This window comes from Dendronephthya gigantea, unplaced genomic scaffold (assembly GCF_004324835.1).
Source record: "Dendronephthya gigantea isolate DGI-Jeju-01 unplaced genomic scaffold, DenGig_1.0 000109F, whole genome shotgun sequence".
In the NCBI taxonomy this organism is placed as follows: domain Eukaryota; kingdom Metazoa; phylum Cnidaria; class Anthozoa; order Malacalcyonacea; family Nephtheidae; genus Dendronephthya; species Dendronephthya gigantea.
In genome coordinates, this window is record NW_021163119.1 from 612,585 (window position 1) to 684,673 (window position 72,089).

The 72,089-nt window shown below is 37.7% G+C and overlaps 6 protein-coding genes and 1 pseudogene across 6 annotated transcripts in view; 6 read left to right on the forward strand and 1 right to left on the reverse strand.

Annotated features, from left to right (window-relative positions):
- Nucleotides 1–2,113, forward strand: part of LOC114535031 — a 14,091-nt gene extending 11,978 nt beyond the window's left edge. Inside the window, exon 3 of the mRNA XM_028556407.1 lies at nucleotides 1–2,113. This exon is cut by the window's left edge and continues 1,515 nt beyond it. Coding sequence (XP_028412208.1) covers nucleotides 1–2,113 — 2,113 coding nt within the window.
- Nucleotides 2,114–7,510: 5,397 nt separating this feature from the next.
- On the forward strand, nucleotides 7,511–11,470 carry LOC114535032 (uncharacterized protein K02A2.6-like). The gene has a single exon (XM_028556408.1). The coding sequence runs from the start codon at nucleotides 7,511–7,513 to the stop codon at nucleotides 11,468–11,470; it is 3,960 nt and encodes a 1,319-aa protein (XP_028412209.1).
- Nucleotides 11,471–16,933: 5,463 nt separating this feature from the next.
- LOC114535042 lies at nucleotides 16,934–33,891 on the forward strand. Its single transcript, XM_028556416.1, has 2 exons — nucleotides 16,934–17,085; nucleotides 31,147–33,891. The coding sequence occupies exon 2, from the start codon at nucleotides 31,401–31,403 to the stop codon at nucleotides 33,483–33,485; it is 2,085 nt and encodes a 694-aa protein (XP_028412217.1). The 5' UTR covers nucleotides 16,934–17,085; nucleotides 31,147–31,400; the 3' UTR covers nucleotides 33,486–33,891.
- LOC114535034 lies at nucleotides 21,862–31,389 on the forward strand (annotated as a pseudogene).
- Nucleotides 33,892–43,542: 9,651 nt separating the features above from the next.
- Nucleotides 43,543–52,732, forward strand: LOC114535035. The gene is made up of 4 exons (XM_028556409.1): nucleotides 43,543–43,632; nucleotides 51,366–51,842; nucleotides 52,106–52,217; nucleotides 52,703–52,732. Exons 2-4 carry the CDS (start codon nucleotides 51,379–51,381, stop codon nucleotides 52,730–52,732), a joined length of 606 nt encoding a protein of 201 aa, XP_028412210.1. The 5' UTR covers nucleotides 43,543–43,632; nucleotides 51,366–51,378.
- A 6,591-nt stretch (nucleotides 52,733–59,323) lies between these two features.
- On the forward strand, nucleotides 59,324–62,996 carry LOC114535036. Its single transcript, XM_028556410.1, has 3 exons — nucleotides 59,324–62,042; nucleotides 62,709–62,837; nucleotides 62,974–62,996. The coding sequence occupies exons 1-3, from the start codon at nucleotides 59,324–59,326 to the stop codon at nucleotides 62,994–62,996; spliced, it is 2,871 nt and encodes a 956-aa protein (XP_028412211.1).
- Nucleotides 62,997–67,029: 4,033 nt separating this feature from the next.
- LOC114535037 (uncharacterized protein K02A2.6-like) lies at nucleotides 67,030–68,061 on the reverse strand. Its single transcript, XM_028556412.1, has one exon. The coding sequence runs from the start codon at nucleotides 68,059–68,061 to the stop codon at nucleotides 67,030–67,032; it is 1,032 nt and encodes a 343-aa protein (XP_028412213.1).
- Nucleotides 68,062–72,089: the final 4,028 nt, after the last annotated feature.

Below are 72,089 nucleotides of genomic sequence, written 5' to 3' on the forward strand. Positions count from 1 at the left end.
CTACGAGGATCATCCATATCTTTACCGTTTTTGGCGAAATAAAACTATTAATTTACTTTCCATTTTTGTTGCCAAATGCCAGGGCTCATTTCTCTATGCATATCACTTTCAATCTGGGCTAAGGGCTCGCTGTGATCTTGAGAAGATAACAAATAATGACGTCATGGAGTTTCTCCCAGAAGGTCTGCATTCTGTTTACGAACGATATTTTAAACGCCTTGAAGACGAGCTTAACGACATAAAACACGAAAAGTTCGATGTCTTGAATATTTTGGCAATGCTGGTTGCTTCCGAAGAAGATCTTCCCCTCGCTTTCGTCGCTCAGGCATTTGGTTTAGCTGCAGCTTGTCGCGAAACGAAAGACATCATCAACAAAATTAATGAAACCGTATCGTGCTTGTTGTACGTTTCAGATGACAGGTTAACCGTTTTTCACAAATCCTTTATTGATTGGCTTCTAGCAAAGGGCTACAAAGATCACCAGTATACTGTCAAGGTCGATGATGGACATAGATCGCTTTGGCTTTTATGCGAAAAGGTTTTTAAAGAAATTGTGGAAAATGTTCGCTCAGGAGTTGAAGTGAAGTTTAGTAATGATGTGGAATACGCTCTGAAACATGGTTTAAAACATGTAGAAAAGTGTGAAATGGAGGAAGGTGTGTTTTGGTCAGTTGATGTTATTATCGTATGTTATATGTTAAGTGTAATCGGTTCGAGTGAATTGCTGCGTTTCTGGCTCACATTGCTGCAATGTTCCTGGATTAAAAACGAAGAGTTACGCGCCCGCATTTCGTATCATGTCATTGAATTTGAGTTTTTTGAACATGCCCTGGCACGCCGGCGGGGATATTATAACGATGTAAGTGAAGTTCATTCGACAGTATATTCACAATGGTATTTACAAGCGGTTCGTACCCGTTCTCCAGAAGGTTATTTCAGCGATGATGAGAAGAAAATCGCGGAGACGCTACTATCAAACCTTTCACCTTTTGTCGAGTCGAATTCTTACGAAGTTTCGGTTTTGCCGCGAGCAGTCTGGAAACCCAGTGACTTTGATAATATAACAGCTGTTGCTTTATCTAACGATGAAAAAAGTGTGGCAGTTGGAATAGATAATTTTATCCATGTGATATCCCTACCAACTTTAGTTGAAATTATGAATTATTCAACAAAATTGAAAAGAATTCGATGCTGCACATTTTTTCCAGACGATTCGCGCATATTATTTGGTAAACTGGAAACGGCGTTTAACATTGCTGGAAGAAAGGAAGATCCATTTTTCCCTGGAAATGAAGAGACGTTCCTGTCCTGTGCATTTTCCCCTAACGGCAAAAGACTGGTTACTAGCGTTGGTTCAAACACCGTTAAAGTTTGGGACGTTGCTAAACAAACGCTGCTGTCGTCGCATTGTGCTGGATTTCGTGTTGGTTGGTGCTCTTTTAGCGTCACAGGGCTATTTATTATTGCAAATTCAGAATCTTCATCTTATCCGGGTTATTCGTTCTGTGTTTGGAACGCTATCACATTGCAAAGAAGTGATAGGCGAAAATTATCTGACGGGGGACGGGAGAAACCAGTTGTGTTAAAGAGTAGGAAATGTGAACGATGTTTTCAGCGGGGATTTGAGGAACCAAATTCTAAACACTTAGAAATAAGGAAATGTCGGAAAAACTTTAGAATGTCGTTTCCGTGGATCTGCAAAGGTGTGGAGTGTATTTTTTCTTCGGAAAAATATTGTTATTTGAGTGACACAGAAAGTATTCCTTTAACTGCGATTGTTGCTTGGAACTATCTTGTTGCCACTCCTCGAAAGGTTTTCATTGATCGATACAAAATGACTGCTTTAGAAGATAATCTGTGGCTCTATTCAGATGTTGAAAAACTAATTGTCTTTAAGACATTAGTTCCTAAACAAGAGCAATCATGTCTGTCACAGCCAACGGTCGTTTATTCCAGTTCGTTTTCTCCTGACGGCTCTCGACTTGCATCCTGCAACTCAGATGGATGTATCAACGTATGGAATGTCTATACCAGCAAGTTGAACAACGTTTCAAAAGCAGTCAATGCGGGTCAAGGTTTTTATGCTGGTGGTCGGAAGATTTCCTGTTTGTGATTAGTGAATTTATCAGGATTCCCAAATTAACGCGATATCAGGTAGATGACAATCTAAAGATCTTGTTTACTCACTGTCAGGACGTGGTGCTAGACGACTTGTCGGAATTAAGACTAAAGGGCTGGTCCGATTTCCTAGATTCAAACGTTGGTTTTTCCGAAGGCTTTGTCAGCTTGGCTCTCGGATACAATGAACTCGTGAAAGTTCTCGATGTCAGAGATGTTGATGGTCCTGTAATGATCAATTTGCCTGGAATTGAGCCTGAGATGGAAGTAGAAATCTCGCCTGGTGGTGCCTTTATCTCTGGTTGTAATAAGAATAAATGTTATATTTGGAAAAGAAATAACAAAAACCCAACTTCATATGAAGTCTTATATCGCCGTGATTGTTTAAGATTTCGCAGTGAATCAGCAGCAAGTCTCAATGATAACTCCAAAGTCGCAGTAAGTTTCAGTAATGACCCCAAAGTCGCAATAGTCATGGACTTTCCGGATTATATAAGTCAGATAATTGATCTGGACACTGGTGATTGTCAAAATATAGCGTCTAAATTCAATTCTGTTCATTCGTTTACCAGGTCATTTTTTATTCACAAGAGAGAAATTGTATTAACTTTATGTGATCAGCTGATAATATTTTTTGACATGTACTCTGGCGCGATTCTCGACCATTTCTATCAACGATACTTGAAGGCTTATAAGTCAATCCAAAGAATTAAAATTTCGCCAAAAGAGACAATGCTGGCTTTTCCTGACTACAAAGGCGATATGGTGTTCCTTCGACTGTCTATTCCAGAAAATTCCTTGTTTGACGATATTAAGCGACGGGCAGTTGCTTGTTTGGACGATATCAAACAACGAGAACTTTCTTCGTTGCACGATATTTAGCGAGATTCAGTAGTCAATCCTTTCTTTAACCCCAATAAAGTCGTCTCGCGCAAAATGTTTTTAGGAAAATTTAAACACAAGTTGTATATTTTCTTAAATTTTTGGTTCCCCCCAGGTTATTTATACCCATTAAATGAGAATGTTTTATTCTTAAAAATAACTGAAATGAACCCGTTCACACGAGGACAAAACCAATAGTAGAAGACTTAGTTGATAAAGACTTTGTTATGAACGACATATGTTTTGGAGCTGATTTTTCGGTTAGGATATTTTATAATGAATTTAATGAACAATAACATGAAAAACTATCATCAAGAACATTGTTTTGGGGAAGCGGCTAGACTTTGCTTGGAGCTGGTCTAGAATGGAGAAGTAAGACACCTCCTTCCCTCCGTTTGTCTGGGAGTTCACCTTGGGCAAGTGATAGCACTCCCTTGCCTCCCTAACTGGGGTTACAGTTTGTTAAACAAAATAAATATGATATCTTGAATACATCTGCAAGAAACAAGTCCTTAAAAACTGTGACCAATGCCAGTCGTATGATGGTGTTGTTTAAGATGTTCATTATGGTAGTTACAGTCATGTTGGTGGTGATAATTCTCATCTATGATGGTGGTGATCGTGCTGGTGTCTACGAAGGTGCTGATAGTAATTGTGCTGGTTATGAAAATAATGGTAGAAATTGTAGTAATTATATTAGCTGTATTTTATTCCTGAAGTTTGATGAAAAAGAAAGATAACATAACTCAGTGGCGTCATGCACCAGAACGATAATTAGGGGGGAGTGAATATTCATATATCCAGTTTTGCCCGACGGATTTCCTTTTTAGGTGCAATGGCTTAAAATAGTTACTTTTTTTTTTAGTTTTGAGCTGAAATACTTGACGCCAAATGTTGAGCCGTGTATGAAATTAAAGCTATTAAAAAGTTATATTTCGCGTAGAAATTTCGAAACTTTAGCTTAAAGCAAATATCTAATTTTTTAATATTTCCTTTGTAGTTGTAGTCTTGAAAATTCTACACAAATATAACTTTTCAATAGCTTTAATTTGACACACAGCCCAACGTCTGGCATCAAGTATTTCGTCTCAAAACTCAGAAAAACGATTTTGGCTTCAAGGTGAATACGCATGTTTGTCAGTAGTTATCGTTCCAGTTGTATAGAGTTCACTGGGCAGAAACACCACACAATTATCGTTCTAGTTTCGCCCCTAATGGAACTACAAGAACTATGTACATTACAGGGAATGTTCGTTTTTTAGTATGGAAGGAAGATATTTGTAGCCTGAAGCGGGAATAAATTTCCCGAGTGAAGACCGAGCTGATGTGAATATTTTCTATGAGAATGAAATATTTGTATAAGGCATACAAATGGGAGAGCTTTGTTTTGTTAAGTAATAAACGAACACACAGCTATCTTGATCTGTAAGCAAACTAATATCCAATATTAAAATAGGATATTATGACTTAGCAAGTGTCTGGTACACACAAGTGCATATCTGCTTGATATTTAATCATAGGCTATTGCCAGCATTTATTGTAGTTTCTATAGATTTGCAATCATTTGTAAACCATTACATATTTCACTAAGTTTTTGAATTTTCTAACTCTCTATATCTGTGGTTGTTAACGTTCTTCTATAACGCGCAGTCAATGAGTGTAAAAGTTGTCTGGGACCTTGGCTAAATATCACCTTGGAGGTAATTACACCAAGAATCAGGGTTGCCAGATTGACTGAAAAAATTACCTGAATCATTATTACCCTCAAGAAAACAGAGGAAACAACAGAAACCAATGAAGGGATATTAATGACCGCGAGGTCTTTCTAGGAAATTGTTAGGTGAGGTTTTGGGTGGGAGCGGAACAAAATAGTTCGAAATATAAAATTGATAATTTATAGATGCGGGAGTTGTGGGGGGTTTGGAGAACCTTCCCCTGGCCGCTGACGAAATTTGTGTAAAATAACAAAGCTCTCTATTCTCCTGCATTCACCAACAATAACCATCGACCTGGCTTATAACCCTGGCGTTCTTATTAACCACCGACAGTCGGTGATGTATTGTTGATAACCATTCACCAAGAAAATTTTTGGAAAATAACACAGAACTTTATTCTCCAATGATCTCTGACAATATGAAAACCAGGCTTCAAGCCTAGTTCACTGGTTCTCGTATGTCAGCGATAGTCCGCCATATATTATTGGTGACCATGACCATGCAGTGACTAAAGCCTCGTTTACACGACAAGCATTTTTGGCAAGGCACGCTTAATTTTTTCCACGCTGGCAGAAAATGGCACGGCACTTAAATTTTTTCCTTCAAACAGACATAATATAAGTCCACAGACTAGTAATTTTATTCGTGTCGAGACCGCTTTAAAAGATGTTCTCGACCTGTCAAAGCTTGGACATCGTGCCGAAAATATTGAGTTGCATCAGCAATTTTGAATCTGATTTGAGCGAGGGACTGCCTCGAATGTTCTTTGATTTCATCAGCAATTTTTTATTGTTGATCATGCGCAGATTAAATAATTATTGCAAAATGGCGGGAAAGAACAGCAGGAAAAGCTCTGGTTGGACACGAAAACAAATGTTTTAATAGAAGCCTAGGGTGCTGAAGTCATTCAACAAGTTATAAAATGCAAAAATACCGACACTATAACGCGGGCAAAAAGATTTGTTTTTTGTTCGAAGGATAAATTTTTAAGAAGGTCTTTATGGCATGATTACCAGATGGTCTAACAAGTTGTCTTTATTTCCTTTATTTTGTCAACTAAACCATGCATGTTCATTTGCTTCAATTGATGCATCTGTGCTTTGTTAATCTGCTGACTTATATAGCAACTGTGGTGTGCTCATGGGTGCCAAAAATATTCTATTGGGTGATTTCTAAAATTTTGTGGTATTTAGGCCTAAAAAAGTGAAATAACGCGTAAACAGGCTTAGTTACGGCGCCAATTTCTTTTAGCCTGTCTTGAAAAAAATTAAGCGTGCCGTACCAAAAATGTTTGTTCTATAAACGGGGCAAAGTAAATGGAGTTTCTCTGCATGGGTTCTTGCCTTGGTCCGCTACTGATATTCTGATGTTGATTAAAATTTACATGAAGACTTTTTTTACTAATCCTCTATTTAATTCGTAACTGCGCATTTATGTTTCTGGGACTACACAAATAGCTTTGAAACAGCACATTTTGTGTAGATCTGCACGGTAGAAAATCTCTGGTCACTTCCATACGAGGAGGATCCTAGCTTTCAATGAGGAAGATCTCACCGACACAAGACAAATTCAGTAATAAGGAATATTAACAAATTCTGCAGAGTGTTTTAGGTGAACACAATCCATGCTTGGATGTTCTGTAATTGAACTTTGTGTGGTTATTCTAATGTCAAATACGTCAAATATTCGAAGCACAATTAGTCGCACGGATATTGAAATGTTTTCTGCAATATAAACTTATGCAAATTATATTGTTTTTGACACACCCTGTATGACACCCACACAACGACAATTTCGAATGAATAACTTGAGTTCATTAAATAACCAGCAGGATACCATCAGAGTGTTTGGTGTATTCTTGTTCGCTAGGTTTGTGTACATTTCTTAGCGTCTATTTGGTTTATTTTTGACTTAAATCTCGCTGAATTATTGCCATGTAGTTGGATTATGGGTTTCAAGAATTGATAAAGGTATGTTCTTGTCTCTTTCTTGAAGATTATAAATAATTTTACTTCGTCAACAACGAGGTATGCTAGACACGACACAGCGCTCTCGCGTCATGTTAAAACGTTTAGCAAAACCTTGAATAAAATCCAAAATCTTGCTCCAAATATACTTTATTCGTCTTACTATAGCATATCATGTTGGTTGTCAATAATTAACCGATTGGCTTCAGCAAATTTGTTTTTTATAACTGTGGTAAAAGTGAATCAAAGTTAAGGCTGCGTGATTAGATCATAGCGTGACTTTTATGGTAGAAATTGACACATTTATATTGGTTTTATCTGATGAAAACTGGCATATGAAATCGAATTTCTTGTCTCAACCATCGTTTTGTTTTATAAGCCACTAATTTCAAATCTGTTTATTCCACCGTCAAATTGACTCCTTTCCTTCCTCAGAGGCTTTCAACCAAGAATTTATAGTTTGTTTATATCACAAGAACAAAGCAATCTCTATTAAAATTACCATTCATGTCATCTTATGCATTGTTGGTCTTCAAAACAATGTCATAGATTGTTAGTCAGTTACTAATTAAATTAAATCGAGATCACATAAAATTAGTTTAAGTTTTATAAAAGCGTAGGGTAACTTCACGGCGTTAATAAGGCTTGATTTCCATATGCAGAAAGGTGGTTGTTGAGACTTTGGAATAATTAGTTAGGTATAATTAGTATTCAATGACGTAATATTTATATGTGTATATAAATGATTTCTGATATGAAATATACATCTTTTTACACTGAATGTCGAGTACATAACATGGTGTCAGGTATGGGATTTTTTTGAACAAAATGGAACAATTAAAGCCTCCAGGTGAACTTTGCCTGGAAGGAAACTTAGCAGAAAATTGGCGAAAGTGGATTCAAAGCTTCGAACTTTTCCTCATTGCGAGCGAAATTGGCGAGAAAAGCGAGAAAGTCCAGTGTGCCACGTTTCTACACGTGGCCGGCGAAGAAGCTCGTGCCGTATTTAACGCCTTCGACTTTGCCAAGGAAGGTGATGAACACAAAATCGATATCTTAAAAGACAAATTCAAACAGTACTGTGAACCACGAAAGAATTTAACGTTTCTACGCCATCAATTTTTCACACGATCACAAGGACCAACTGAGACAATCGATGCTTTTGCTACCGATTTAAGAAACAAAGCTAAACATTGCGAATTTAGTACATTGACTGATAGTCTTATACGTGACAGAATAGTCGGAGGAATCAGAAGTGATCAACTACGAGCAAGATTACTTCGTGAAGCGGACCTATCCTTACAAAAAGCTATCGATATATGTCGTGCGAGTGAAGCAAGTGCAAGAGAGTTGAAAGAATTTAACGATGACAACGACAAGTCCCTTCATGCACTGCAAAGATCTAAATTTACTTACCCGAGTAAATCGCTAAATCCAAGGTTGTATTCAAAACAACATCAGTCAACCCAGCAGTCAAACTATGGCTACGTGCAACGAAAGTGTGGAAATTGCGGTGGAGAACATTCTAGTTATCAAAAGGCCTGTCCAGCTTTTGGCAAGATTTGTAATAACTGTCGAAAGGAAAACCATTTTGCTCGAGTTTGTCGATCGAGATTAGTGCCAGTGAATAAGCAAGCATTCCAAGTTGATACCCAAGATGAGATGGATGATTTTTTCATCGGAATGGTGGAAAATTCTAGCGACGACGACTGGACCGAAAATATTATAATAAACAACAAAGCTATTGAAGTTAAACTTGACACTGGCGCACAGTGCAATGTCATGTCACGCAATGTTTACAACAGCATTGTTCAAAATAACATCGCTCAAAATAACATTTTCCCGATTGTTGCATCGAATGCCAGATTGGTAAGTTACTCAGGGCACAAAATCACTCCAGTTGGAAAAACAAGATTTGAATGTCAGCGAAAGAACAAGTTCTATCAAATCACATTTCAGATAATAGATGAAGATGCTCCATCACTGCTGGGCAGGAAAACCTGTTTGGAATTGGGATTAATTGAAAGAATCATGAATTTGCATCGATCTGATGGTGACAACGAAAGTGGCGATGACATTCTCAATCATTATCCAGACTTATTTTCTGGTCTTGGTTGCATTCAGTCAGTTGGAAAACATCACATTGAAGTAGATCCTAATATAAAGCCAGTCATTCATCCACCAAGAAAAGTACCTGCTGCATTGCGCCACAGAATACTAAAGGAATTGGAACGGATGGTAGATCTCGGGGTGATTGAAAAACAGTCTGAGCCAACCAGTTGGGTAAACAGTATGGTAACTGTCGTTAAACCCAACAAGTTAAGAATATGCATTGATCCTCGTGATTTAAATCGAGCCATCCGACGTGAGCACTACCCACTGCCAACTGTTGAAGAGGTTGTATCGCGACTTCCAAAGGCCCGGGTATTTTCTACCCTTGATGCCAGTTCTGGTTTCTGGCAAATAGAGCTTGATGATAGCAGTTCCACATTGTGCACCTTCAATACTCCATTTGGAAGGTATCGCTTTAAGAGACTTCCATTTGGCATTTCGTCAGCTCCAGAGGTTTTCCAGAAAGTTATGACAACACTGCTCGAAGGACTTGATGGAGTTGAATGCATCGCAGATGACATTTTGGTATGGGGGAAGGATATCAGCCAACATAACCAACGCTTGAGGTCTGTCCTTGATCGGTGTCAAGAAAGGAACTTGAAACTGAATCGTGAGAAATGTGAGATCCAACGCACTCAGCTAACCTATGTGGGTCATTTACTTACTGCTGATGGTTTACAACCTGATCCGGAGAAGATACGTGCAATCCAACAGATGCCAGAACCAGCTGATAAGCAAGCTGTTATGAGATTCATGGGTATGGTCCAGTATTTAGCAAAGTTTTTACCAAATTTGTCAGAAATCAGTGCACCATTGCGAAGTCTTCTTGAAAGTAAGACAGAATGGCATTGGGGAGAGTCTCAGAAGAAGAGTTTCCAACAGCTGAAATCTCTAGTTGCTTCAACACCAGTGCTGAAGTACTATGATGTCAATTGTCCTGTAACATTGTCGGTCGATGCCAGTTCACATGGCCTTGGTGCAGTGATAATGCAAGATCAACAACCCATTGCCTATGCATCAAGAGCCCTTACTAGTAATCAGCAAAAATATGCTCAAATTGAAAAAGAACTGCTTGCTGTAGTCTATGGTTGCAGCAAGTTCCACCAGTACATCTACGGCCAAACGGTAAAAGTGGAAACCGATCATAAACCACTTGAAGCCATCTTTCGAAAGCCCTTGCACCAGACGCCACTTCGATTGCAGAGAATGTTGCTTCAGCTTCAACGTTACAGTCTGGAAGTAACCTACAAACCTGGCAAAGAAATGTACCTCCCTGATACATTAAGCCGAGCGCATTTAAATGAAGAGAAAGAAAGTCTTCTTGATGAAGAATTAGAAGTTTGTCTTTTGGATCTGGAACTGCCAATTTCTCCAGAGAAACTAAAAGAATTTCAAGATGCCACAGATCAAGACACAGCCTTACAGAACTTGAAGACCGTAATATTGAGCGGGTGGCCTAATACGAGAAGTCAAGTACATCCCGACATTCGAGAGTTCTGGTCGTACCAAAATGAGCTCACTTATATGCACCAGTTATTGTTCAGAAATCAGAAGTTAATTGTTCCGAAGGTCCTGAGAGGTGAAATGCTTAAAAGAATACATCAAGCTCATTTGGGAATCGTCAAATGTAAGCAGAGAGCACGTGAAATACTCTTTTGGCCCGGCATGGGAAATGAAATCGAAGAAATGGTTTCAAAGTGTCCAACTTGTAACGAAAACAGGAACAGTAACATCAAACAGCCCTTGACTCCTCATGAGATACCAGACCGGCCATGGGCAAAGATAGGAGTTGATTTATTCGAGTTCAAGAACACTAACTATCTTCTGTGTGTCGACTACTATTCTAAATTTCCAGAAGTAGCTAAGCTTCCGAGTTTAAAGAGTTCAGCAACCATCACTGCATTAAAGTCAATTTTTGCCCGTCATGGAATACCGGATGAGGTCGTCAGCGATAATGGACCACAGTTCGCAAGTGTTGAATTCAAGAACTTTTCCGAAGTTTGGGAGTTTCTTCACATCACTTCGAGCCCTGGGTATCCTCAGTCCAATGGACAGGTTGAAAGAACAGTCCAAACAGTAAAAAAATTACTAAAGAAAGCTGATGAAAGTGGCCAAGATCCCTATTTATCAATACTGGAATACCGTAATAGTCCTTTGGATAGCGTTAATAAATCGCCAGCACAACTGCTTATGAGTCGCAGATTGAAGAGTCGTCTTCCGACCATTACACCATTGTTACAGCCACAAATCCAACAAAATGTTGTGGAAAAATTGCGATCAAGTCAGCAAATCCAAAAGAAATACTATGACATTGGGTCAAGAGTTCTACCGCCCCTTCGCAAAGGAGAGGCTGCAAGAATGCAAAGGAAAGGAAAGTGGGTACAAGTGACTGTCATTGAGCAACATGATACGGCACCACAATCGTATCTGGTACAGACTCAAGATGGTCAAATATTCAGACGAAATCGACGACACCTTTTAAAGACTAATGAAAGGCAGTGTGACTCATTCAATGAGGACTCAGAAGAGGATACCCCACAGACAGAACACGTACCACTGCAGACAGAACATTTACCAGTTGAAGAAGAGAAGCACGCAAATACAGAAGGAATCCAGATCACGAGATATGGACGCAGAGTGCGTAAGCCACAGCGTTACGGAGTGAATCCAGATTGAGTATCCAGAACATATTTAGTATAACTGTGAGAAAACATTGAGAAAAAAAAAACATTTAAAACTTTATAATTTCTTCTGACATTTATTAAATCTTCTTGAATGAGGGAGATGTTGAGACTTTGGAATAATTAGTTAGGTATAATTAGTATTCAATGAACGTAAATATTATATGTGTATATAAATGATTTCTGATATGAAATATACATCTTTTTACACTGAATGTCGAGTACATAACAGTGGTTGCTTACGCTAGCGAAATATTTGCATATTTTCTTTTGAAATAAGAACAGTCAAGCTGAACTAATTTATTTATTGTGTTAAAATTGAAAAGAAAATATGTAAATACTTCGCTAGCGAACGGTTAAAAAATGACTGAAAATGTTAAAGTGCTTTGACGTGGCATTAATGTTTAACCTAAGCGTTAGTTCACAACGCAGATATTTTACAACATTGAGTTGAACAAAGAACCAGCAGGATCCCATCAGAGTGTTGTTTTATTCTTGTCTGCTGGATTTCTGAACATTTCTTAGCGTTTATTATTTTATTTGTGGCCTAATTCTGTGGAATTATGTCTACGTCGTGAATTTCATGGGTACGTTTTTGTCTCTTGAAGATTATAAATCATTTTACTTTGTCAACAGCGAAGTATTCCAGGCACGGCACAGCGCTGTGACGTCATGTTAAAACGTTTAGCGAAACCTTCAATAAAATCGTAAATTTCGTTCCTAATTTCCTTTACTCGTCTTGATACTGACAATAATATACTGATAATTGTGATAAATTAATAATATTGACATATGAGGGCGGTGGAATTACGTCATGGGGCGACTTTTCTATTAGATAAGACACATTTATCTTTCTTTTATTAATTTTGTTTCATCTGACGAAAACTCTGGCACTTTCTTTGATTGGAACTTCATGTGCTACCCGTTATCCTGTATTTTCATACTGACCAACTAGTTACCTATACAAGTCTCAGTTTAACCAACTATCAAATTGTTCCTTTCCTTCTGCAGCGGGGTTCAACCAAGAAATTATAGTCTGTTTATACCACAATAACACAAGTCTTTGAAAAGCCTAAAAAAGCTAAAAGTATATATCTGCTTTGAAATGAATAGGTTTTGCAAAGAAATCCTGCAAATTGGAAGCAATACAATGACTCGATTGACAACTATCACACGAAGTAAGCTTTAGGTCGACAAATTAATAACCACGGCACAGCGCTCTGGCGTCGTATTAAAAGCTTCAAACCGGCTTTGTTTAATATCTTAAGTTTTCTCATCTCACGCGTTGTTGGTTTCTAAAGCCACGTATTAACTTGCTGGACAATTACTAACCAGACCATCGTGTTTAACAAATAAGCTGTGGAGTAACTTTATCTTAAGTTGTGTGGAATTACATCATGATGTGGTTTCTTTTATAAATAAGAAATTTTATCATGTCAAGAAAAATAATTCAAGTTATCATCTTTAATGATCGTTTATGGTGGTTCGTTTAACGAAGTCGAAGGTAGGAAATATTAAAGACTGTTGATATTCAAAGAGATGATGTAATATGTAAGATGAAAGAATCTATACAAAGAGCACTAGACAACGCAACTCGCATCCCTCTTCCCTAGGGCTGAAATTAATAAAGCTATAAAAACATAGGCCTATACCCATGCAAGCAGCAAGCTCGATAAATAACCACCAGGATAGCATAAAGTGATTGGTGTTTTTTATCCGCAATGTTTTTGTACTATTTGTGACTAAATTATGTAGAGTATAGACGCTGCAGTTGGTTTGTTGCTTCAAGATTTAAAAAGTGCGTTTCGGTCACTTTTAAATATTATAATATGTTGTCCTGGCACAGTGCTGCATCATTCTGTTAAGGCATTTAGCATATGCAACCTTAATTAAATAATATCGCAAATTTCGTTTCTTTTATTTCTCCATTTGTCAATGAAAGATCATGTTGGCAGTTAATAAATGACGTGTTTCATCAAGCATTTGAATCGGATTTGAGTGAGAGTTGGCCTCGAATGTTCTTTGAAAATGAGGCATGTCACGTATTTCTAGTAATCGCAAAGCGATCACATACAGTGAACAATTAAGTCATTGAGTTCTTTGTTGGACCTGGTCTGGATTTATTGAATGTTTTTATTCCCAAGTATATAGGTTAGTTCAATGTAACAATATATTGTATTTATACCAGATCTGGTCGGAGACACATGGGACAGCCCCAGGATGCATTAGACTGAACTATACAACACACAACGAACAAGGGAAGAAATAATTCTTCACAAATACATAAATAGGAAAACAAATCAATTTCATTTCGCCCCATACCTTAAAAGCTATTTAATAGCAGCGTCAGGGATAAGTTACGGAAACGTGCACGATGCGTAACCTGCGCATCGTTTGGTATATTTCAAACTAAATGTTTTGTTCGTATTCTTATTAAAGTTGAATGTTCTTTTATGCAATTGTTTGTCTTCGTCTTTAAACCTGGCGCACGCTGGTGCTCTTAACGCTCACACCTAACAATTTTAACCTGCACGTATCACATTTTGCGGGGTCAAAATTGAGATATCCTGCCATTTGTGCTGTCGATTCAGTTCAAACAGACTAGGAAGGAAATTGCCGCGAGTGATAAGTGTGCATTGGTAGCTAACCATCGTGCGCCAGGCTCAATACTGCATGTCATGCTTCAATAATGATAAACCAATATCACCTTCCAGTGGATACGTTGTTTAACCTCTGTAAATATTTCAATTTGTTTATATTTTATTTCTCCATGTCAGGGAAAGCATTCTCAGCTGTTTAGTTTACCATAATGCTTCATCGTTTGTCATTGTATTGGTCGAGATATTGCCCTCATAACACATTCGGTCCACGTGGTATAACTCAAAACCATTTACACAAAATAGCATTAATTAGATATATGTAGCCATACCTGGAGTTTTTTAACGAAACCCATCTAGTATTAACTCCCATTTGTTGCAGTAAAACTTCGTGGAATGTCATGGCTTCTGTCGATGTTTTCAGAATAATTTTAATTGTATAATTACTAAAACTAACGACTGGTAGAGGATCCCAACCCATATAGCTAAATAATACAACCATTTTGTTACAGTAATTTACTCTGTCTTACGCCATGGCTTCTGACGAACCGCAAGAAAAAGCAAATTTTACAAGACTCAGTAGACTTTTGGTTGACAAAGGAACTGAGGCTTTGAGAAATACATTTGATACCATCCATCCACCTGTTAGTCTACCTGGAGTACTGGCTACAAGAAAAACATCTCTTCAAAAGTTAAAACCTCGAGTTATTAATAATTTCCAGTGGAATTTACTGTTTTCTCCGTCTGGCAACCCACCAGATTCCAAAACCTTTGATGTCACATTGCTTACAGTTCTATTCCGAAACATTTGTGGTTTTCCATCAACAGGATGGAGTGTAATGCCTCCGGATACTGATAGATCAACGCAAGCGAATATCACAAGAATCAAGTTTTACAGAAATGAAGTTATTGCACATGTAACAACAACTCGAGTCCAAAATTCAACATTTGTTCCTTTATGGAAGAAAATCTCCCAAGCGATAGTAGAATTGGGCGTTTCACAGAGTGATGTCGACGACTTAGAAAAATGTCCTCTTATGCCTTAAGGAGAAATGTATGTGCAAAAGCTTAAAGATTGGAAACTGCACGAAGATGAGTGTATTAAATTGCTTAAAGTAATTGAAGCGGATGTAAATAATATAACACAAGTCACTGAAGAGATGCGCGATGCAGTAAATGAAATGCACGATGGAGTAAATGAAACGCGCGATGCAGTAAATGAAACGCACGATGCAGTAAATGAAACGCACGATGCAGTAAATGAAACGCACGATGCAGTAAATGAAACGCAAGATGCAATAAATGAAACGCGCGATGCAGTAAGTGAAACGCACGATGCAGTAAAGGAAACGCGCGATGCAGTAAATGAAACGCACGATGCAGTAAATGAAACGCGCGATGCAGTAAATGAAACGCACGATGAAGTAAGTGAAACGCACGATGCAGTAAATGAAACGCGCGATGCAGTAAATGAAACGCGCGATGCAGTAAATGAAACGCGCGATGCGGTAAATGAAACGTGCGATGCAGTAAAGGAAACGCGCGATGCAGTAAATGAAACGCACGATGCAGTAAATGAAACGCGCGATGCAATAAATGAAACGCACGATGAAGTAAGTGAAACGCACGATGCAGTAAATGAAACGCGCGATGCAGTAAATGAAACGCGCGATGCAGTAAATGAAACGCGCGATGCAGTATATGAAATTCGCGAGTCATTGGTCAAGGGTACGCCATCAATACCCCGGGACACCAATCCTGAAAAAAAATCCCGCATGGAAAGTGACGAAGATTTATTGCGAAAACTTGCTAAGCATAATTTTAAGAATAAAATTCAAAGAAAAGTGAAACTTTTCCTACCTGGAACAAGACAGTGGTTGTTAAGGGAAGTTGACGAATGGTTTGTAACAGTGATACTGATTCACGTATAAAGTTAATAACAGCTGGACCAGGATTTGGTAAAAGCGTGTTTGCCGCTAAAATCTGTGAAGATTTTGAGAAGAATGGAAAGCTAGCTGCTTGTCACTTTTGTGATTTTAGTAATTCAAACCTAAGAGATCCTATGGCGATGTTGGAGTCTCTCGCAAGTCAGATGTGCAAGAGCGTCCCTGGTTTTAAAGAGGAGCTCCTTGATCAGTTAGGACGACGTCATCAAGTCCAAAACCTGAGAGATGCATTTCTAATATATTTGCAAAATCCCTTAGATGAACTGAAATAAAAGAGCCACGTTTAGTCGTGATCGATGGCTTGGATGAAAGTGCTGCAGATAATAAGAATGAAATTACACAATTGATTGCTGAATATTTTGTGAGCTTCCCGAGTACATAAAAATCTTGGTGACGAGCAGACCAGAGATTTCCGTTGCTGATCTAAGACTAATAGACGAGCAAAAGACAGACATTTCTAATGTTGATGACAACAATAACTCAGATTTGAACTTTTTTTGAAGAATGGTTACCAAGTTTAGTCGGCAGGGAAGTGACACAAAGTGAGATGAGCGATGAATTCTATGAGGATCGTCCATTACAGTTACTTTCCATTTTTGTTGCCAAATGCCAGGGCTCATTTCTCTATGCATATCAGTTTCAATCTGGGCTAAGAGCTCGCTATGATCTTGAGAAGATAACAAATATTGATGTCATGGAGTTTCTCCCAGAAGGACTGAATTCTGTTTACGAACGATATTTTAAACGCCTTGAAGACGAGCTTAGCGATATAAACATGAAAAGTTCAATGTGTTGAAAATTTTAGAAATACTGACTGCTTGCGAAGGATCTCTTCCCCTCACTTTCGTCGCTCAGGTTTTTAGTTTAGCTCCAGATTGTCGCGAAACGAAAGACATATCAACAAAATTAATGAAACCGTATCATGCTTGTTGTACGTTTCAGATGACATGTTAACCGTTTTTCACAAATCCTTTATTGATTGGCTTCTAGCAAAGGGCTACAAAGATCACCAGTATACTGTCAAGGTCGATGATGGACATAGATCGCTTTGGCTTTTATGCGAAAAGGTTTTTAAAGAAATTGTGGAAGGTGTTCACTCAGGACTTGAAGTGAAGCTTACTAATGACGTGGAATACGCTCTGAAACATGGTTTAAAACATCTAGAAAAGTGTGAAATGGAGGAGGTGTGTTTTGGTCTGTTGATGTTATTATAGTATTTATATGTTAACTTTGAACGATTCACGCGATTTGGTAAGTTTCTGGCTCAAATTACTGCAAAGTCCTTGGAATAAAAACGAAGGGTTTCGCGCCCGCATTTCGTACCATGTCATTGAATGTGACCATCGAGCCCTGGAACGCCTGAGTGGATATTACAAACATTCAAAACAAGTTTATTCGACCATATCTTCACAATCGTATTTACAAGCGGTTCTTACCCGTTCTCCAGAAGGTTATTTCAGCGATGATGAGAAGAAAATCGCGGAGACGCTACTATCAAACCTTTCACCTTTTTGAGTCGAAGTCTTACGAAGTTTCGGTTTTGCCGCGAGCATTCTGGAAAGACAGTTACGAGCAGAATCAATTTTATTATATTACAGCTGTTGCTTTATCTAACGATGAAAAAGGCAGCAGTTGTAATAGAGAATTTTATCCATGTTTTCCCTACCAACTTTGGTTGAAATTATGAACTATTCAACAAAATTGGAAAAAATTCAATGCGCATTTTCTCCAGACGATTCGCTCATATTATTTGGTAAACTGGAAACGGCGTTTAACATTGCTGGCAAGAAAGGAAGTTCCATTTTTCCCTGGAAATGAGGAGACGTTCCAGACCTGTGCATTTTCCCCTAACGGCAAAAGACTGGTGACTGGCGACGGTTCAAACACCATTAAACTATGGGACGTTGCTAAAAAAAGGTTGCTGTCGTCGCTTTGTGCTGAATTTCTTGTTGATTGGTGTTCTTTTAGCGTCACAGGTTTATTTATTATTGGGAATTCAGAATCTCGATCTTATCTGGGTTATTCGTTGTGTGTTTGGAACGCTATCACATTACAAAGAAGTGTGAGCGAAAATTATCTCACGGGGAAAGGGAGAAACCAGTTGTGTTAAAGAGTAGGAAATGTGAACGATGTTTTCAGCGGGGATTTGACGAACCAAATTACAAACAGTTAGAAGTAAGGTTATATGACAAATATGAAGTGAGGTTATGTGATGAAACACATGAAAGAAAATGTATAATGTCGTGTCCGTGGGTCTGCAAAGGTGTGGAGTGTATTTTTTCGATTTCTATGGAAGAATATTGTTATTCAAGTGACACAGAAAGAATTCCTTTGACTGTGATTGTTGCTTGGAACTATTTTTTGCCTATTCTTACTATGATCCCTTTCTTCGAGTCAAAATGACAGCTTTAAAGATAATCTGTGGCTCTATTCAGATAATATAAAACTAATTGTCTTTAAGACATTAGCTCCTAAACAAGATCATTCCTGTTTGTCACAGGCAACGTTCGTTTATTCGAGTTCGTTTTCTCCTGACAGTTCTCGACTTGCATCCTGCAACTCAGATGGATATATCAACGTATGGAATGTCTATACCAGCCAAGTTGAACAACGTTTCAAAAACAGTCAATGGAGGTCAATATTTTTTTGCTGGTGGTCGGAAGATTTCTTGTTTGTGATTAGTGAATTTAACAGGATTCCAAAATTAACGCGATACCAGGTAGATGACAATCGAGAGATCTTGTTTACTCACAGTCAGGACGTTTTGCTAGAGGACTTGTCTGGAGACTTGTCTGAATTCAGGCCAGAGAACTGGTCTGATTTCCTAGATTTAAAGGTTGGTTTTTCTGAAGGCTTTGTCAGCTTGGCTCTCGGAGGCTTCAAACCAGTGAAAGTTCTCGATGTGAGAGATGTTGATGGTCCTGCAATGATCAATTTGCCTGGAATTGAGCCTAAGATGGAAGTAGAAATCTCGCCTGGTGGTGCCTTTATCTCTGGTTGTAATAAGCATAAATGTTATATTTGGAAAAGAAATACCGAAAACCCAACTTTGTATGAAGTCTTTTATCACCGTGACGCTGGAAGGTCTGACAGATTGTCTTATGTCGCAATTTTCAGTAATGATTCCAAAGTCGCAATAGTCATGCACAGGAGTTCTGATAAGAGTGAGATAATTGATCTGGACACTGGTGATTTTCAATATATAACTCCTGCATTCCAGCCCATTCCTTATTTGAAGTCATTTTGTATTAACAAGAGTAGAATTGTATTAACTTTATCTGAATACCTGATAGTATTTTTTGACATGGACTCTGGCGCGATTCTCAACACTTCCTATCAACCATACTTGAAGACTTTTAGGCCAAGCCAAACAATTCAACTTTCCCCAAAAGTGCTGGCTTTTCCTGGCTACAAAGGCGATATGGTGTTTCTTCGACTGTTTATTCCACCAGATCCTTTGTTGGACGATATTAAGCGACGGGCAGTTTTGTAGGACGATATTAAGCGAGGTGCAGTAGTCAATCCTTTCTTTAACCGGAATAAAGTCGTCTTGTGGAAAAAGGTTTAGACTGCTTTTAGAAAAATCTACAAAAATTTTTACTTACATGTTGGTTTTCCCTGCAAGTTGTTTATACCAATTAAATACGAATATCTTTGTTCTTAAAAATAACTGAAGTGAACTCGTTCACACGAGGACAAAAACCAATAGGATAAGATTTAGCTGATAAAGCCTTTTTTATGAACGACAGTGTTTTGGAATTCATTTTTCAGTTACTGGATTGAGTGAGCAATAACATGAAAACTATCATCAAGAACATTGTTTTCGGGCAGCGGCTAGACTTTGCTTGGAGCTGGTCCAGAATGGAGAAGTAAGACACCTCCTTCCCTCCGTTTGTCTAGGAGTTCACCTTGGGCAAGTCATAGCACTCCCTTGCCTCCCTAACTGGGGTTACAGAGGTGATATCTTGAATACATCTGCAAGAAACAAGTCCTAGAAAACTGTGACCAATGCCAGTCGTATGATGGTGGGTTTACGATGTTTATTATGGTAGTTACAGTCATGTTGGTGGTGATAATTCTATTCTATGATGGTGGTGGTGTGCTGGTTTCTAGGATGGTGCTGATAGTAATTGTGCTGGTCATGAAATAATGGTAGAATTGTAGTAACTATATTAGCTGTATTTTGTTCCTTAAGTTTGATGCTGATGAAAAAGAAAGATAATGGAACTCAGTGACGTCATGCACGAGAACAATTTAGGGGGGGGGGGGTTGAATATTCATATATTCAGTTCTGCCCGACGGATTTCTTTTGTAAGTGTAATAGCTTGGAATAGAAATCCGTCGCGCAGAACTGAATATATGAATAAGCACCCCCTCAATTAACGTTCTAGTATCGCCCCTAATGGAACTGCAAGAACTATGTACATTACAGGGGACGTTCGTTTTTTAGCTGGGCGGGAAGGTGTTTATAGTCTGAAGCGGAGCTGGAAAATTGTAAAAATTTGACTGAAATGTGAATAATATTATGTTGAGGACATCTGATGTTCATGAAAAAAAAGGTCACGAAACAACACAACAATTAATATCTTAGGCGTGTTTCAAACGTCGTTTTTTATCTTTACTGCGTTCGTTACTGCCAGCAATATATTGTAAATTTGTACTTTGTAAAAAATTTTTTTGGCAAACTTTTTCATGCTCTCACTTTTTTGTTGAAATTTCTTATTTTGGTTTTTGCTAACATCCCCTAAGTTGTCTTTAAGATGTCTGCAACAGTGGCTCCGATATATTTGAATTTTCCTATTGTGGTAATTTCTCCCATGAAGGATTCCAGCAATGTCGAAACAATTGAAAAAATGCGGTTCGCTTCCAATCACTTTGTTATTGCCTGGCTTCTTAAGGCTGCCTTCCACTTAAGCTGCGTCACACGGTACCGGATCCACTCATCACATCTTCGTTTGCCGTTATGAAGCAACGATTATTACTAAATGCTTATTAATTTCATAGATTTGGTATATTTATTTAGGGCTCAAACATTAAATAACTACATTGTCTTTCATTATCTTCAAAACTCGACCTTCTCCGGTACCATGTCAACGGGTCTTTAAGCGTTTTTCATACGCAGGCGTAGATACGTTTCATACGTAAAAATGCTTTAACATTCTTTCAATTTATTTACTTTTTCAAAGCTAACATATATCATTGATTTAGACTTCCGTGTGTGTGTACGTGCATATGAAAAACGCATGCGTGGAAAGCAGCCTAAAGAGAATAATTAGAAAAAAAGATAAATTATCGCAAATTTGTCAGATTTGGAGAAGTTAGATCTGATTGTTTAAAGAAGTGTACTTTTGTAAATTATTCCCCAAAGCCTCGATCTTAACTGAATTTCTCACTTCTTGATGCTCTCCCCAGTGTTTTTAAAGGCGGTATTTTTTGAGCGGTCACTACCATTATGAGCAATTAAAAAAATATACAAATAATTCAATAATAGGACATTTAAAAATTTTTTGCCTCAGGCTCGTTGATTATCGGGGAATAACTGTTTTAGTATTTTTGCACAAGTGAATTGACACAAGAACTGCATTTGTTCGCTTATCTCTTGTGCCAAGTTTCATTCCGATCAAACAAGTAATGATAGAGCCTTAGGGTTTTTTTAAAGAGCGTCGCCCCCTAACAAGAAGAAGAAGAAGAAGAAGAAGAGATTAGCAGCGGCTAGGGACCAGTTCCTGGTCCAAAAATACTAAAAAAATTATTTGGAGATATCGTTTCAGTTTTCTAACTTCAGTTCGCGGCGCCATATAGCTCAGTGGCCGCACCCAAAACCTCACCCAGTTCCTGTTTCTTTTTGAGTCTTTGTATTTCTTCTAAGTCTGTGTTCGTTATTTGTCAAAATGATCGTATTATTGGACTAGAAGCTCCCAAAGTGATCCTGGATTCGTCGTGGGTGAGCAACGTATTTATTGAGAAAGTTATTTTAACAAGGTTTATCGACGCAGACAAGTACAAAAACAAAGACATACGGCTTTGGGCTAGTCGTGGTAATACAGACTAGACAAGACCAGATTGTCGAAGGTATGTGCTAGATTCCTTGCGAGATTTCTCTCATATTTTGATATACGTATGCGTCCTTGTCCATTTGCTTTAAATTACAATATTTTGACCGGCTTGTTTGGTTTATATTGTGTTTCACGTAGTATATTGCTCATTGTTGCTTATATATACTGTATATATTGCTTAGTCAACAAAAATATTCACAATCTGATTTAGCTGGGTAGGGGAGGAATTTATTTTTCAATGCTTTGTGGTTAATATCATATGCAAAATAATACAACAGTCAGCGCTATAGTTTTGTTTCATGAATTTTGCTATAAAATGGTTGTATTAAAACACATCCAATTTTCAATTTATTTACATAGTGCTCCCCAAGTTGTAATAACACAGGAAATCAATTTTATTCACTAATTTATTTAGACCATAGTCCAGAAATATCTTTCAGGGGCAATATAATCATTTCATTGATATCTTACATGTCCATTTTAAACATTATTCAACCCATTGTTAGGAAAATTGTTCGGCAACAGATTTGGTTGAAACCATCCTGGAACTGGATAATATATTCTAATATATTCTTCACACAACTTTCAATGGTATTACGTTTTATAGCTAAAACCCACCATGATCATGGTCAAACAATATATGTTATATCAATGCAAATATCACATGACTAAAAGACTGAGATATATTTTACTAAATTTATAAATCATAATTTGGGGTTTTATTAATCTTACATCCACATGCCATCACATTTTACACTATATGCATTTATTGTTATGGTTTCTTTCTCATGCATAATACCAGCTTGAATACATCTAATTTATCCTCTAACTATCATGTTAACTATGTATTTAGACTTCACCATCTGTTCCAACCAAAAGTATTTTAACAAATACGTTGGTCAGTCATTGATCAGTCCATCTAGTACAACAATATCTGTCAATCACTGAAATAAATTATCTGTCAGTTCAGCAATTACTTTAGTTGCAAATATTTTCATTCATGAGGTTGGAACTTAATCAGACCCAATGCAATCCCAGCTAATGTTTGACAGAGTTCTCTATGGCTTAGTTGAGTATTTTACATAATGACATTTCATTTAACCTTGGAAATCAATGTTTGTCACAGAAACATTATCAGACCAGAATTACAGATTGCAAGTGAAATGTTGTAAGTAAATACAGAGGTGTCATCTCTAGGGTGGTTGGGTGGTCTTCATGACAGTAATTGTATTTCTTAAAAACTTAAATTTGTTTATATTTTCATAGACTAGCCCTGCATTTATGACCATGGTCAGTTTGGTTTATTCAGTGTGATTAACCAGAGGCATTTTCTCTGTAAACCAGAAATCATTAGAACAGTCATTTACGTATTAACACAACATAAATCAGTCTTAGCCAAGTTAGATGAGCCATTGCGCGTTTATAAAGAAATTTCCAGCTTCCCTAACACTGTCATGGCTGATCCCTGCACCAGATAATATTAATAATGATGATATTAAAAATGACATTATATGTCAACAATGCGTGTGATGAAATCTCTACTGAGACTGAGTGCTTGTGAGGTTTTAAATTACAATCAGTTTGCGTCTTGGTTTTAAATACTACATCGTGAGTATCTTCTGCGAATTTTGGTACATTTGTGTGAAATTTTAGCCATGTATTGAGATAATCGCTTTCATGATTTGAAAAGGTGCGTTTATGTCAGTGTTAGTCGTGTTTTTTAAAGAGTATAAATGATTTTATGTCATCAACACAGTGAAGTCGTCACAGTCGTATAAGGTCTTTCCACAACACAGCTCTTTGTGTTTGACGCCGTGAAGTTCAGGCGTTTTAGATCTTCGTTGATTTATGATTCCACATTGCGATAAAAAGAGACATACTTTTATTTAAATGTTCGCGCATAATGTTAAATTCGTAAGCGTAGTTGGTAGTCTATCTGCATGATTGCCAAATATTGGTCTGCATAATGCCGGAAATGGTGGCGTTGTCAGTATACTCGTGTGATAGTGAGACTTAAAATACATTGCACATTTTTCGCTTCTTTAAACAAAAGGAATACAATTCCGAAATTGTTAACTCGTCGCCAGAATAATATGATGTTACCGACCCTCCTATGCCATTGGAGTCATATCCTGCAGCAACAATTTTTCAGACTACAGTTTAAGACCCTCGTGTGACTATAGAGACGCATCATCTGTCTGTTATTATAAATACTGGGTATTAACCAGAAAACAGCTCTTGTACACACGCTTTTTGCCACATAAATATTTTCCAGGATATTTTCCCATTTTCGATGCACTTAAGTAAGGCGTGATTTTGTTTATGTTCGACATATTCGTCTACATATGGTTTTGCCCATGTAGATTATCACATTCTAAATTTTGAACTAGTACGTTTGTGATTTTAAATGATTTATCAACAACACGGTAAAGTAGACATGGTTGGTTGTATGTGCATGTAGGTTCGGAACAGCGCTGTGGCGTCGTATTGAATAAACTTGCATTATTAAATGCCTGGCACTGCACAGCGCTTCGTCGCGTTGTGCAGTTGTGCATTTTTTACAATGAAATTAATTATATGAACTTTCTGCTAGTGAAAATGACCCCCTAATATACAAATTCCATAACTACATGACACTCGCACGATATTCTAAGGTGCATGGCAGTTTTAAATCAATTATGAGTTATTTATGACTTTTGGCACTTCACTCGATGCTGGTAAATTCTAGAGGTTAAAAGGGTCTTAACTTCGAGTGGTATTATACACACTTTAATTTCAAGCCAGGAACAGTTGATGGAAAAATGAGTCAACTATCGGTCCTCCGGCAGGAATCGAAATGCTCAAAAGAAACTTTAATTGGAAAATTAAACGAGACTTACCTGTAAGTTGAAGTTTGATTTGAATTATATAACGTCATCAGTCCTGAACGAAAGAGTAACATGAGAAGCACGCGCTCGCTTTCCTAACCATATTTTAAAGACAGCCAACTCGCTGATTCTCACACGGAACGAAGAAGTATCGGGAGGGACAACTCTCCGCAATGAAGGAAGGGCATGTTACTCCTTCGTTCAGGACTGATGACGTTATATAATTCAAATCAAACTTCAACTTGCAGGTTGCTAAGTCTCGTTTAATTTTCAAATTATATACGTCATCAGTCTACGTCACTACGGAGTAGCATGAGAATTGAAAGATGTGAGGGTCAGCGAGTTGCAAGATGAAAGTGAACCCCAACCATCTCAGTGTTTGATACACCGTCTTAATAGTTTATTATCAGAGCTATACAAGATATGTAAGTCATTCGCGATCATTGTTGTCCTCGCTATTAAAGTGATTTATAAGTATGCTGTTTCCAAAATTGGAGACGAATGGTTTATTATAATGTTTGGCAAATGTTTCTGCATTTGTCCAACCGCCAGCTTTGAGTACGTTCTTAAGGGACAACCCAGATAGGAATCCTTAAGACGAGGACGCCGTCCGACTAGTGTGAGCTGAGAAATTGTTTATGTCGATGCCTGAGCCTTGGAGGACACGTTTGACCCAACGACCAATTGTGGAATTTGTAACCGGTTTAAATGGTTTGACGTAACTTAGTAGCCATTTGGAATCAGCTTTCATAGGTTTAGTTTTAATAATATAGTGTTTAATATGAGCTACAGGGCAGAGGCGGATGTCCTCGGAATAGCTTTTAACCTTGATAGGCGGGAGGTGTTTTCCCGTCTTCGTGGTTTTTAGTTTCTTGCGTATTGTAAATATAATTCCATCATCAGTTTCCCGCATAAAATCGAGGTCTAAGCTAGATAAGGTTTGGCATCGTTGTGCAGTTAAAAGAGCAAATACTCTCTACATACTTGTTGGACCAGGAACTGGTCCCTAACCGCTGCTAATCTTCTTCTACTTCTTCTTCTTTTTCTTCTTCTTGTTGTTAAGGGGCGACGCTCTTTAAAAAAACCCTAAGGCTCTAGCATTACTTGTTTGATCGGAATGAAACTTGGCACAATTATTCTAAGCAATATTCCGCATTGATTGACGGAGTTCGAATTTTTACTTTTGACCTTTGAAGCAAGTTACAAGCAATTCTTGATATATTTGCAGCAAATAATATATACATATCATTGATATTCAGCCTATATATAAGTAAACGGAAACGATTAGAAATACATTGTCCTCTCCATTGTTATAAATACAATGCAGTTCAGAAATTAAACTCGGTTACGCAGTTCCTGGTCCACTATAGTACGATCGTACTTGTTTAGATGGTGACGGATGGTGCCATTTAGTAGAAATGGACTGCTTGTAACGCCAAATACCACTGTAAGAAATCTATAAATGATCGTCTGCCCTGTAACTGAATCATGCCATAAGAACCTAAGATAGTCCCGATGTTCCTCGTCTATAGCAATGTTGAGAAATGCTTGTCGTATATCTGCTAGTAGCCCTATTTTATTACATCTAAATCTTACAAGAATATCAAATATTTTTGCAATCAAATTAGGTCCAGCATGAAGACATTCGTTTAAATAGGGTCCATTTGTCTTACAAGAGGCATCAAACACGGCTCCTATTTTTGTGGTTTGTCTATCCTTGCAAATTATGGGCCTATGAGGAAGATAGTGAGTAACACCTGCTTCCTTAGCTATTTCAGAGTAACACCTGCTTCCTTAGCTATTTCAGCCTCGGGAACTTGTTCAATGATACCATTCTGCTCATATTCCCTGAAAATCAAGTCGTATTCCTTTTCAATACCCTTTTGGACTAAACGATCCTTCAAGGATTTTAATCTCGTTTCACAGACAAAATAGTTGTCAGGTAAAATATCATGGTCGCGTTTAAAGGGTTGTTTAACAACATATCTTTTACCATTATGTATGACATACTCTTCAAATTTACTTATACTGTCCTAAGAAGGACCTACTTCCTCAACTTCCCAAAATTTTTGTAAATGCTGTTGCAAATCATTGTGTAAGGTTCTACCAGTGGCGTAGCCAGCATCGATAATTGGGGGGGCCCATATTCATATATTCATGTTAACAGACTGTAAAGACAATTGATTTGAAAAGAAATCAAACCTGCGCATCACGAATATATGAATATGGGCCCCCCCAATTATCGTTCTGGCTACGCCACTGGGTTCTACAGTAGTCCGCAATAAATGTGTTTCTACGCTACTAAGTGATTTGTTTTAGTAAACAGTAATGATGATATTAATTCTATCAAACAAAATTGAGGGTTTGTATACGATCTGAAATATAAATATGGTCTTCCGCTTTGTGGTCGTGCGATTTTTGTAATGACGCATGAGCACTCCACTTAGTGCAATTACCATTATAAATACGCATCCCATGTGACACTCACATGACATTCTAGCCACTGATTGGGTGGGTTAAAGTTACAATCAGAATTTGTTCTTTCTAGGTTTTAAATCTACATTTCAGTGCATCTATCCGTTATCCTTCCTGAGAATTTTGACCATGTAGTGGAATCATCGCTTTGAAGATTTGAGAAGGTACGTTTGTGTCAGTGTTAGTTACGTTCTTCGAATATTAACAGTATGAGTGTCTATTGTATTCTATTGAGAGGCACAGTACAGAGCTGTGACGTCATTACGTTCTTCGAATATTAACAATATGAGTGTCTATTGTATTCTATTGAGTGGCACAGTACAGAGCTGTGACGTCATTACGTTCTTCGAATATTAACAATATGAGTGTCTATTGTATTCTATTGAGTGGCACAGTACAGAGCTGTGACGTCATTACGTTCTTCGAATATTAACAGTACGAGTGTCTATTGTATTCTATTAAGTGGCATAGTACAGAGCTTTGACGTCATTACGTTCTTCGAATATTAACAGTATGAGTGTCTATTGTATTCTATTGAGTGGCACAGCACAGAGCTGTGACGTCATTACGTTCTTCGAATATTAACAGTATGAGTGTGTATTCTATTCTGTGGCACAGTACAGAGCTGTGACGTCATGTTAAATGAACCGGTAACCAATATAGAAATAATTCATAACACGATTGCGAGGCTCAGGGGCTAAAATCTGACAATAATCAAACACTAAACAGCAAATAAGACAGATTAGTTGTTCTGAGACTAAGGATCGATCAATACAGTTTTATTTTAATACAGTTTTACTCGATCCCTGAGCGCCTAATAATACTGCGTAGACTTACGAAAATATAATAACCCAGCTTAATTGCTTAAATGTTTCGGAGGCACAGCCACTAGTCTGAGAAGAGAAATGTTTTATGTAGTGTTGTTTGTGAAAATAAATTATTTGCTGAAACAGCTTTTCAAAATTATCGCTCGAACTAAATGAAATTTATAAAAAAACTTCAACGACAGTTTACAATCGGAAATAAAAAAAATCAAGTAGTAATAGATCTTAAATACACGAGATACTTTCATAAATTATTGGCATCAAAATACTTTCAGATCATACTATGTATGAAAATGAGAACAGGCTTTCAAAATTTATAATATCAAGAGAAATCCCATTTCCACACACAAATAAGACAGCAAAATGTTTATGGAAATTCTCAAATTAAGTTCATGTGAGTTTGTCATATGGGTGGTAGCAAGTCAGAAAGGTTACTCCTAAAACATATGTCTCTTCAAAAAATTATTTTCACAAGAATTCCCTTCGTTTAACAAGATCCTTGCGACTTTCTTTTATAAAAGTCTACTCAATCCCATTCTTTTTCTCGGTATAGCCTATATAATTAATACAACAATTTTGTTACAGTAATTAACCCTGTCTAATGCCATGGCTTCTGACGAACTGCAAGAAAAAGCAAATTTTACAAGACTTAGTAGACTTTTAGTTGACAAAGGAACTGAGACTTTGAGAAATAAATTTGATAACATCCATCCACCTGTTAGTCTACCCGGAGTACTGGCTAAAAAAAAAACATCTCTTCAAAAGTTAAAACCTCAAGTTATTAATAATTCTCAGTGGGATTTACTGTTTCCTCCGTCTGGCAATCCACCAGATTCCAAAAGCTTTGATGTCACATTACTCACAGTTCTATTCCGGAACATTTGTGGTTTTCCATCAACAGGATGGGATGTAATGCCTCCGGATGCTGATAGATCAACGCAAGCGAATATCACAAGAATCAAGTGTTACAGAAATGAAGTTATTGCACATGTGACAACAACTCGAGTTGACAATTCAACATTTCAATCTTTATGGAAGAAAATTGCCCAGGCATTGGTAGAATTAGGGATATCACAAAGCGATGTCGACGATTTAGAAAAATGTCCTCTAGGACCCGACGAAAATATGTATGTAAAAATCCTTGAAGATTGGAAACAGCGAGAAGATGAGTGTATTAAAATTCTTGCAACAATGAATGTTCTGTAAATCATTTAACACAAGTCGCTGAAGAAACGTGCGATGGACTAAATGAATCACGAGATGTAATAAATGAAACGCACGATGCAGTAAATGAAACGCGCGATGCAGTAAATGAAACGCACGATGCAGTAAATGAAACGCGCGATGCAGTAAATGAAACGCGCAATGCAGTAAATGAATCGCGCGATGTAATAAATGAAACGCGTGATGCAGTAAATGAATCGCGCGATGTAATAAATGAAACGCGTGATGCAGTAAATGAGACGCGCGATGCAGTAAATGAAACGCGTGATGCAGTAAATGAGACGCGCGATGCAGTAAATCAAACGCGTGGTGCAGTAAATAAAACGCACGATGCAGTATTTGAAATCTGCCATTCATTGACTAAGCGTACGCAATCAATGCCTGGGGACACTATTCCTGAAAAAGAATCCCGCATGGAAAGTGATGAAGTTTTATTGCGAAAACTTGCTAAGCATAATTTTAAGGGAAAAATTAAAAGAAAAGTGAATTTTTTCCTTCCGGGAACAAGAGAGTGGTTGTTAGAGAAAGTTAAGGAGTGGTTTCAAAAGTGTGACAGCGATTCAAGAATAAAGTTAATAACAGCTGGACCAGGATTTGGTAAAAGCGTTTTTGCCGCTAAAATCTGTAAGGATTTTGAGAAAAATGGAAAATTGGCTGCTTGTCACTTTTGTGATTTCAGTGATTCAAACCTAAGAGATCCTATGGTGATGCTGCAGTCTCTCGCAAGTCAGATGTGTGAGAATGTCCATGGTTTTAAAGAGAAGCTTCTTGATCAGTTAAAGCGACCTCATCAAGTCAAAACCCTCGAAGATGCATTTCGAATATATTTGCAAAATCCCTTACATGAATTCGAAATAAAAGAGCCACGTTTAGTCGTGATCGATGGCTTGGATGAAAGTGCTGCAGATAATAAGAATGAAATTACGCATTTGATTGCTGAATATTTTCCTGATCTTCCCGAGTACATCAAAATCTTGGTGACGAGCAGGCCAGAGATTTCCGTTGCTGATCTAAGAATAAGAAACGATCAAAAGACGAACATTCCGAATGTTAACGCCAACAATAACTCAGATCTTGAACTTTATTTTAAGGAATGCCTTCCAAGTTTAGTCGGCAGGGAAGTGGATGAAAGTGATAGTGATGAAAGTTATGAAAGTGATATTAGCGATGATTTCTATGAGGATCATACATTAGATTTACTTTCCCCTTTTGTTGCCAAATGCCAGGGCTCATTTCTCTACGCATATCATTTTCAATCTGGGCTAAGGGCTCGCTATGATCTTGAAAAGATAACAAGGAATGACGTCATGGAGTTTCTCCCAGAAGGTCTGAATTCTGTTTACGAACGATATTTTAAACGCCTTGAAGACGAGCTTAACACCATAAAAGATGAAAAGTTCGATGTGTTGAAAATTTTGGAAATGCTGGCTGCTTCCGAAGGATCTCTTCCCCTCACTTTCGTCGCTCAGGCTTTTGGTTTAGCTCCAGATTGTCGCGAAACGAAAGTCATCATCAAGAAAATGAATGAAACCATATCATGCTTGTTGTACGTTTCAGATGACATGTTAACCGTTTTTCATAAATCCGTTATTGATTGGCTTCTAGCAAAGGGCTACAAAGATCACCAGTATACTGTTAAGGTCGATGATGGACATAGATTGCTTTGGCTTTTATGCGAAAAGGTTTTTAAAGAAATTAAAGATAAAGGTGTTCTTTCAGGACTTGAGGTGAACTTTACTAATGACGTGGAATACGCTCTGAAACATGGTTTAAAACATCTAGAAAAGAGTGAAATGGAGGAAGGTGTGTTTTGGTCAGTTGATGTTATTATCGTATGTTATATGTTAACTGTAAACGATTCAAGTAAATTGCGGCCTGCATTTCGTACCATGTCATTGAATTCGAGTCTTTTTATAATGCCCTGAGACCGATAAGAATGGATAAAAAAAATTCAAAACAATTTCTTTCGACAGTATTTTCACAATGGTATTTACAAGCGGTTCTTACCCATTCTCCAGAAGGTTATTTCAGCGATGATGAAAAGAAAATCACGGAGACACTACTATCAAACCTTTCACCTTTTGTCGAGTCGAATTCTTACGAAGTTTCGGTTTTGCCACGAGCAGTCTGGAAACACAGTGACTATGTTTGTATTACAGCTGTTGCTTTATCTAACAATTCGAAAAGTGTAGCATTTGTAAGAGAGAATTTTATCCATGTGATATCCCTACCAACTTTAGTTGAAATTATGAGTTTTTCAACAAAATTGGAAAGAATTCCATGCTGTACATTTTCTCCAGACGATTCGCTCATATTATTTGGTAAACTGGAAACGATGTTTAACATTGCTGAAAGGAAGGAAGTCCCATTTTTCCCTGGAAATGAACAGACGTTCGAAACCTGTGCATTTTCCCCTAAGGGCAAAAGACTGGTGACTAGTGACCGTTCAAACACCATTAAACTATGGGACGTTGCTAAACAAAGGTTGCTGTCGTCGCTTTTTGCTGGATTTCCTGTTGATTGTTGTTCTTTAAGCGTCACAGGGTTATTTATTATTGCAAATTCAGAATCTTCATCTTATCCGGGTTATTCGTTTTGTGTTTGGAACGCTATCACATTACAAAGAAGTGATAAGCGAAAATTATCTCACGTGGAAAGTGTGAAGCCGGTTGTGTTAAAGAGTAGGAAATGTGAACGATGTTTTCAGCGGGGATTTGAGAAACCAAATATTAAACGGTTAAAAATATGGAAGTGTTGGGGTCATTCTCATAAAATTTATTGTCCATGGATCTGCAAAGGTGTGGAGTGTATTTTTTCTTCGGAAGAATTTTGTTATTCGAGTGACACAGAAAGTATTCCTTTGACTGCGATTGTTGCTTGGAACTATCTTGTTTCTGCTCCTCGACAGATTTTTGCTAATATGACACTTTTCGGAGATAATCTGTGGCTCTATTCAGATAATGAAAAACTAATTGTCTTTAAAACATTAGTTCCTAAACAGGACCATTCCTGTCTGTCACAGGCAACGGAAGTTTTTTCGAGTTCGTTTTCTCCTGACGGTTCTCGACTTGCATCCTGCAACTCAGATGGATATATCAACGTATGGAATGTCTATAGCAGCCAAGTTGAACAACGTTTCAAAAGCAGGCAATGCAGATCAATATTTTTATGCTGGTGGTCGGAAGATTTCTTGTTTGTTATTAGTCCATTTATTAACGGGATTCCCAAATTAACGCGATACCCGGTAGATGACAATTTAAAGATCGTGTTTACTCACAGTCAGGACGTGGCGCTGTGTCATTTATCTATCAGGTCTGACATCCGATTTTATACGCTTCGTTTTTCTGAAGGCTTTGTCGGCTTGGCTCTCGGAAGGAATGAACCCGTGAAATTTATCGATGTCAGAGATGCTGATGGTCCTGTAATGGTCAATTTGCCTGGAATTGAGCCGGAGATGGAAGTGGAAATCTCGCCCGGTGGTGCCTTTATCTCTGGTTGTAATAAGAATAAATGTTATATTTGGAAAAGAAATACCGAAAACCCAACTTCATATGAACTCTTTTATCACTGTGAAGCTGGAAGATCTGACAGAGATCGGTCTGTCATCTTCCCTTATTTCGTAATTTTCAGTAATGATTCCAAAGTCGCAGTAGTCGTGGACCACAGTACTGATAAGAGTCAGATAATTGATCTGGAAACTGGTTATTCTCAAAATGTAACTCCTGCATTCCGCCCCATTCCTTTATTGAGGTCATTTTGTATTCACAAGAGTAGAATTGTATTAACTTTATCTGATCACATGATAACATTTCATGACATGGACTCTGGCGCGATTCTCGACGCTTCCTATCAACCATACTTCAAGACTCTTTGGCTACGCGAAACAATTCAACTTTCCCCAAAAGAAGACGTGCTGGCTTTTCCTGACAACAAAGGTGATATGGTGTTTCTTCGACCAAATCCTTTGTTGGACGATATTAAGCAGTTGCTTTCAGGGACGATATTGAGCGAGGTGCATTAGTTTAACCGCTTTTAACCGGAAAAAATTTTGTTACATGTAGAGTTTCCCCGCAAGTTGTTTATACCAATTAAATGCAAATAACTTTGTTCTTAAAAATAACTGAAGTGAACTCGTTCACACTAGGACGAAAACCAATAGGAGAAGACTTAGTTGATAAAGACTTTGTTATGAACGACAGATGTTTTGAAACTGAGATTTCGGTTAGGATATTTCATAATGGATTTAGTGAACAATGCCTTATAAAACTATCATCAAGAACATTGTTTTCGGGCAGCGGCTAGACTTTGCTTGGAGCTGGTCCAGAATGGAGAAGTAAGACACCTCCTTCCCTCCGTTTGTCTGGGAGTTCACCTTGGGCAAGTGATAGCACTCCCTTGCCTCCCTAACTGGGGTTACAGTTTGTTAAGAGGAAATTTCTTATTATGTCGTGTATTTTGGCGGGAAAACGTTCAAAACATAAAATCTTTTCGGCGTTCATTTATTTTACCTTTATTCTTTAGATTATGTTGTATAATTTTCACAATATTTTGAGATTATACTGTAAACAAACTTTGTAGATGCCTTTTAGGTTTGCAAAACATGATCAATGTTGAAAATTTTAGAACCCTTATTTGAAGACATAATATAAACTGAGGTTTTAAGCATTTATAACGCGACATAGAAAAATATCTTCTCTTAAACAAAACAAAGATGACATCTTGAATACATCTGAAAACAAGAAAAAAAGAAACATGTCCTAAGTAACTGTGACCAATGCCAGTCGTATGATGGTGTTGTTTAAGATGTTCATTATGGTAGTTACAATCATGTTGGTGGTGATAATTCTCATCTACGATGTTGGTGATCGTGTTGGTCTCTAGGATGGTGCTGATGGTAATTGCGCTGGTTATGAAAATAATGATAGAAATTTTAGTAACTATATTAGCTGTATTTTGTTCCTGAAATTTGATGCTGATGAAAAAGAAAGATAACGGAACTCAGTGATGTCATGCACTAGAACGATAATTGGGGGGGGGGGTGATACATGCACTAGAACGATAATTGGAAGGGGGTTGAATATTCATATATTCAGTTCTGCATGCCCAACGGGTTTCTTTCGCAACTGCATGCAATAGCTTAGAATAGTAATATCATGATCAGCTCGGGTTCTATTGTTTAGGGCGGGCCTTTAACTCCTAACTCCTAATTTATAAATCGCCCGCTTCTATGAACATGAGCAAGCATGCAAGCAATGAGATGCACATATATGAATTTTTAACAATACATAAAACCAATTATACGCTACGTCACCCTCGCTGATCATGATATTACAAACTAATATCATGACATGAGGGAAATTAGTGATTAAATGCCCCCTCATGCTCGGGAGGTTTGTGTAATTCCACAAATTACACAAACCTCCCTCGCCTTCGGGTAGAACTGAATATATGAATAAACACTACCTCAATTATCGTTCTAAATTACGCCCCTGGTGGAACTAAAGGGCTGTTTACATGAGCCCGGTTACCCGAGATTCAACGAAGCGTGAGATGATTTTGAGGTATTGAAATGAGCAGATAACATGATCTTGGCAGTCGTATAATCACCAGAACAATAGCATGTGCTTGTTTGGTGTCATAAAGACTTATTTCAATACCTCAAAGTCTTCTCACGCTTCGTTTAATCTCGGGTAACCGGGCTCATGTAAACAGCCCCTAAAAGAACTATGTACATTACAGGGACATTTTATTATCTGCATGGAAGGGAAGAAATTTAAAGTCTGGAGCGGGAACTGGAAAATTGTAAAAACTTGAAATTTAAATAACATTATGTTCAAGACATCTTATGTTCATGAAAAAGATCACGAGACAACACAACAATTTATACCTTAGGCGTGTTTCAAACGTCGTTATTTTGTCTTTAATGCGTTCAACATTGCGAATTTAGAAACCCTACAGATGGTCGGTATCATAATTTAATATACTGAAGCTTAGATTTTTATTTAACACTATAGGTAGCTTATTTGTAAGCAAACTAACATCAAGTGGTAAATTAGGATTTTATGACTTCGAACGTGTCTGGTCCACACAGGAACACATGACAAGAATATCGCTGAATATTTAAATTTTTGCCTAATATACCAGTATGTAATTTGTAATTTTGTAAACCATTTCATGATTTCACTTCGTTGACTGTTGTTAAAATTCTTATTTCGGTGTTTGACTTACATCCCTAAAGTTGTCTCGTGTGATATCAACTTGGAGGTAATTATACCAAGTACCGGTTGTTAAAACTAATGGGATGACTGTATTTGGCTACGTTATTTATCCAACCTTGCGAAGAACAATATTTGTCTGGAGACTGGATCAAAACTTGGTCTGAGTAATCTTGATATTTGTTCCTTTTTTGTGAACGTTTAAATTTCTACACATTGAAGATAAAATTATTTTTCAGCCAGCATCGGACCGTAAATCAATTAACTTTTTAAATGTATTTTGTGAGCTAGTTTGAGGCTGGGATGATTATTAAAATGCTGATGATAAGAGAGAGTCTCCTTTTCAGGCAAGATGCATTTTGCCTTCTCAAATTACACCCGTGAGATATTCAATATTGTCCAGGGATCGCGGAGGGAGAGAGGGAGAGAAGGGGTGGATAGTTTTATGTTTTGAAAGTTTTCCTCAGTTTTTCTCTTCCGCACTGAATTGCAAGGAATGTCTTAAAGCTGCAACATGCATCCAATCACTTTTTTATTGCCTGGCTTCTTAAGGCTGTCTTTCACTTAAGCTGCGTCACACGGTACCGGATCCACTCATCACGACATCTTCGTTTGCCGTTATGAAGCAACCATTATAAGGTAAATACTTATTAATTTGATAAATTTGGTATATTTATTCAGAGCTCAGACATTAAAAAACACCGCTGTCTTTCATTAACTTAAAAATTTGACCTGATGGCAATCCAGTACCGTGTGAACGGGGCTTTCAGCGTTTTTCATACGCACGTACACCCACTAGTGTAAAAGGACATATATACGTTTTCCTTGAAATCTTTTGAATTGACCAGGCTTTTGCTGCAAACTTCTTTAACAATTGTGTCATCATACATAATTGCAGTGTGAGCTGAATTAAATACATATGCAATAAAATGCCCACTATGAACAAACGGACCTTTATGAAGAATTGCAGCCAGCAACGTACAATCTATGTCATTTTCATCAAAATTTCGAGCAGTCATCCCTCTTAGATTTATTTTAAGATCACATAAAACTGGCGTGTACACTCGTTGTAACTTTCCAGACTGGTTGCATTGAATTCGATTTATAGAAAAAGTTAAAATGTTCGGTATGACGTCTATCAGTTCGACGTGATGAGCTGCAGGTTTGCAACTACAGCTTTTGCAAATTTCATCTTCTTCGGTTGTAAAGCGTCCAATAGAATGGGTCCAGAGCAGCGATTGCAGGTTGACAGTGTCACTTGTTAAAGGTATTTGAATTGGATAAGTCCACATGACAACACGCCTCCCGCTAATTTTTTGACAATCGGGTACGAGACATCGATTCAGAGTAAAAAGCTTCCATTGATAGAGAGCGCTCAATTCCTCTGACTCAAATTCAAAAAATTTCGAATAAACGCTTCCCAAAATCTGCGAAAAGCATTCACGTGCGTCTTTGTGGTCTTTCGTGTCTGGAAGCATTCCGATACACTGAGCAACTTCCAGTGGACCGTCGCACAAGCGGAGTGGAGGTACTCTCTTATTTGACACGTTACTTAGATTTTCCAAAGTTTTTGCAAGGCAATTTAGAAGCCCAGTAGGATTCGATGCATTTCTCCATTTATTCAATAGTTTTAGCAAAGGAGTCGAGGCTAAGCAATGCAAAACACTGCTTAACCAACAGTTCGACTTCTTGTTAACTATGCCTCTATTTATACTCGCAGAATCCACCACACTGATTTGCTGGTCATTATCGACTGCTTGAACTTCGTCATCTTCCCAAATAGTAGATACATAATTATTACTTACATATTGTCATATAGCTCCGAAATTTTATTGCTGTCAGATAGCTTTTCAATGCCTTTTGAGTTCAGTATATACCTCAAAAATGGGGTAAAATTTATAAAAATACAATTTGTGCAAAAGTAATTTGTTTCCCCAAGGATGGCCAAGTGTTCATTGAACTGAATGCAGTCTAGATGAAAGAAATCTCTACACAATAAACATTGAATGGCATTAACATTTCTTGACTGGCGACATATACAGCATGTCTGGTTGTGACTCTTTACACTGTTGGAAATTGATATTTTATTACCTTGTTCGTTGGCAGGTGAAGTTTGACTGACGGCCATGCCAATTCATGGGTGACTGTACATGTATCAGAACCAGTTTTGCTCATATATTTTTCTTGGTCTACTACATTTAACTTATTCCATCTCTGTTTGATTTCACTTTTAATCCCAACAAAATCCAATTTACTTTGCGCTGCAACGTCATTCCAAACGCTTCTTTCGTATTTATTAAAAGTAGCATTATCCTTGTTAGGTACCTTTCCTTGCTGTTTAGGTTGATTTGGCAATTCTGCATTGAAATTCAGTTTGTTCTGCAAAGTCGAAAGATATTTACCTTTTTTTCGTACACTTGATTTTGCTGGTGTTGATTTGTTCCATTGCTCTTCGGGACATTGCGTGTCACTATAACCTCGTCCACATCAGAGTTGTCAGAGGATTCTAAATTCGCAGACTTCTGTTTACAAAGCTGTTCCACTTTATCAAAGTTTTTTTTAGATGTTCGACCAATTCCTTGCAGAATAATGTCGACAAAACACCGCTGAAGTGCTTTATTATCCGCCCAATTTTCGCCAATAAAAGTGTTCACGCGTAGATGAGGTTTTCCCTTAAATGAACAATGCTTTTTATATTTGAAAAAGTTTTCAACTTCTGCGTTAGTGTTGTTATCCACTTGTGAATTCCTAATCAGCGTGCTAATAGGATTAAAAAACTTAAAGCTATAATCAATGTTGTGCCTTCGTAGATCTCCAAAAAGCAACCCTGACCAGAGTATGCAAGTGGGAAGTACAGGGAAGACTTTTTACGTGAATTCTGGTGTTTGATGTAGTTCTTTTTAAATACCCAACAACAGTGACTATTAAAATTGTGTAAGATGTCAGAGAAAAATTCAACATAATTACCACTAAAAGCTCTGTGATTATCAGATTTCCGATTTCCAAGAATTTCCACCACTGGTATTTCTCGCCATTGACAAGGTAAAGTAAACACGACGGTAAGTAAACACGATGATGACGGTTTCACCAACGTTGCTCTAAATGTTCCAGATGACGGTACGTTGCTGGCAGACAAGGTTTTCGCTGTCTTACTGGATACTCAAGGTATATTCACAAAATCATTATCGTCATCTTCTTCCTTTTCCAAGCGTTGATATGCATGAATTTAGCGAAGGACGGTCTTCAGCATTGTCAAGAATGTAAACATAGGGATGACTTGAGGAATTTGTTTGCGCTTGTTGAATTTCTGCAGCTGTTTCTGCGTTTTTTCCTTCTTCACGTTCGTTTTGTGAGATTGATGACGTTAAATTTTGTTCAACTTTGGAAGACGACGAATCCACTTTTATATCCACGTTAGTGACGTTACCAGAGCTGGTCGGTATTTCTGTGGTTATTTCCTTTTGATCATCTGAGAAAAATGCGTTTTCGTTGTAAACTGTAATAACAGCTTGCCCTATAACGTGACCAAGAAAATTAGCCATACCGCATTGATCAGCTTTCGCGTCAGGAATGGGAAGACGCTCATCGTCTTCACACCTCGTAATTTTCTCCCCCTCACATTTATTTGGCCTTGAAATGTCGAGTGAAGCGTTGCTCAAGTCGTTAGACTCTTCACTGCCTAAATCACCCAGTCGACTAGGACCACAAGCATTATTTGCAGCAGTTGTTTTAGCGCACCCCCTAATGTCCCCGTCGTTTTTCCGCCACAGCAATCGCAATTGTTCTATTTTTCTTTTTTCCACAGTCAAAGTCCTAAAGTAATGCTGCACAACAGATTTCCAGAACTCTTTCTTTGACGTTGCTGTAGAGATCGACAAACCCGCAATAATTTCTGCTAATCGTTCGATATCCAAATTACTCTCGTTCTTCCTTCCACCTCCCTTCAAACCATCAGCCGGTTGCCTGCGTTTCGACCAAGACTTTCCTGACACAGTTACTGCAAAATCACAGCTTAATTTTAAATTTAACTCTTCTTCTCTTTTTTTTTAACAAAAGAGCCTTCGGGCGTTTTTTCGCTGTTTAAGATTCCGATCGGGAGAAATGCCAGATGATCGATGACGATGACCTCGGAGAACTCTACCACTTAAGCTTAGACCTTTAAACTGATTATCACTAACCTTTCTTGAACGCGGTTTTCTCTCTGTGATTGCTGTTTTCATGCTCATAACCGGCAAGCGTTCCAAGTTTTAATGTTTAGATGAAAGCACTCGTATCATCGTATTAGAATGAATCTGACCAATACAATTAAGTCGGATTTTTTCGATGTTTAAAATCAAATTTAGAAATTATTAAACGCAAAAGCACGCGGTTAAAAATGTCTATGTAAATATACACAAGAACACATGGTTGTAAAAGCGCTACTACCCGAGTATCACCCGATCTTCCTGATGGGTTTTCCCTGAGATCAAAACAATGTGAATTATCATTGCCCGTGAGCTTGTTGTCAAAGTTTGTATTCTCGTGAGTTGTTGGCGCTGAATGTGAATCCCAAAGCCCTATAAAACTTTCATGGTGTAGTATGAATATAAATCTCAAGTGGCCATCTTTTAGAATTTTATATCAAGTCAAAACAGCGACGAAATCTGCGAAACAATCCGAGTGATGTTCAGTTTATTTGACATATTTCTGACGTTTGAGAACTTGAGCCGTTTTTAAGACCATGGTTTAGCGATGCTGTTTGCGCCGTGGAGTGAGAGAAGAAAAGATATTTTTAGCGTAAAGCATTCGAATGATGGCTAACAATAATAATATGGGGTTTTTGATTTACCAGCGTTGTCCGCTAAAGCGTGAATTTGCTTTAAACACGGCGGTTGTGTCCATCGGGTTGTTGTAATGTTAATGATGTCGGGTGGTGACAGAATTCTGACGGCTTGTTCTCTCAGGAGTTGTGCTCACTGGATACGAATCCTAGAACCTCAAATCTTTGTGGTGGAAGAGTGTGAATGTATATCTCAAATGACCATCTTTTAGAATTTTATTTAAAGTCGAATTAGCGAAGAAATCAGCGAAAAAATCTCGGCGATGAAAAGCGTACTTAACATGCAATGGCCGTTCGTCGATTTGAGCCGCTTTGTGTACACTTGTTTGACGGTGTTGTTTCCGTAGCATATTACAGTTAGAACAGATATTTTTTTGCTTAGAGTATTCGAATAACTGTTAGCATTGATGATATGACATTTACAGTTCAATAAACCAATGTGGAAAAACGAAAATTTGCAGAAACCGGGTTAGTTGCCTTCGCGAAGGGATTAAATTTATGCCACGGGTGCGTGGTTTAAATCAGACAGCTAGACTTTACAGAAGTTGCCTGTCGTGGTTTCGCAAGCTAGAAGAAGGTTAGAACTATAAGGATATTCTCATAAGCTTTCTCTCGAATGGCCATCTTTTAGTTTTTACAAAAACTCGTCGTAAAGCTAGTAAATCGAACTTTTATAAAGCCTGGCGGTCGCCCGTGCCGCTGACCAGTCAACTTTGCAAAAAAAATGGCCAACTTTACAGAGCTATTGCGAGCAAAGTAAATGAAATAAAACCCTCATTTTCGGCCGTGTTCTTGATAATATAACAAAGAAAAATGTCCTTTTTAAATTTTTTGATTTCCATTAAAAGCGAAGCGGCCACATCGGTTTGTTTAAAAACTAGCCACTCCAGCTCCGGGTTCGCTCGAGCCACAAACCACGAACCACGAACCCGGAGCTGAATATCTTGTCATTTTGAATGTATTTATGTATTAATAATTGATGTATTTTTGGATGTTGCTATTAAATAAGGTTTTTCATTCGTTAATACTATGCTTACTATTCTTCAAATGTATAATAAACAATTATTGAATTCGGTTTTTGTGATATGCAGAGTTATCAAGGTCTCGGTAAGCGTTATCAAAAACCTCATCCAATAATCGTTTATAATATTGTTGCTAAAATGCTAACGTGGTTGCTAAGGAGGCATTGATCTAGCCAATCAGTGCTTGGCTTAGCATCCGGGACTTGAATTATCCCCCATTATCGCGCTCCCCTTTTCGAATGATGTTTTCAATACCAATGTGTTATTTATAATCTCTATGGTTTCTTGGGTTTCTGTTTCTCTTTGAGTCTTTATATTTCTTCAAAGTCTGTGTTCGTAATTTGTCAAAATGATCGTATTCTTGGACTAGAAGCTCCCAAAGTGATCCTGATTCGTCGTGGGTGATCAACGTATTCATTGAGAAAGCTGAAGTTGTTTTAACAAGGTTTTATATCGGGTTGGGATAAAACGCGGATCCGGAATTGCGGATCCGGAATGCGGAATTGCGGATCCGGAATGCGGAATTGCGGATCCGGAATGCGGAATTGCGGAATGCTAGAATGTTAAATTTAATTTCAACATGTATAACAGAACTAAAGATATATAACAGAACTAAATTTCAATAGTGGAATAAACGTAGTCTTTCCAAATTAAGAAATTTTATTATATGAACATGAGTGTTATATAGAGTTTTACGCCACCGAGAAAAATTGTATTTAAACACACGAAAAATCCGATATTTTTACGATATTTTTACGTACAATATCTTTACGTAAAAATCAAACCAATCAAAAAATCTGTTGTAAAAAGCTCCAGTTTTTAAATTTATTTTTATAATTTGTTCATATAATAAACAGAATATTACATGGTTGCTTGGAAATACAGATTTATTTCTACTGTTGAAAAGAATATTTCGCACTCGCTCGCTGCTCTCACTCCCGAGCAACATTCTCTAAATAAATTGCATATTTCTAAGCAACCATATAATATTCTTTATATAGTTACCGACGAAGTAATTGGCAATTCAGGACTACATCCTTAATTAATTCCCGTCTTTATAAAATTGCCGTTGATTCGACACAGCTAATCGGGATTCTATTTTTTTTCTGATACACCCTGTATAGTTTAAATCTGGAAACCAGTATCTCGAAGTATGCGCAGATGCTCCGGTCTAAGGTGTTGGGCAACATTATTGGGTATTTTTGCCATTTGTGGTACAAAATAAGGCTGCTTTTTCCTTACACAATCCAAATTCATATGGAAATAAACATTTCCTTCTCTAACTCTCATTTCCCCATTTGCTGAATCACGAAAACTTCTATTCATTCTTGAGATGACTGTAAGATCGTCATATTATTTCATAGTTCTTTCGTTTCGTCTCGTATGGGATTGCACGTGCGGGAATTTAAGAATTTGAACGTGTAGGAATCCTTTAAAGTGCCGATTCCGCTTTCTGACGCCGGCATGTTACAGCAGTCAAGCAATTAATTAATTAAATGGAATCAGATGTCTTCGATCAGTCGGGTGCATTGTATTCGCTGAAAAATACCATGGTCGTATGGTATAAAACGAGTCCGGTGATTGCAAAAGTTTATTGTGAGGTATAATGTATTAACTAAAGTTCATGGTTCGCGAAACGCCCGTGATCTGGAGGTTGGGTGTCGCTATCAAGGTGTGTTTACAGGCGCTATTCGCGCAACATATGCTCATTAAACGTCATGTTATGCTAAACAGAGAAACTAATTCACAATACTGTAAGAATTTTCTCTTACAAGACAGTCCGGAACTATGTGTTTCGTGAGGGTTTTTTATAAACATTTATTCCAGTTGCTTTTAAACATTTTTATTAGTTTGACGCCGCATTCCGTTTCCGCAATTCCGCTTCCGCAATTCCGCATTCCGTTTCCGCAATTCCGCATTCCGTTTCCGCAATTCCGCATTCCGTTTCCGCAATTCCGCATTCCGTTTCCGCAATTCCGCATTCCGTTTCCGCAATTCCGGATCCGCGTTTTATCCCAACCCGTTTTATATCGACGCAGACAAGTACAAAAACAAAGACATACTTTGGGCTAGTCGTGGTAATACAGACTAGACAAGACCAGATTGTCGAAGGTATGTGCTAGATTCCTTGTAAGATTTCTCTCATATTGCGATATACGTATGCGGCCTTTTCTATTTTGCTTTAAATTACAATGTTTTGACCGGGTTGTTTGGTTTATATTGGCGTTTCGGTTTATCTTGGCGTTTAGTATATTGCACATTGTTGCTTATATATACAGTATGTCGCCCAGTTTATTCTTCGCCTTTTATCATCGCTCGATGGTTCAAAATTTCAAGATTTGTTGCCATATTTGTTTCGAAACTTATGTTAAAAGAAAATACGCCCAGCTTCGTTATTTTTCTTGCGATTGCTCAAAATCATCACGAATATTGTTGTCTAGTTTTCGGACAATCGCCCAGTTTTCGGACGGGCAATTTATACCCTCAAATGATCGTGATTTGACGCTCAGGTAAGCTGAGTTGAAATTCAATGTAGCATAAATATAACAATTTATTTTAAACAATTGTTAAAGTTAATGTTATTTTTCTGGCATTTGTCTATGGCACTTCTAATTTTAGAGTGCACTGCAGCCATATCTAGTTCTTCTTTATAATACACTCGTATTGCACTATATAATCAAAAGCATATTTTTGCATCATTTTGCATCTTCCTAAACGTTTTTGCAATGAAAAACTACGAGTTGCATTATTGCTTGTTTAACAGCACGCCGGTGTCCGAAATTAGGACAAGATATACAAAAATGGCATGAATGGCATTTAAAATCTCACTACATCGTAAATATGCGGAAAGAGTCGCACATTTTTACCTCAAACATAAAGGAGATTTTTGAACTCCTTTTTATGTAAAAATTTTTACATTTGGTGACTGGGCTTCTAAGAAATTAGTTTTTGAAATGTTCATACAAATTTGTGTCCCGGTAAACTACCCAATTTTGAAAGAAAAAATATTGACCTACCTTCGCTAAAAATGCATAATTCCGAGGAAAGCAAATAAAAAAAACACGTCAAAAACGCAAAGACATTCGCAACATATCAGAAAATGATCGGAAGATATTGTTTGAATTTTTCCTTTTGTTTAAGAAACGAAAATTTAGCAATGTATTAAACTCAGCTGTCCGAATACTGGTACAGTCATGGGCGTCGCCAGCTTGGCGTCGCCAGCTTCGTAAGTGGGGGGGACTTATTCATATATTCGTGTTTTACATTATTCATTTCTTTTCAAATTGATTGTTTTAACGGTCTGTGAACATGAATATATGAATATGTCCACCTCACTTATCGATGCTGGCGACACTGGGTACAGTCCGAAAACTGGGCTACATACTGTATATATTACTTAGTAAACAAAAATATTCACAATCTGATTTAGCTGGGTAAGGGAGAAATTTATTTTTCAACGTTTTGTAGTTAATATCCTCTGCAAAATAATACACCAGTCAGCGCTATTATTTTGTTTCATGAATTCTGCTATAAAATGGTCCTATTAAAACACATCTAATTTTCAATTTATATATATAGCACGGTAGTACTTCCCTAGTTTTAATAACACAGGAAATCAATTTTAATCAATTTCACTAATTCATTTAGACCAGAGTCCAGAAATATCTTTCAGGGGGAATATAATCATTTCATTCATTTCTTACATGTCCATTTTAAAACATTTTATTCGACCCATTGTTAGGAAAATTGTTCGGCAACAGATTTGGTTGAAACGATCCTGGGAACTGGATAATATATTCTAATATACTCTTCATGCAACTTCGAATGGTATTAAGTTTTATAGCTAAAACCCACCTGATCATGGTCAAACAATATATGTTATATTAATGCAAATATCACATAAAGACTTGAAGACTGAGATATATTTTACTAAATTTATAAATCATAATTTGAGTATTTTAGTTCTTTTAATCTTACATCCACATGCCATCACATTTTACACTTCCTGCATTTATTGTTATGGTTCCTTTCTCATGTATAATACCAGTTTGTATTCAGCAAATTGGCTTCTTCTTTGGTAATGGGGATATATTTGCCATCTTTCAGGCTATAGGTATCAGCTGTTCACTGTAAGATAAATTAGGAATTTTCATAATGGGAAAGGCAATAATATATGAATATTCCTTCAAGAGCCAGTTAGGTATTTAGTCTGGCCCACAGGCCTTACTAGGGTTAAGCTTTGCTAGAACCTTTTGAACATGTTCCTCGGTAACTTCTAAAAATTTAGGTCAATCTTCTAATGGAAGGCATCTAAGGGGAGTGGAAGATTTGTATTCTTCAAGTGGTGCAAGAAAGCTGTATTGATGGTATTTGCTTGTTCTTGTGGGGTTAGGTTTGAGAATCTTTCAACATTCACTTGACTTAATATATTAGAGCTTGAAGCTTTCAAATCCTGGGAAACCTTTCGGAGGGTTATAATATTTAGGCATGTTGGTTAATATAAGATCGCATCTTTACAGGTAGGTATTTTTACAATTTGTTTGAGACAGAAATGATTGAGCAAACAAGTGATATTGAGGCGATTGATGTCGCCAGTCACAATTAACCCGCCATTTGGATATTTTGATTCCACCAAAGTAAGCATTTGGACCAGGTAATCTTGCATTAATTTCCATCTGCACCAGGTGGGTGGTATATTACAGCTGCAATTATACAGTACAGGATGACTCTTGAGGAAGGCGACTAGGTCTAAAATAGACCCATATGGTCACAGCAAATTTTAAGCCTCAAGGCAAACAAACAATTCAGTTCGACACATACATACAAGATTGAAGATTGTTGAAGTCGAAAAGCTGTTATTCAGCAGCAATCTTATGTCAAATATTTAAAAAGCGAAATGGAATGTTGTCCTGGTTAGAGGCAATAGCACTACTAGAAAGAACCGTTACCAGTAAGATAAGGTAAGAAAGTGCATAATGCATGATAGGCATTCAGGCAATTCAAACTCATAACATTTCTATTGTTTAATTACATTTGAAATAACTGTTACCAGTAACATAAGAAAAGAGTGCATAATGCATAATTGTTATAGTGCATGGTAGGCATTCAGACTGATATCATTTCTATTGCTCAATTACATTTGGTGAAGTAGTGCAGCTAATCTGTGTTAACTATACATAGTATTCTGTACAGTGGTAATACTCCGCAAAATTATTATCTACTAGAAATACATGCATGCAGCAACCCCCTCGCTATTTCAAGCCAAATACACAATTTCCTGAGCTAACCTGACTTAAACTTATATTATGAAATGACACAAAACTCAAATCAGTCTTATTATATTTTACCGAGTGTATTCAATACAAAAATAATCATAAAGCTAGTGTAAACATAGCCTGTTCAATTTTGCTGCATTATACCATGGCAGCTATTAAGTAATGGTTTAAAATCGATTCAAGTTTCAATCGATTCAAGTTTTAAACGATTAAAACAGTACAAAATCTTCAGAGACAAAAAAAAGCCCGCCTCAAATGTTATTTTATTCTGTAATTTGTTTTATACTTTAATATAGTGTGTATTTTTAATATCAAAATTCAAATTACACTTTCAAAAACACTTTAGCCTTTCACAGGTTTATGCGTTGGTATAAAAAGCCGAAAATTATACAAAGCTGAGAATTAAGCAAATAAACGGCATACAAAGCTGAAAATTTTACAAATACAGCTCATCCTTACCGCGAAGCAAATACGAAATATACAAAGTATATATGCACGTACCCTTTGAAACCATTTATAAGCTTGGTTGACAAGAATTTTTTTTTTCAATATACACCGTTTAAATATGATCAAAATATTAACATCTATTCAATAAAATACGCCAAAAAAATAACAGCCCCTAAGTGTAGGGTAGTTTTACTAAACTCGTACGTCGTTTTTTTGCAATGAAACGCGATTAAAAATGAAGAAAATATGCGAAGAGTTTTTTTTAAATTTGCCGTGTCCCGATGCGGGATGCCTGTTGTCGTGCAAAAACATCAATTTCAAAACTCGTACACGTTATCCTATATTGGTCATCACAAAACGGTCAGAGCTGCATGACCAATAGGATCGCGTATACGAGTTTTGAAATTGATGTTTTTGCACGGCAACAGGTATCCCGCATCGGGACACGGCAAATTTCAACAAACTTTTCGCATATTTTCATTTTTTAATCGCTTTCATTGCAAAAAAACGACGTACAAATTTAGTAAAACTACCCTACCCTTGGGAGGTGTTATTTTTTGGCGTATTTTATTGAATAGATGGTAATATTTTGATCATATTTAAACGATGTATATTGAAAATAAAATAATCTTGCCAACCTTATATAATGGACCTTTTTCATAATGACGTCAAACGAGGAAAGTATGATGTTACACGAAGTTTGATCGGCTCGATAGTTTTGTGGAGCCAATCAAATTTCGTGTAACATCGGACTTTCCGCGTTTGACGTCATTATAAGAAAGGTTTATTATATACTTTAAACGTGACCGGCGAGTGACGTACGTGATGCAACGCGCGGTCCAAATATACTGAGACTGGCAAAAGTGTCTTGTTTCATCAAAAACCTGATTGTTGGGCTACCTATGATGAAACGCTTTTACAAAAAGGTTTACGAAATGACAGTTAAATTGCTGACGTTCTCATTGAAATATTGAAATACAAATTTTCTGTCATAGCCAATCGGAACGTTTGTTGATTACCAGTCTAAAGATATCCTCAAATTATGTGTTGAACTGAGATAATGCCTTTGGTCCTATAATTATATGTATTCTAATTTCTAGCGCGATTAAAGAAATCATGCACTATCCGTTGCATAGCGCTATCCAGCTTTCATGGACTTGAAATTGACCGTTATATATCAACACCACTCAAAGCGAGCTCGATTTGATATTTTGATACAAAATCAACTCAAAATATAGAATTTCTGTTCTTGGACAAATATTCTCAGAAAACCTGAAGAAACGAAGCGGCTTTATTGCGAACAGCAGTGTACCGAGAGGTTAGTTTTCAAAACACTGAGGATACTAGCTTCTACTATAATTATTATTGATGATTAAAGAGAACAATTCAGTTCTTTCCTATATTTCCACAGGCATCTAAGATGATATAGCCTGGTTGCTTAAAAAATAACCAAATTTACCAATGGCATTCATCTTGCTAAGCTTTTCTCAACCTTGACTTGAAAAATATTTCTAGATAGTTAATTATTAGATTGCTATTGGTTTATCTGTGGAAAATACAATAGACATGTGTGATGTGATGAGAAAGGAACAATTTTTTGCATAAATCTACCTCAACATAGTTAGTGAGTTGTATTGTAGTTTTATGTGGTCTCCAAAGAATATACATGGTATTCTATTAGCTGTGATTGCTCTTGGTTCTACTTTGGATGCACCAACTACAAAGTTATTGCAATTAAAATACCAGGGCAGCCTTGAATTCTTAAACCAACACAAAGTTTCATGTTTGACACACAAGCAGAATATAACCACATTCACAACCTGGTCAAACATATTGCAAGGTGTTGTTGTATTGGAAACATAGGAAAGAACTGAATTGTTCTCTCTAACCATCAATAATAATTATAGTAGAAGCTATAGTATCCTCTGGGGATACTAGACAGTTTTTTGAAAACTAACCTTTCGGTACACTGCTGTTCGCAATAAAGCCGCTTCGTTTCTTCAGGTTTTCTGAGAATATTTGTCCAAGAACAGAAATTCTATATTTTGAGTTGATTTTGTATCAAAATATCAAAACGAGCACGCTTTGAGTGGTGTTGATATAAAACGGTCCAAGCGCGAAGTTGTAAAATCCGTTTTCGCGGCGTTATATGAAGCCAAAATATTCCAATTTTTTTGCTCAAATTTCTTCTCATATGCTTCTATGTTTGTGATTGTAAAATTGGCCGGGGCAGAAACGTGGACAAGGCAAAAACCGCAAAAAAACTACGGTTCTGTAATAGAAATCTATATTAAATGATACGAAAGTGGGGCTTCACTTTTGCCTTCTATAGATGCCTTATCCAGTCTTATTTCAGATCAGTGGTTCTTTGCCGGTCTGGAATCCCCCAGTATTAAACCGTTGCCGTAGTAACGGTCCAACTCTCATATTTTTGAACAAAAACAAGCTTGCACTTTTATTTTTGACACGAAAAATATCGACGGAGAATGCGAAGAAGAGCATTATTTGGTACATGTGAATATCATATTTATTCATCTTTGATTTTTGTTTATATTACTGTATCATTCTTATTTAACGAGTAAAAAACAAAGTTTTGGAAGCCACTTTAGTGCTTGCTTGGCGACTGGCTGGCGAAAGAGCCGGCAAGAATGCTGCAGCGCATTGCATAAATAAATAAACTAAATACTGTATGCCATATAATAAATCCCTTATTAACCGAATACGTTCGGTCCGTACTGGAAAAATAGAGAAGAACATACGAGAAGAACAAACCCAGAAACCAGGGAAACGAGAGACGGCTACCCAGGAACGTGGACAGGGATTAAAGTCCCACATGTGAAACGGTTGCAGCAAGGGTATAGAACAGGGTACGACTTGGTGGTGTTGTTCGTGTTGCAAACTCGTGGTTTATTGCGGAAAAGACTGCCAGAAAATACACTGGCATGTCAGCGCATAAAGTACTATGTAACGCAATAAAACGCGATTTTGCTCAGAAAACAGTGGGCTTAAGTCCTAGTATCTTCGTTAGTCATCTAACACCGAGGTAACACGCGAAGGTAATTAGCCTTGTAGGAAGACAATGTGCCATTAAAGCGAAGCTAAATGAGAAAGCGGTCCAGATTCTATGGGACACAGGTTCCCAGTGATCGATCATCTCAACGAGCTTTTTCCAGGAGCTTCTTAAATATGGTGATTCGTGACGTAAGTGACTTGCTAGATGGTGATTTGAACCTGACCGCAGCAAATGATAGCGACATACCGTACAGGGGATGGATGGAGTTGGACTTGGGGATTGGAGATTCAGAACAAATTATTTCAGTTCCGTTCTTAGTTACTGATGAGAAAGCTGGACTGCCGTTAGTAGGTTTCAACCTTTTCGAACATCTAATAAACTAAACGATAGTGGAATAGCAGCAACATTCATTGAAACAATGATAAAGGAACAATGCTGGTAACGCGACAGCCTTTGTGAATCTAGTGAACAGTGTGAACCACGATGAACTATGCGTGGTAAAAACTTGCAAGAAGGACGTTGTCGTCCCTCATGGGCAATCTGTCAACGTAAGTTGCAGAGTCAACACGGGCACTTTAGATCAACGCACACCAGTCTTACTCGAACCGGATGAGAATCCCACCTGGCTAAGCGGCCTCCAAGTTTCAAACACTCTGTTAACTGCAAATGTGGGAAAGTCGAGTAGAGTTGGCATAGAAGTAGAGAATACAACCAAGCAACATCGTTCTAAAGAATCGGACAGTTTTAGGCCATTTACAACTTGTACAATCAGTCACTCCAATGGAAGTAAAGTTAAAGAAAGGAGACGAAGACACTCGGGGAGAAGATAAGCCGAACCCAAATAGAACAAGTATCCCCCAGCCTCGTCAAACCAGTCCGTCTTCGATCCACAAAACAGGAGAACCGTTAACCTGTTCTGTTTTCATACATAAAAAGCAAAATACTAACATAATTAGGAATTGGACAGCCGAGTGGTAGTGATACGTCTTTAGCAATAGGGCATTTAACAAATCCTTCTGTATTCTGCGCTTATAGGGTAAATTTGTCACCGTAAACGTGGTATTGCGCTTGCAGATTTACTGTAACCATTGTTTTGTTTTCCCTTTTAGAGAAAGTTTTCCAATGGCGGATCCTGTCGATGAAATTGGAAAAGCCGTTCATGGCGTTGCCCGTGAGGCATTCCATGCTACAATTTCTGGCGGTACATATAACATAACTATCGACGCCGATAGAGCTGTTGTTAGAGACATATTATTCGCAGCGTCCGCAGTGACAATCTCACTAGGAGCAATATATGCAGGTTATAAATTAATTGCACGAAAAATGGACGGGGCTGTTGATAAAGGCCTTGGCGGTGAAAGAGATGACCAAGATGTTCGGGACATCAAACCGAAGTGTCTACACGTCATCCTGCATTGTTTTACGGACAAAAGATTTCTGGAGGTTTTAGAAGATTTTAAATCTGGAGGAATGAAAGAACGCTTGAGGAGGGAATTTTTTAATATTGGAATTGAAACAGAGGGATTGACGGTTGAAATTGAGAATATCGAAGAAGTAGAAGAAAGAGCAGCGGATATAAAAAAGAGGTAAAATTAAAACAATTTTTCTCGATGCATGGCACCTAATAGTTGATTATATAAAAAGAAAAGAAATTGGATTTGGCAGGATAATTTTTTAGCCATGAAATAATCAATACATATAATAAAGGCTTCCCAATTCATCTGAAGGACATTGATTTATAGCCTACAGGCATAAGATAGCTACACCGTGGTTTAAATTTTGTCTACCAGTCTGCTCTGGCCTGGGTTACTGGGTGTAAATAATAGCATGTGTAAATCCAAATTAACAGTAACATTGGAAAGGATGATGGAAGTCATGGACAACAAGACAATGCAAGTGACTTGAATTTAGAAAAATCAGAGTGTTCCAGTGATTCACTAAGAGAATATGATGAAAAAATGGTAAGTATAAAAGTAAGTATAAAAAAAATTAATTTGTACCCAGGCGGCAGCAGCAGTATACTCAGCCACTATACAAAGATCGGTAGCCAAGAAAGCGTGAGGCGCGGGGGTGTTTCTGCCAAATTGTGTCGATTTCTGCCGAATGTGATTTGAAAGTACTTTTTTCTGTACTTTGATGAAAATCTTTAACAACTATGGACGCACCGGAAGAAAGTCACCACATGAAGGTATTTAATGCTACCGTTTTGTTTTTCTTTATTTTAATACGGCTATTTTTGAATATCCGATAAGCCAATTATCGTGTATTGGCTTTGCGCAATGTCACAGATTCTTTCTTTGTTCTATAATTTCAAGTAAATCAAATAATGTTTTCCTGGTTAGGAAAACGTACGCTAAAATGTAATAGGGGATTCTAAAAAGACAAAAACGGACATTCGTCTATTGTATATTTTTGTGTACTATTTTACATATTTATAAAATACCAGCCAAAGGCAGCAGTTTTTAATCCTGAATGATGTCGACATCTTTTCTGTTAAATGTATGAATATGTTCTGCCATAGGCGAATTTAGTTCTGATGATGCATCCTTTAAACAACTTTTTAAGAGTAAGAGTCAACAGCATTTAAGTATATGTTTATATTTTATATGACTCTTTATGAATAAGCTTAAGCAATGCTAACATATATTTTATAAGCACTCATGATACAGCTGAGTGTAAGGTTTATTAGGAGACATCAAGTAGATCAGTCAGTAATTCAAAGAAGCTTGGTTTTAGAAAACATCCATTGACACCAGAAGTTAGTTTGTGTTTATGAACTCAGAATATTTGGGTATTACTTTCATGTAAAGAATATTTAGTCTTAGTTTATTTTATATAGGGAGTTGAGCTTCAACGAATATTTAAAAAATTTGCAGTCAGAGAAGAAATGAAATGGCATCCAAACGTGATAAATTTTGGAGTACTGGGAGAGTCCAAATAAAAATGCAGAACAATTTATGCTGATAGAGGATCAAAAAGCATTTTTACCAGAAGCATTAAGTAATTATTTACAAAAATATTTCACGACTGGGGGATAACGAGCCATTCAGAAGGACATGCTTACCTTAGTTAAATTGCATTGAACTATAGCGACGGTCATCGGACGTGTACTTGTGAGCTCCGCTGAAATATTATATTATATCCTTGTTGATAAAACTATTATTACAATGCTTACAAGTCAAATAGAATACTATTGGAACGGATCACTATACGATCTGCAATCATTTGTTGAAGCTGATTTGGAATTAAATGGGAAATGGTCTTCACCTCGTGGTGGAAATAGACTGTTTAAAAGCGCTAAGGGCAGCTTTACATGGCAGGGCCCTTCAAGGAAGAAATTGGTTATCATGACCGACGACGAAGGTTATCTCACTAATGCGTTCAAGAAACATGCTGGATGTGAAGGCGATAGCACAAAACCTGTCGAAGTCGAATCAAATCAGGGCACAACAATGCAGTTCTCATGCACGAACTGTTCAAAGCATGATCTTTCCATTTCAGAATTACAGTTGGATGTTGCTATGTTGTCCGCTTTATTACACAAGGAGCAAGGAAATGTAACGGCTCAATCGGCACGTATTACAGAATTAGAAGTCCTAATCCAGAATCTGGTAGCCGAGAACAGGAATAAGCGATCGAAGTTGAGTAACTAGAGCATGCAACGGTGAATTAACTCACGAAAATGAATTTATTAAATATGTTGTGAAAAGTAAACGAGACAAACAAGATAATGGAGAGGCAGCAGAGTTGAAGGAAATTTCCCGAGGCTTAAACAAAGTCCATTATCCACATATTATTGTGGACACAATAGACAAAGGAAATATAAATAATAGGAACACAATAGGCGAACAAAGTATAAGAAACAGGGTAATCGAGCTTGAACCTGCCTTCGTGCAAACAAGTAAGGGCATTGTTGAGGCTTTTGCGGCAAATTCCTTGAGTTATAATAGCACCATGGTTACTAGTGGTGATCAAGTATCTGATGGGATTACAGATAATAGTTCGAATCACGAGGACGCTTTTGACTCTATTAAAAATACCTCGGTAAACGGTGACCCAAGTATCTGCTTAATCACAGACGACAATTGTCAAACAACACCGCCTGGTACAGTAACTCGAGTTATGATTGATACTCAAACGTCTTGTCAACAACAACCCATTCCTACTCGTATCACCGCAAGAAAATATGGAAGAAAGTTTCATGGGAAGTCTTATTTGGGACCACGTAATAAGGAGGGAAAATCACGTACTAATGATGGTGCAAGAAGTAATATAGCACGCCAAAAACAGCAAGAGACGAGAAACAGGAATGATAAAATAAATGAAGAGGGTTTTTGCGGCGAATCGTGGGGGAGAGACAAGATAAGTTGGTTCAATTTTTATTACTAGATATCCCCATTCCACAGCCTGAGACTTTTGTCAACGATGTGGCTAATATTCGAGGGGCAAATATGGAAAATTGTGTCAGAATTAAAGTAAGCAAAACTCAAGATGTCTCGTCCGGTAGAGAGAATTTATTACGCTTTGCCTGTGTTAATGCAAGGTCTCTGAAAAATAAAACAGCTGAGTTTGTGGATCATGTAGTAGGGAATAGTATTGACATATGTGTAGTCACTGAGACCTGGTTGAAAGATGCAGATTCTGTTAGCATTGCGGCGTTATCTCTATCAGGCTACTATTTTAGAAATTTCCCACGGCAAACTTATAGAAGGGGTGGCGGAACTGGCGTAATGTCTAACAGTCGTGTTGAAATCAAATTTATTAGTGGATATGAAAAAAATTCATTTGAATATTCAGAGTGGAATTGTAAAGTGTCCAATAAGGATATCAAAATTATAGCGGTTTATCGTCCACCATATTCACAGTGTCATGCAGTTACCTCGAATATATTTTTTGAAGAATTTTCTTCTTTCCTCGAAAGCATCGTTATGTGCAGGGAAATACTTTTAATAACTGGGGACTTTAATTTCCATCTCGATGACACAGCAAATGAAGATAGTAGAAAATTCATTGAAGTTTTGGAAACATTTGGCCTTATGCAACACGTTATGTTTCCAACTCATGTATCCAATCACATACTGGATCTTATTGTTACGAGATCGTCAAGCGATATTATGATTAGCAAAGTTCAGCCTTCTTATTTCCTATCCGATCACTGCTTTGTCGAATGCAGTTTGTCTGTGCCTCGTCCCAATCCTAAACCGAAGGAAATTCAATATCGTAAAATGCGACAAATTAACATAGATGCGTTCAAATCTGACATTGCTGCATCTAATCTATGTAATCAAACTTGGGATAACTTGAATGACTTGATGCAAAGCTATGATGAAACCTTGTCTAATATTTTAGAGAAGCATGCTCCCGTTAAAAGAAAGGTAATAATCGAGAGAACAAAACTACCATGGTTCAGTGACGAACTTAAACGTCTGAAAGTAAATCGCAGAAAATTAGAGAGGAAAATGTTAAAGTCGAACTGTGAATGTGACAGGTCACTGTATCGTGCTGCCTGTAATAAATATTCTGCTAAATTGAGGATGGGCAAGCGATTATATCTGAACTCATTGACCAGTGCTCAGGTGACTCAAGAAAACTTTTTAAGGTGGTGTCTTCTCTTTCCAAAGTTCCCAATGAAAATTCCCTGCCTCCGCATACTGATTTGGGTCAGCTTGTGAATGAGTTTGGCGAGTTTTTTCATCGAAAGATTGAACTAATTAGAACCGAAATCGATAGCATCGCAGTACAACCTCCATCTGTTGAATATTGGCCACCTGCAGCTGAATTTACATCATTTCGTCAGTTAACAGAGGAAGAAATTTGCGACATTATTATGAAATCATCAAAGGCTACTTGCAAATTAGATCCAATTCCAACCTGGTTAGTGAAATTATGCGTTGATGAACTGAAATCTGTAATAACAAAAATTATTAATATGTCATTGCATCATGGTTATGTTCCTGAAGCATGGAAAGTTGCTCTTCTGGTACCTATATTGAAGAAACTTGGTCTTGAGGCTTTATTTGAGAATTTTCGACCTGTGAGTAACCTCTCATTTGTTTCAAAAATTGCTGAAAAGGCTGTTGTTGGTCAAATAGTTAACCATTGCGAAGAAAATGCACCACTTCCTATTAATCAATCAGCTTATCGCCCTTTTCACTCAGTAGAAACAGCTCTTATTAAAGTTCAAAGTGACATTCTTATGAGCATGGATCAACAAGAAGTCACGCTACTTGTACTACTCGACTTAAGCGCGGCCTTTGATACGGTAGAGCACGAGATCATGTTAGAAATATTAAAATCAAATTTTGGTGTCGGCGGTACTGCGCTTGGATGGATAAAATCTTTTCTATCGGACAGAAAACAGTTTGTTTCAATAAACCAAGTACTCTCAGATAGTTTTCCCATGACCTGTGGTGTTCCGCAAGGAAGCTGTCTCGGACCGATTCTATTTTTACTGTATGTGTCGAAACTATTTGAAATTATTGGAAAGCATTTACCATCTTCACACGGATACGCTGATGATACCCAGCTGTACTTGTCCTTTTGTCCTGAGTCGCCTGTTTGTCAAAATGATGCAGTTCGGGCTATTGAAGCATGTATAACTGATGTCCGCGCTTGGCTGGTTTCTCAAAAATTAAAATTTAATGATCTCAAGACAGAATTCTTAATAATCGGCACTCGTCAGCAGTTGAAGAAGATTGAAATTAACTCTGTAAAGTAGGGGACGTTGGATATTAAACCTGCTGAAAGTGTTCGGGATTTAGGTATCTGGTTTGATAAAAACATGTCGATGGATGTTCACGTCGGGAAGGTTTGCAGCAAAGCTTTTAGAGGATTATATAACATCAGACAAATAAGGAAGTTTCTTTCTCAGGAGACAACTAAAATTCTTGTGCATGCATTTATAACCTCACATTTAGACTACTGTAATTCGCTCTTGTTTGGGATTCCACAGTACCAGTATCAGCGTTTACAAAGAGTTCTTAATGCGGCTGCAAGAATGATATGTTTTACACCAAGATCTGCTCATATCACTCCGGTTCTAATGAATCTTCATTGGTTGCCAATAAAGTTTCGAGTTGACTTCAAGATTGCATTACTGGTTTACAAAGCCCTTAACGGAATGGCACCTCAGTACATTGTTGATCTACTGTCGTATAAGCCTGAAAGCAAATACCATTTAAGGTCGGATAATTGTTCCTTGTTAAATATCCCGAAAACTAATGCAAAAACTCTTGGGGACAGATCATTTAAATACGCTGCCCCTCTCATATGGAATTCTCTTCCACTTCAAATTAGACAGTGTGAAACAATTAATTCCTTTAAAACTCAATTAAAAACATTTTTATTTAGGAAGGCATTTGAATAGACAAACTTCCTATTAAGTGTAAATATCGTGTTAATTTCTAGTAGGATAATTTTAGAATGGTTTTAGAGCATATTTATAACTGTAACTTTTAATTGTACAGCGCTTTAGAATATTTTTAACATAATTTAAGCGCTATATTTAAATGACTATATTATTATTATTATTATAAGCAAAAGGAATGTTATTATTGGAGCTAAAGATTATGCAATGTTGCATGCTTGCTGAAAACACATATAACCTACTATACTGGTTTCCTTACATAAAATAATAAAATAATAATAAAAGTGAACAGACATTCTTTGTGCCGTTAGCAAGGCACTGAAGTGTTTATTTCTCGTGTATTTCTCTAGTAAATTATGCGCGCACATTCATTCTATAAGGCTCAGCAAACATCCGCGTTTGTGGCGGACTCTATGATGATGATCTACGCCTGTTTTTTCGAAGAATTACTTTTTGGGATTAATTTTTTGAATTACTTTAATTTTTATGCAAGCAAAGAACTTTTGCCGAAAGAACCGAATTATGTACCTGACTTTCAAATTCTTCAATTATCTCCTTTTATACATTAGGCACGCCTCTCCTTGTCAAACAACAACTATTGTTAATAGACAATGAACGTGATTAGGGTGGCCGGCAAACTTTAAAGAGTCTGTTATTTAAACTTCAACCGATGTTGAATGTAACTTAGAGTGCACAAATATTTTGTCTTGCATAGATTGGCTAATCATTATTTGCTAATAGCTTAATTATACAGAATTAAAGTGCACAAATTTGTATAAATCTGAAAAAAAGATGGAACAATGTCTTTTTGATAAAAGAACTCGGCTTTTTTTCTGAACCTTTCAAACTGGACTATGGTATGAATTTCATATTACAATCCTGAAGAAAGTTAAAATTATTGCAATTACAGACTTGATTTGGTAATTTTACAGCAGCTCGTTGTTAGTTAATCAAACTCGAGGATCAGTGTTTTAGAATACAGCTATCATCGTTGATATTAACTTGATAATAGACCTATGCCAAAAAGAGCAAGAGGCCTGTTACGAGTGACGCGAGAACGAGGCTAGTCAGGTTTTCTATTGCCAAAATTTCAAAATCATTTTTATATAACTACCTAAATTTTGCTGGAAAAAATTTGTTCTTGTGTAGCTTGCAACCTGTGAAAAAAGTGAAATAAACGAAGGAATAAAAACAAATTCAGCAGAGAAAATCTGACTAGCCTCGTTTTCGCGGGACCCGAGACAGGCGTCTTTTTTGAATAGGTCTATTCATGAAAATTTATGTATAATAAATCCTTTTGTTTTTTCCACTAAAACTTATTTAAGGCTACTATTGCTTCCGGACGGTCACGATGGAAAATTATATCTATTTTTTACAGTACCTTCGTGCAATGTCATGGCTTCTGACGATCTGCAAGAAAAAGCAAATTTTACAAGACTCAGTAGACTTTTAGTTGACAAAGGAACTGAGGCTATGAGAAATAAATTTGATACCATCCATCCACCTGTTAGTCTACCCGGAGTACTAATTGCAAACAAAACATCTCTTCAAAGGTTAAAACCTCGAGTTATTAATAATTCCCAGTGGGATTTACTGTTTCCACCGTCTGGCAACCCGCCAGATTCCAAAACCTTTGATGTCACATTACTTACAGTTCTATTCCGGAGCATTTGTGGTTTTCCATCGACAGGATGGGATCTGATGTCTCCGGATTGGGATAAGTCAACGCAAGCGAATATCACAAGAATCAAGTGTTACAGAAATGATATTTATGCACATGTAACAACAACTCGAGTTGATAATTCAACATTTGAGTCTTTATGGAAGAAAATTTCTCAGGTGATAGTAGAATTGGGCGTTACACAGAGTGATGTCGACGATTTAGAAAAATGTCCTCTTGGGCCTGAAGAAGAAGTGTATGTGCAAAAGCTTAAAGATTGGAAGCTGCACGAAGATGAGTGTATTAAAATGCTTGCAACAATGACACAAATCGTTAAAGAAAACCGCGACGAGATAAATAAAACTCGCCAGTCTTCGGGCAATCGTAAGCTATCAATACCCGGGGACACCAATCCTGAAAAAAAATCCCGCATGGAAAGTGATGAAGATTTATTGCGAAAACTTGCTAAGCATAATTTTAAGGGTAAAATTAAAAGAAAAGTGAAATTTTTCCTTCCTAGAACAAGGGAGTGGTTGTTAAGGGAAGTTAACGAGTGGTTTTATGGAAGTGGCAGCCATTCGAGGATAAAATTAATAACAGCTGGACCAGGATTTGGTAAAAGCGTTTTTGCCGCTAAAATCTGTGAAGATTTTGAGAAGAATGGAAAGCTAGCTGCTTGTCACTTTTGTGATTTAAGTAAATCAATCCTAAGAGATCCTATCGTGATGCTGCAGTCTCTAGCAAGTCAGATGTGCAAGAGCGTCCCAGGTTTCAAAGAGGAACTCCTTGATCAGTTAAAGCGACCTCATCAAGTTCAAAATCTGAGAGATGCATTTCGAATATATTTGCAAAATCCCTTAGATAAATTGGAAATAAAAGAGCCACGTTTAGTCGTTATCGATGGCTTGGATGAAAGTGCTGCTCATGATAAGAATGAAATTACGTATTTGATTGCTGAATGTTTTCCTGATCTTCCCGAGTACATCAAAATCTTGGTGACGAGCAGGCCAGAGATTTCCGTAGCCGATCTAAAATTAAGAGACGATCAAAAGACAGACATTTCCAATGTTGATGACAACAATAACTCAGATCTTGAACTTTATTTTAAAGAATGTTTTCCAAGTTTAGTCGGCAGGGAAGTGGATGGAAGTGAGATGAGCGATGATTTCTATGAGGATCATCCATATCTTGACCGTTTTTGGCAAAATAAAACTATTAGTTTACGTTCCATTTTTGTTGCCAAATGCCAAGGCTCATTTCTCTATGCATATCACTTTCAATCTGGGCTAAGGGCTCGCTATGATCTTGAGAAGATAACAAATAATGACGTCATGGAGTTTTTCCCACAAGGACTAAATTCTGTTTACCAAGGATATTTCAAACGTCTTGAAGACGAGCTTAACGCCATAAAACATGAAAAGTTTGATGTGTTGAAAATTTTGGAAATGCTGGCTGTTTCCGAAGGACCTCTTCCCCTCACTTTCGTCGCTCAGGCTTTTGGTTTAGCTCCGGATTGTCGCGAAACGAAAGACATCATCAACAAAATTAATGAAACCATATCGTGCTTGTTGTACGTTTCAGATGACATGTTAACCGTTTTTCACAAATCCGTTATTGATTGGCTTCTAGCAAAGGGCTACAAAGATCACCAGTATACTGTCAAGGTCGATGATGGACATAGATCGCTTTGGCTTTTATGCGAGAAGGTTTTTAATGAAATTAAAGATAAAGCTGTTCACTCAGAACTTGAGGTGAAGTTTACTAACGACGTAAAATACGCTCTGAAACATGGTTTAAAACATCTAGAAAAGTGTGAAATGGAGGAAAGTGTCTTTTGGTCAGTTGATCTTATTATCGTATGTTATATGTTAACTGTAGGCTATTCAGATGTATTGCAGCGTTTCTGGCTCAAATTACTCCAAAGTTCTTGGGTTAAAAACGAAGATTTACGTGCCCTTATTTCGTACCATATCATTGAAGTTGGCTCTTTTGATCATGCCCTGAATCCCACGGGGCTGTATTACAATCTTTCAAAACAACTTTTTTCGACAGTATATTCACAATGGTATTTACAAGCGGTTCTTACCCGTTCCCCAGAAGGTTATTTTAGCGATGATGAGAAGAAAATCGCGGAGAGGCTACTATCAAACGTCTCACCTTTTGTCGAGTCGAATTCTTACGAAGTTTCGGTTTTGCCGCGAGCAGTCTGGGAACACAAAGACGTTGGTTTTATTACAGCTGTTGCTTTATCTAACGATGAGAAAAGTGTAGCAGTTGGAATAGATAATTTTATCCATGTGATATCCCTACCAACTTTAGTTAAAATTATGAGTTATTCAACAAAATTGAAAACAATTCCATGCTGCACATTCTCTCCAGACGATTCTTTCATATTATTTGGTAAACTGGAAACGGCGTTTAACATTGCTGGAAGAAAGGAAGTTCCATTTTTCCCTGGAAATGAAGAGACTTTCCTGTCCTGTGCATTTTCCCCTAACGGCAAAAGACTGGTGACTAGCGACGATTCAAACACCATTAAACTATGGGACGTTGCTAAACAAAAAATGCTGTCGTCGCTTTGTGCTGGATTTCGTGTTGGTTGGTGTTCTTTTAGCGTCACGGGGTTATTTATTATTGGAAATTCAGAATCTTCATCTCATCCGGGTTATTCGTTTTGTGTTTGGAACGCCATCACATTGCAAAGAATGGATGAGCGAAAATTATCTCACGGGGAAAGGGAGAAACCAGATGTTTTAAAGAGTAGGAAATGTGAACGATGTTTTCAGCGGGGATTTGAGGAACCAAATTCTAAACACTTAGAAATAATGATTGAACATAATACGATTTCGTGTCCGTGGATCTGCAAATGCTTGGAGTGTATTATTTCTCCGAATGAATATTGTTATTCGAGTGTCACAGAAAGTATTCCTTTGACTGCGATTGTTGCTTGGAACTATCTTGCTACAGCTCCTCGAGAGAATTTTGTTAATCGACTCAAAATGACACTTTTAGGAGATAATCTGTGGCTCTATTCAGATCATGAAAAACTAATTGTCTTTAAGACATTAGCTCATAAACAAGAGCAATCCTGTCTGTCACAGCCAACGAAAGTTTATTCGAGTTCGTTTTCTCCTGACGGCTCTCGACTTGCATCCTGCAACTCAGATGGATATATCAACGTATGGAATGTCTATACCAGCCAAGTTGAACAACGTTTCAAAAGCAGTCAATGTGGGTCAAGGTTTTTATGCTGGTGGTCGGAAGATTTCTTGTTTGTGATTAGTGATTTTAACAGGATTCTTAAATTAACGCGATACCCGGTAGATGACAATTTAGAGATCGTGTTTATTCACAGTCAGGACGTTGCGCTGTTTGATTTAGCTACCTTGTTTGACCGCCCATACTATGAGCTTCATTTTTCTGAAGGCTTTGTCAGCTTCGCTCTTGAAAGGAATAAACCCGTGAAAGTTCTTGATGTCAGTGATGTTGATGGTCCTGTAATGATCAATTTGCCTGGAATTGAGCCTGAGATGAAAGTGAAAGTCTCCCCCAATGGTACATTTATCTCAGGTTGGCATGGGAAAAAATGTTATATTTGGAAAAGAAATACCGAAAACCCAACTTCGTATGAAGTCTTTTATCACCGTGACGCTGGAAGGTCTGACAGATTTCCTTATGTCGTAATTTTCAGCAATGATTCCAAAGTCGCAGTAGTCGTGAACGAGAGTGCTGATCAGAGTCAGATAATTGATCTGGAAACTGGGTATTCTCAAAATATAACTTCTGCATTCAAGTCTTCTTATAATTTCACCACGTCATTTTGTTTTCACAAGAGTAGAATTGTATTAACTTTATCTGATCACCTGATAACATTTCATGACGTGGACTCTGGCGCGATTCTCGACACTTCCTATCAACGATATTTGAAGACTTTTAGGCCAAGCCAAACAATTAAACTTTCCCCAAAAGAGGACGTGCTGGCTTTTCCTGACAACAAAGGTGATATGGTGTTTCTTCGACTGTCTATTCCACCAAATCCTTTGTTGGACGATATCAAGCAACGGGCAGTAGCTTCGTGGGACGATATTGAGCGAGTAGTCAATCTTCTCTTTAACCGGAATAAAGACGCCTTGTGGAAAAAGGTTTAGACTGCTTTGAGGAAAATCTACACAAAACTGTATATTTTCTTACATGTTGGGTTCCTTCCGGAAGTTGTTTATACCAATTGAAAGAGAATGTCTTCGTTCTTAAAAATAACTGAAATGAACCCGTTCACACGAGGACGAAAACCAATAGTAGAAGACTTAGTTGATAAAGACTTTGTTGTGATCATGAACGACAGATATTTTGAAATTGATTTTTCAGTTAGGATATTTCGTAATGGATTTAGTGAACAATAACATGAACAACTATCATCAAGAACATTGTTTAGGGGAAGCGACTAGACTTTGCTTGGAGCTGGTTTAGAATGGAGAAGTAAGACACCTCCTTCCTTCCGTTTGTCTGGGAGTTCACCTTGGGCAAGTGATAGCACTCCTTTGCCTCCCTAACTGGGGTTACAGTTTGTTAAACAAAACAAAGATGATATCTTGAATACACCTGCAACAGCCTCGTCCCCGGCGCGTGTTTTATTAATCGGTGTTTTATTAATATTAATCGCGTAGTAATGTTTGTCTCGCGTGAGGACACGCACGAAGCGACAGCGTGGAGGAGAACGCGCCTGGCAGAAAATGTTTCGAAAAGTGAAATTTGTGTCGAAAAGTGAAATTTGCATTGTTGATAATCTTTGATACCTTGAATAAGAACAGCATTACAGTATTAAATGGTTGAAGAACTTAACAAATCGTTTGAAAACGTGAATATTGAAGGTAAATTCTTATATTTTCTTATATTTTCTGCAATCGCTAATAATACATCTTCGGATTCTTCGAATGTTTCTTCCGCCATCTTGAATACATTTTCTGCCAGGCGCGTTCTCCCCCACGCTGTCGCTTCGTGCGTGTCCTCCCGCGAGACAAACATTACTATGCGATTAATACTAATAAAACACCGTTTAATAAAACACGCGCCGGGCACGAGGCTGCACCTGCAAGAAACAAGTCCTAAAAAACTGTGACCAATGTCAGTCGTATGATGGTGTTGTTTAAGATGTTCATTATGGTAGTTACAGTCATGTTGGTGGTGATAATTCTCATCTATGATGGTGTGGTGCTGGTGCTGGTCTCTACGATTGTGCTGATGGTAATTGTGCTGGTTATGGAAAATAATGGTAGAAATTGTAGTAACTGTATTAGCTGTATTTTGCTCTTCAAGTTTGATGCTGATGAAAAAGAAAGATAACGGAACTCAGTGACGTCATGCAATAGAACGATAATTGGGGGTGGGTGAATATTCATATATTCAGTTCTGCCCGAAGGATTTCTTTTGTAAGTGCAATGAATAGCTTAAAATAGAAATCCGTCGGGTAGAACTGAATATGTGAATAAACACCACCTCAATTATCGTTCTAGTTACGCTCCTAATGGAACTACAAAAACTATGTACATTACGAGGAACGTTCGTTTTTTAGCTGGGAAGGAAGATATTTATAGTCTGAAGTGGGGCTGGAAAATTGTAAAAATTTGACTGAATTTGAATAATATTCAGTTCAAGACATCTGATGTTCATGAAAAAGAAGGTCACGAAACAACAGAACAATTATGTCTTATATAGGCGTGTTTCAAACCTCGTTTTTTTTATCTTTAATGCGTTCAACATTGCGAATTTAGAAACCCTACAGATGGTCGGTATCGTAATTTATTATACTCAAGCTTAGATTTTTATTTTACCCTATAGGTAGCTTATTTGTAAGCAAACTAACATCAAGTGGTAAAATAGGATTTTATGATTTCGAACGTGCCTGGTCTACACAAGAACACATGACAAGAATACTGCTTAATAATTAAATATTTGCCTACTGTCAGCATATATTGTAAATTTTTTTAATGCGTTCGACACTTGAAAGAAGAACGACGTTTGAAACAGGCCCTAACTGACCAAGAACAAGAATTTTAAGAAATTTATAGGACCAGATTATTCATAGAAAAGTTTTTGTAGTATTTTTTGTAGAAAATAATACGCGAACTTTTTAATTCCTAGTTACAAGAAATCCCGTTCTCCACTTGCAGAATTTATTCTCGCGAACTGATAAAGAATTAGGAAGCGATCCTACATTTTCGCGGGAAATTTCTTCGCGGACCAATCACGTCGCAGGTTTTTAGATTCCGGTTTGCGTCGCGCGAATAAATTCCCCGAGTGGAGACCTAACTGATGTGAATATTTTCTATGAGAATGAAATATCTGTATAAGGCATACGAATGGCAGAGCTTTGTTTTGTTAACTAATAGAAAGTGGTGTCTTTAATAAACGAACACGCAACTATATTGATCTGTAAGCAAACTAATATCAAGTGTTGAAATAGGATATTATGACTTAGAAAGTGTCTGGTACACACACAAGTACATATCTGCTTGATATTTAATCATAGGCTATTGCAAGCATTTATTGTAATTTGCATAGATTTGTAATTTTGTAAACAATTTCATGATTTCACTTTGTTGACTGTTGTTGAAATTCTTATTTCGGTGTTTGTCTTACATCCCTAAAGTTGTCTTGTGTGATATCAACTTGGAGGTAATTATACCAAGTACCAGGGTTGTTAAAAACTAATAGGATGACTCCATTTGGCTACTTTATTTATCCAACCCTGCCAAGAACAATATTCATCTTGAGAGTGGATCAAAACATCGTCTGAGTAAACTTGATATTTGTATCTTTTTTTGTGAACGTTTATGAAAATTTCTACACATTCGAGACAAAATGATTTTTGGCTTTCTGCGAGCGTCAGACCGTAGATCAGTTGACTTTTTAAATGTATTTTGTGAGCTAGTTTGAGGCTGGAGTAATTATTAAAATGCTAAAGATAAGAAGGAAGCTTCTTTTCAGGCAAGATGCAATTTGCGTTCACAAACTACACCCGTGAAATATTCAAAATCGTCCAGGGATTGCGGAGGGAGAGGGTGGATAGTTTTATGTTTTGAAAGTTTTCCTCAGTTTTTCTCTTGCGCGCCGAATTGCAAGGAATGTTTTATGACTGCAACAGTGGCTCTGACAGATTTGAATTTTCCTATTGTGGTCATTCCTCCCATGCAGGAATTCCGGCAAAGTCGAAACAATTGGGAAAAAAGTGGTTCGCTTCCAATCACTTTTCATTGCGTTCCCACGGTACTAGATCCGCTCGTCACGACATCTTTGTTTGCCCTTAAGCCTGATTCTCATATGTCACCGACGGTCGGCGATGCATTCTTTGTAGTCGTTGACGAAGTAACAAAGCACTTTATTCTCCAGTGATCACCGACAATAGTCATCACCGACCGTCGGTGACATATTAGAATCAGGCTTTATGAAACAACGATTATTAGAAAATGCTTATCAATTTGATAGATGTGGTATATTTATTGAGGACACCGCTTATAATGATCTCACTCCTTGCTCCGATTTGTATAACTGTATATTTTGTTTCTCTATATTATATATATATTACTTTTCATGTGCTCTTACTTTTCTCGCTCTCATACACTTTCTATATTATTGTCTCTAACTGTCAATCAGTTCTAATTCTATTGTCCAAGCTTAATTATCTATAAATAGCAGTTATGTATACATCACCCTTTTTTTTTAACAATATTAACATTTAACAAAACATAGTTCAATCATATACTGAATGTCCAAATCTATCCGGTTTTCCTCTGACCCGGCTCGATCGTCGTGTCGGTATTTGATCTTGATGTCCAATATTTGTTGCTGCTGGTAGTGTGATGGTATTGTTCCTCTTTTGATGACGTTCTTTCTCATTATCGTCATCACTGTCCGTATCATCCCTTGGCTTTGGTATGCGTTTAAACTGAGACACATTTCGTGTGATAACGTGTCCGTTCTTGCTTCTTGCTTTAACCTGTGAATGCGATCTGTGTGTGACTACGTATGGAACGTTGTTGTAATTCGCAGTCAATTTGTTCTGCTTGTCCTGACGAACTAAGACATAGTCTCCTATCTTAATTTCACTCTCTTTTACGTTTCTTTTTTCATTCGCATATTCTTTGTTGTATCGCTGTCTCTCCATTTCATTCTTTTTGGCAATATTGTGTTTGTTAACAATGTTCCGCTTTTTCAATTCTGGAAGCTTTCCTTTCACTGTACGGTTAAATAGTAATTCCGCTGGTGGAACTTTCGTGGAAAAGTGTGGTGTTGTCCTGTACTGTAACAAGAAACGATGTAGCTCTTGCTGCCAGGGTCTTCTTTCAATGTGAGCGGTTCGTAGCGTTTTTCCAAGGGGCTGCATGAATCTTTCCGCTTCTGCATTGCCCTGGGGCCATTTAGGTGTTGAATGAATATCTTTAATTCCAAGAGCTGTCAAATAACGATTATATTCTGCACTATTGAAAGGCGGTCCATTGTCTGTCTTGATAGTTGTTGGGATGCCATGACGGGCGAACATTTGATCTAATTTGGGTATGACCACAGAAGCTTTTGTCGAGCGTACTACTTCCACTTCGGGATATCTGGAATAGCGATCAATTGCGACCAGAAGGTATTCTCCCGAAGGAAGCGGTCCGTAGAAATCCAAATGTATCGTTTCCCATGGTCCCTTTGGCATTGTTGTCGTTGATATTGGCTCTTGTGGTGGTGCTTTACCCACTGCCTGACAAGGAATGCACTTCTCGATTGTTGCTTGTACCATTTTATCAATATTCGGAAACCAAATCTTTTCTCGGATTAATGATTTCGTTTTGGTAATGCCAAGCGTGCGCAATGAATCGCGATTCTGTAGATCAAACGAGAACCACGAAGAACCACGCCCTTTGTTGTCACAGTAGTTCGTCTTTTACTTGTTTATAAGGCTTGACTACCTCGTAGTGCCACTTGTTGAGCTTTATAGCTGCCCGAACTCCTCGTAAGGTTTTGTCCTTGTTCGTTGCTTCTTCGATTTCCTCTATCGTCAGTGCTTTCGGAACACTGGAGCGAGCAATAAAGTTTATGTGCTCCTCTGTCATTGTAGCTTTTTCCTGTTGGGTGGCGCGATAGATAATCAGCCGGATTGTTAGCTCCTGGCTTGTATCTTACTTGAAAAGCATAAGGTTGTAAGCGTAACACCCAACGTTCTATTCTTGCTGATGTTTGGAGTTTCTGTTGCCATAGATTACTTCTAGTGGTTATGGTCTGTGATTAGAACGAATTCGTTTCCGTACAGGTATAGATGAAAATGTTCCACTCCCCAAATAATAGCCAGCGCCTCTCTCTCGGTTTGGGAGTATCTTTGTTCGACTTCTGTTAATGCTCTACTCGCATATGCCACTACTTTCTCGTCGTCTTTTCCTTTGTTTCTCTGCGAAAGGATTGCTGATATGCCGACTGGACTCGCATCAACCGTTACCAGTGTCTCTATTTTTGTCAAAATATGCCATGCACGATGCTGAAGCTAAGGTGGAAGTTAACGTGTTGTATGCGTTCTGATGAATGTCGGTCCACACGAAAGGTGTATTTTTCTTCGTTAATTGGCGCAATGGAGCTGTAATGGTTGCAAATTTCGGAATATACTTGGCACTGTAGTTTGCCATGCCGAGGAGACTTCTTACTTCAGAAATGGTTTTGGGTACCGGCGCGTTCTTTAAAGCTTCTACACGTTTGGGGTCAGGTTTGCTGCCGTCTTTGGAAAATACTTGTCCGAAAAATTCCAGTTTGTCATTCAAGAAGCTACACTTAGCTTGATTCAAGCGTAGTCCTTTGTCGGAGATTCGTTTAGACATTTATTCAAGTTTGTGTATGTCTTTCTGTGTTTGCCTATATACTAAAAGTCATCAGCTATATTCTTTACTCCGACTAATCCTTGCAATTGGGTTTGTAAAGTGTACTGGAAATCTCAGCAGCTGCATTGGTGCCATAGTTCAGCCTTTTGTATCTGAAAAGACCGATTGTGTACTGAATGTAGTAATGTAACGACTGTCCTCGTGTAGTTCTAGCTGATGATAGGCCTGTGTAAGGTCTAATTTGGAAAAACACGTTGCTCCATTTAACTCAAAGCTGATGTCCTCAACTGTTGGAATAGGGTGTCGTACCCGTTTTATAGCTTCGTTGGCAGCGCGCATATCGACGCATATACGAACGTCCCCGTTCTTTTTCGGTACTGCTACAATTGGCGATACCCAAGGTGTAGGTTGGTTTTCTGGTACCCGTTCAATAATATCGTCTTTCTCTAGTTGTTCTATCGCGTTCTGGACCTTCTGACGTATGTGATAGGGAATTCGGCGTTGTGGCTGTGCTCGGGGTGTTGTTGTTTTATCAACGTTTAATTTGATTTTCTCTTGCTTGAGTTTACCCAACCCGTGGAAAACTTTTGAATGTTTGTTTAGAATATTTTGGAGTTCACGATCTTTTGTTTCAGTTACTTTGTTAAGATGAAAACTTACCAGACCAAGTTCCTCTGCCGTTGTTGCTGATATTAGATTTCCGCTGTCTGTCGTTTCTGCGACGTAAAAAGTTGCCACTGCAACTCGACGGCGAGTCTCAATAGCTTCCTCAAACTTGCCAATGAACTTTACTGGCTTGCTAGCAGTATACGCAAACGCTTTTATGTTCGTTTTCTTAATTCTATTCCTGGTATTTTCTCATATGTACCTCGGTCGACGACATTGATCGTTGCGCCTGTGTCTACGGTAGCTTTGAACGATCATCCGCATACTTTCACATTGACTTTGGGGGTCTTGTCATTAGAAACTGTGTATAAATATTCGTTGTCAGAACTGTCCGTCTCGCTCTGAACTTCATTTAGTGGATTTAGTGGTCGTTTGTATTTCTGTTTCGGTTTCATTTCATGTTGAAAAGCTTTTGTCTGACGTTGCATCTTTCCTCGACACACTCGAGCAAAATGGTTGAGCTTTTGACATTTCCGACATTCTTTACCTTTAGCTGGGCATTGTCCTTCATGAGGATACGTACCACCGCAATTGTGACACGTTTTCGATGTTGTTTTCGATGATACTTTGTTAACACGATCTGTATTTGTGTCTTTTGATTCGATGTCTCGCGCTTGAAATGTACTCATCTCGGCACGGCGACCATCGATGAGTATAGACTTCAGATCGTATGTTGGGTCTCTTAATGCCTTTTCCGAATCCGTGAAGATGACCCAGCCGTAATAATTTGTTGTTCGATTTCAAAATCTGTGTTGTGGAAAGAGCAAGTCTGTGCTAACGTCCGTAATCGTGTATGGAATTGATCAAGGGTTTCGTTCGGTTCTTGTTTCGCTTGTCTAAAGCGGTAAACTGCGTATCGGCGATTTTCTTGCGGTTGGAAGTATTCGTGAAGCTTTGTTTTCGCGGCTTCGTAATCAGTTGCGTCTCCCGTATCAGGTATTTGTCTAAATATCTCGCGAACCCGTTTGCCAGCTTGATATAATAGCAATGCGCGTTTTCTTTTCTCATCCGTAATCCCACTAGCGAGGATGAACATCTCGAAATCTTGGATCCAAATGTTCCAGCGCGTGCCTAAGCTTTCGCCAACATCAGCGTCTGGATTAAACTCTGGTAATGGTTGTAGTGAAACCGATTGCGTATTACTGTGATATTTTCTTGTGGCTCGGCTTGTCCTTCAGCCATTCTCGTCGCCAATATAATGATCTCACTCCTTGCTCCGATTTGTATAACTGTATATTTTGTTTCTCTATATATATATATTACTTTTCATGTGCTCTTACTTTCTCGCTCTCATACACTTTCTATATTATTTGTCTCTAACTGTCAATCAGTTCTAATCCTATTGTCCCAAGCTTAATTATCTATAAATAGCAGTTATGTATATTACACCGCTGTCTTTCATTAACTTCAAAATTCGATCTGGTCCGATAGTAATCCGGTACCTTGTCAACGGGGCTTTAAGTGTTTTTCATACGCAGGTACACCCACGGAAGAATGCTTTAACATTTTATTTTTACCAAAATTTGTAGAAAACTGATCCTCTTAATTTATTTATTTATTATGAAAACGCGTGCGTGGAAAACAGGTGAATTATCAGAAATTTGTTAGACTTGGACTTTACTTTTTAGATTTGGAATTATAGCCCAAGTCCTCGATCTTACCTGAGTTTTTCACTTCTCTCAGTGCTCTCCCCAGTGTTTTAAAGCCGGTATTATTTGAGCGGTTATGCCATTATCAATTTTATCAAAAATCTATGATTTAGATATATTGTTCCAGTTTTGTAACTTCAGTTCGCAGAGGTAATAGCTCAGTGGCTACAGCCAAAACCTCACCACAAACCAATGCCACAAACTAAAGATCATACATATAACATATTATTATATACCACTTGTCAAAGTTTGGTGTTCGTAGCGTTTCATTGGTCGAGAGCGAATCACGTGAGAGTGACGAAATTTTGATGTCGCCCGCGCGACCCCCAGCAGGGGGAAACAATGCATTATTCATGGGAAATAACAACTTTAATCACGTGCTGCACTCGGACATCTGACCTTTAGTTGACATTGGGCTAAGTTGACCTTCGTCCTTCGCAGCGTTTGTTTTTGACAACTGTTAAAAACTAGAATGGAAAGATTTGCCAGCAATACTAGCGACGAAATAGACAGCTTGCTGGCTAATAAAGACTCTGAGTCAACGAAGAAAGTGACCAAACAAGCAACGAATATCCTCAGAGAATATTGTGGAAAAAAAGATCCCACCAACGTTGAACAATTAAACAAAAAAGAGCTCGACAAACTTT

What these genes read in the sequence shown, in the direction of transcription:
- LOC114535037 (XM_028556412.1), bottom strand. Translation starts at nt 68,061, where the DNA reads ATGGTACAAGCAACAATCGAGAAGTGCATTCCTTGTCAGGCAGTGGGT.
- LOC114535042 (XM_028556416.1), top strand. Translation starts at nt 31,401, where the DNA reads ATGGATAAAAAAAATTCAAAACAATTTCTTTCGACAGTATTTTCACAA.
- LOC114535036 (XM_028556410.1), top strand. Translation starts at nt 59,324, where the DNA reads ATGTCTCCGGATTGGGATAAGTCAACGCAAGCGAATATCACAAGAATC. An exon ending in GAAACCAGATGTTTTAAAGA is followed by an intron (nt 62,043 to 62,708) that starts GTAGGAAATGTG and finishes ATTTTTCTGAAG; the next exon opens with GCTTTGTCAGCTTCGCTCTT. An exon ending in AGTGAAAGTCTCCCCCAATG is followed by an intron (nt 62,838 to 62,973) that starts GTACATTTATCT and finishes CGTAATTTTCAG; the next exon opens with CAATGATTCCAAAGTCGCAG.
- LOC114535032 (XM_028556408.1), top strand. Translation starts at nt 7,511, where the DNA reads ATGGAACAATTAAAGCCTCCAGGTGAACTTTGCCTGGAAGGAAACTTA.
- LOC114535035 (XM_028556409.1), top strand. Translation starts at nt 51,379, where the DNA reads ATGGCGGATCCTGTCGATGAAATTGGAAAAGCCGTTCATGGCGTTGCC. An exon ending in GCAGCGGATATAAAAAAGAG is followed by an intron (nt 51,843 to 52,105) that starts GTAAAATTAAAA and finishes CCAAATTAACAG; the next exon opens with TAACATTGGAAAGGATGATG. An exon ending in GAGAATATGATGAAAAAATG is followed by an intron (nt 52,218 to 52,702) that starts GTAAGTATAAAA and finishes ATAAAATACCAG; the next exon opens with CCAAAGGCAGCAGTTTTTAA.